This window comes from Ambystoma mexicanum, chromosome 8, assembly GCF_040938575.1.
Source record: "Ambystoma mexicanum isolate Mex_15411 chromosome 8, UKY_AmexF1_1, whole genome shotgun sequence".
In the NCBI taxonomy this organism is placed as follows: domain Eukaryota; kingdom Metazoa; phylum Chordata; class Amphibia; order Caudata; family Ambystomatidae; genus Ambystoma; species Ambystoma mexicanum.
The window spans coordinates 512,570,723-512,642,811 of NC_090929.1; positions in this window are offsets into that span (position 1 = coordinate 512,570,723).

Below are 72,089 nucleotides of genomic sequence, written 5' to 3' on the forward strand. Positions count from 1 at the left end.
GATTATTGGCTATTGGCTTCACCCATGCTGCCCACAGTGGAGCAATGCGAGATCCAGCCCATGACCATTTCGGACCACAGCCCAGGGGTGATTCAAATTGCGTTCCTGGTTGAGAGACTCCAGTCCCCTCTATGTAGGCTGAACCTCGCCACCCTGCAATACCCCAATTTCATTGAGCATTTACAGCCGCACAAAGACTGCTTTTGGGATGAGAACCTGGTGGAGGGTTACACTGCGGTCAGATGCTGGGACACTTTCAAAGCCTCCCTTCAGGGGCTATGTATTGCCAAGTGGGACTTCAAACTGAAAGGGTGCAGCAATGCGAGAAACAGCTTCAGGCTGACCTTCAACGACTGGAACGGGCCCATAAGGTCACACATGATCGCTCTCTGCAGAGTAAAATCTAAGCCTCCCAAAGGGAACTCATGGATTGCACTACGCAGCACGCACAGAAGTTCTTTGCCAGATGTGCCCAGTCCTTCTTCGAAAATAATATTCACCCTTTACGACCTATGGCAGTCCTTTTGAAGGGTTGCCAGAGAGCACAATTCATTCATGTGAATAAATCCAAGTCTGGTTCACCTCAGTAGGAACGTTGGTTTGAGACAACTACCCTGGGCTGATTGCAAAAATTCAGACCAACCTGGTTAGGTGGAATTACCCGTCACTGCAGGGCAGGGTTAACATGATTAAGATGAACACCCTTCCTAAATTGGTCTACTTGGGCCAAATTATACCCTTCCCCTTGCCCCCATGCATTAGACCGGATCTTGACAAACACATAGGGAAATTCCTATGGTGACATATGAAGGCCAGGTTGCAAATGGAGTGGCTATATGCCGCCAAACAAGATGGGGGCCTGACCTCCCATTGTGGCATCCTGCTTCCTGGAGGCACAGGAATGTTGGGTCAAGCGTTGGCTTGGCCTACCCAAAACCACCAGCTAGTATAGAATGGAGATGGCGCTCCTGCTGCCTCTCTCATTGCAGGAGGTGGTGGCCCTTCCCTAGATTCGCTTCTGAAACATATTGAACGTCATCCCATTGTGGGAGTATCCTTGCGATGTTGAGAGCAACTGCTGAGAAGGGTAGGGGTAGACCATCATTCAATTCCATCCTGGCTTAGCCTTGGGGCACTGATTATGACTAACCCGAAGGACATAGAGAGATGGAAGAGGTGTGAACTCTGGCGACAAGTACACCTAATGGATCTATTTGAGGAGGCAACCTCATTGTCCTTCACTGAGGTCAGGACGAGGCTTGGCCTGGGCTGTGATCCGATGGTCCAGTCTCAGATAACAGCAGCTGGGGTCTCACGCATCCCCTCATCCTGCGAAATGGAGCTCAAGGCTGATAAATTGGAATTCCCTAGACTGAAGGCCTTCTACCAGCTTAGTATGGCAACAATGTGGGGAGGAACACAATTTTGTCTCACCAGTGAGCTACTGACCTGGAATCCCAGCTAGACTGTGGGGACATTTACACTTTTTTCTCCCGGGTCTTGGAGGTCTCATTTAGCCTGGGGAACAGAGAAATACAGTATAAGATTGTCCAGGGATTCTATTATATGCCATTGAAACTAGCGGCGATGAAACTGCTGACTTCAGCCGATTGTTGGATGGACTGTGGGCAGCGAGGTTCACTGGATCACCTGTTTTGGGCTTGACCAGTGATTCAGAGGTGCTGGGGCTTAGTACGGGATGCAGTGGCTGGAATTCCAGGGGTGGTGATGGGACTGGAGCCTGGGGCCATGCTGTTCGGGGTTGGGATGGAGGATTGACTTGAGGACAATAATGTTATCTGGCTTCTGCACACAATGCTTACTAAATGGAAATCCCCAGAGGGGCTGTCTCTCATTGTTTGGGAAGGGGTTGTTTTGGGCCTGCATTGACATGAGAGGCAGTTTCTGGTTAACCGGTGTGGAATGGAGAGGTCACGGAAGCTCGGGGAGCTGTACGATCAATATATCTGACTGCTGTGTGGACATCCTAGAACCGGTGTCCTTGGGAAGGGCTGGGCGGGGGGGGAGGGGCGTTTGGGTTGGCAGGGCCAGAGGGGTGGGCGCGGTGGGTCAGAATACGGGGACCCTTGATGGGAGTGCTGGTATTGTTAATGTGTTTTTTTCCCCTCACCAGGATGTTTTGGTTATATTCCCTTTGGAAGCACATCTGTGCAGCGTAGTACGTATGTGTGAAGCCCCTTCTGCTTCCTCTCTCCCTCTCTTTTTGTATGCCCATGTGTGATTCTCCTGACCTGTATTATGCTCCCTCCATATGCCATTGGTTCGGTTTAGGGTGAAAGGATCAAATACAAAGGGTCGAAATGCAATTGTTTCGAATCAAAAGGACTGGGGAAAAAAAACCAAATGCACTTTTCTTTTTTTGGGTGAGGGGTCCCCCCCATACCTCTGTTTTTTGGCCAAAAACCACAAATTTAACGTAGACCAAGGCCCAAAAAAAATACATTTAAAAAAAGGTATTCGATCATTTTTTTTTTAGATCCTTTTGAGTCAAATGTATTGTATTCGACCCTTTGACTGGGCACCAATTGGTTGTTATTCTGGTTTTTCTTTTTCTGTGTTTGTATTCTTATTTTTCTCTAAATAAAAAGGTTTAAATAAAAAGAAAACGAAATCTGACCCCATGTGGCAGAAAAAACCTCCCCATAAACTAGAGACTCTCCTGATAGATGCACCACACATGAACATCACTAGCATGGATGACAATTAATGTGATGCCGAATTCTCATTGTCTGGCCTAGAAGATAAGATAGAAGGATCATATTAACATCCCTAATGACATAATGTTTAGGTTTAGATAAAATAAAAATCCAAAAACCGTTGAGCAGTCAGCATGAGAATCCACCAGCCTCCCACCCAGCAATGAGTGTAAATATGAAATCAATGACCTGTAGAGGTGTATTGTGGGATATGTAGATTAAGCAAGGTCAGCTAAAAAGTTCACCACATCTATAATGCATGTTCTTTTGACTTCACCAACCAATCAATGTTTTCCATACAGATTCTTATGACTTAATAGTTCTCAGCACGTAAATGCTCCTCATAAACCCTGCAGTTGCCTCTGAAAGACTGTCTGTGGTACATCAACTCCTTAGAAGAGCAATGCCACTAATGAAAGGGAATCTGAGAGAACCATAGAATGGGTGTCTCTGCAGTGGTTCAGAAGTACTATCAGGATAGGGAAATCTATCAACAATGCCAAAGTGAGATGGAACATTCCTGCCATGACCAAAATACAGTTATGATGCACAATCCATGTTTCTGTGCATGTAGTGTAGTATGAGATATTATTTAAAAAGTTGGCAATGTATACTGAGCTTTTATCCCCACTCCTGGAAGATCTATACATCACCTCTACAAACTGGACGGTGAAAAAACGAGAATGCTGTCAACTGTCTCAAAAAGGTCTCTCTGGAAGGGCCGCAAAAGAGTTGCTATACTTCCGAAAAATGTCCCAGTGTAGGCACCAATCACTGGCAACTGTCCAATTCCTGGAACTCCAATTTGCCATCAGATTCTGAGTCTACGTGAGCTATTCTGCCCTTACCTTAATGTGAAATTTCAGACAGAAATTCCAGAATGTCAATGCAAAATCTGAGAGACATTTCACCCTGGTCCCTCCTAATTTGTTGATGTACCAAACTGCACTCGTTGTTCATAAACACACTGATCACACACGAGATCTGTTCTTTCAAAAACTGTAGATGAATAAGGTCCCTGCAAGAATTTTAAAAAAAGTATATCCCACAGAGATTACCACTGAAACCACTACCTTCCAGTCTATGTTCTGCCACACCTGGTGCCCCATCCACACCGACTTGCATTTGACTCTAACCTAAGATGTGGGGTGGAAAGGAATATTGACGTTCCACTAGAAACCTCTAGATTTGATATCTACAATATAACTATGCCTTTGCATCTATGGTAAGTGGGACCCAATTCGAACAGTTCAGCCCTTTTCCTAAAGCCTGATTCATACTCAGGGAAGTGTGCTCAGCCAATGAGATGGATGTAAATGTGGACGGAAACTGCCAGAGTCCAGCCATTTGCCACCAGCCACTAATGCCCCATTCCCAGGTGCCGCCATGTTTTTTTTAGGGCTTCGGCACCTTGGGCCCCCACTCCCAGTTCCTCTTCCTATGCCTCCATGTATGGCCGCTGACAGCGTGGAAGTGGGAGGCAGGGCAAAATGGGGGAGGCCGTGTGGGAGACCCCAGTCAGAGCCACAAGTTTGGACCAGGGAGCTAACAGAACTGGCGGGGGTGTGTTGTGTACGCAGACGGACTGGGTCCCCCCTCTGGTAATAACAGGCAAGTTACATGGAAAAGTGTGAACACAATGAAGGTACCAAAATCTTTGTAGAAACCAGGAACAGATTTATTACAGGAAAATGAGTAAACTCATTGCCAGCAGGATAAATTAGACACATTGGATGAGCTAGGCACACCCACTGACATGGAACCCGGGCCTGGGGAATACCCTTTGATGCAAGGGGTGGACACCAAGGGAGAAAGGGAAGGGGGCTGGTAGAGATGGTGAGGGGGAAAAGAGAGAGAGGCAGGCACAGAGACATAGGGAGACAGACACAGAGACACAAGGGGGGCAGACACAGAGGCACAAGGGGGACAGAGAAGGAGAGAGGGACAGGATGGCACACAGGCAGGTGGGGGGCAGAGGCTGAGAGGCCAGGAGAGAGAAGTAGGGGAAGAAGGGACAGAGGCCAGGAGACCCACTGGTGGAAAATAGAGCAGGGTTGGGGAGGAAGGAAACCAGGGGAGAAGGATAAGGCCAGACAGGGCAAGGGTACCTTCCAGAAGGGCTTCTGCAGCCTCTACCCCAACCCACATCAACACAACCACACCGCCACAAGCATTTGAAGCAAGCATAATCTACAGCCTAGGGCTGGCCCATTACATCTCCTCCTGAGCTAACAATCTGACCTGTCATTTTCATCTATTGTCCCTGCCTGTGTGTGCCCGTTTGTCCTACCCTGTCATTTCTAGCTCCATTCTTGTCACTGAGCCCTGGCAGGGAACCACCAAAAACCAGTTCTGCAGCCTAGTGCTGACCATTTATATAACCTCTTCCACTCCTCAGTAACAGCAATCTAATAATCTGGCCTGCCCCTTTCATCTATTGTCCCTGACTATGTTTGCCTACAACCGGATATTAACCTCCCCTTTGTGTCCACCTGCCATGCACCTTATAATTTCCATCTCTCCTTCCCTGGAAACTGCTCAAAGCCAGTTCTCCCCTGTTTGGGAATGGGTTGGGGCCTGGCGTGGGCTCTGGAAAGACACTTGTCCTACACACTGTAATTACCTCACCTTTGTCATGTCACCAAGCATCATGGGGGTGTGTGTGAGACAGTTTGTCCACTTGTCCTACACCCGGTGATCGTCCCTCCCCTTCCGGCCATTAAGTCCCGGCAACAGCCAGATTCAATTCCACATGTTGTTTTCCTGGGTGTTGGCGGGATCTGGAGGGGTGGAGCAACAGCATTACAAGTGGACAGAGGACCTGGGCTCAGTCCCTTTTTGGCAGCTGGTGGTGTGGTGTGCTGAGCATGGGGTTAGGGGCAGAGAAGCTAAGGAGGCCCCTTTTAGCAGGTACCCTTGTTCGCTGTATGCCTTCTCCACTCTCCCCTTCTCTCCTCCTCCCCAACATGCCCTATTTCTCTACCAGTGGCCCTACTTCCCCCTGCTTCTTTCTACTGGCCTCTCTGCCTCTGCTTCCCCCTTCTTCTTTCTCTTGATCTCTTTGACATTGCTCTACCCTGCTCCATCCTGGCCTCTCTGCCCCTTCTCTGTCCTGGCCTTTCTGACCCTGCTCCTGCTCTCTTCTAGCCTCTCAGCCCCTGCTCTCTCCTGCTCTCTGTCCTGCTTTCTCCTGCTCTCCCTTTCATCCTCTCTCCCTTTCTCTTCCCCCTCTCTCTCTCACTATTTCTCCCTCTCTCTCTCTTCGTGTTTTTCTGTGTGTCTCTCTTTCTGTCTCTCTCTCTGTCTCTCTTTCGTTCCTCATTCCCTTAGCCCACACCCTCTCTATCAGGCGCCTTCTCTTCACTCTTCCACTATCTCACCGCTGGCTATTTTCCTCCTGGCTCTCCACTCTCTCACCATTCCCCAGCTGCCCATTCTTTCTTCTCTCTCCCCTCCCCCAGTGTCTATATCCCTCTCTCCTCCTTCCCAGCAGCCTCCCCCCTCGAACTTCTCCCTCTCCAACCCTTCTGCACTTGGGTTCCCTTCCCCCCTGCATCCACCAAGGGTAACCTCAGGCCCCGCGTCCCATGTCAGTGGGTGTGTCTAGCTAGTATGCCTGCAATAAATGCCCCCCCTTGTGCCCGCAGACCAGTGTAGACAATCATCTGTGTCCAGTGTGCCCAAGTTGCTCTGCTGGTAATGAGTCACTTCTCTGTCTGTAATAAATCTGTTCCTAATTTCTGCAAAGTCTTTGGTGCCTTCATTTGTGTTCGCACTTTTCGGTGTAGCCTGGCTGTTATTGCCAGAGGGAAGACGCAGTCCGTCTGCATAACACCATGCACCCTCACCAGGGTCTGTTCATTCCCTGGACCAGAACTGTAGCTATGCCTGGGATCTCCCATACAGCCTTCTCCATTTTGGCCTGCCTCCTACTACCACACACTCCCTCCTTTCCCTCCTTGCCCTACGATTTACCTGCTGCCGTTGGGCTTTCCGGCTCTGGCTGCCGCAAATCTTCCCCTTTCTGTCTGTGCCATGCTGCTGCCATAAAATTAGAAAATGGGTTGGTCCCTTTTCTTTTTACTAGGGTAGTGGCCATCTTTGTTTATCTTTCTTTACGGTAGATCAGGTTGGCACAATAAGTGCAAAGCCCTTCTACGGACATAAAAAAAACATTTAACAGTCTTGGCATTCAAAGGTGTACAGGGCAAGTAATGGCCTTGAGCCCTCGCTGAGGCCCTCACTTTGCTGAAACCTATGCAGGCTCAGGCTGGTGGGCTGTTACCAACCCTGTACACCCCTGGGCATGAGGGTGATAGCTATATTCTTCAACCTCTGAAGACCTTTGTAATAAAGAAGCCCCTGGAACACAGCCTGAATGGAGGCGCATAGAAGGCCTACGATTCACACCAGCAACTTGAGGCTAATGACCAGCATGTGGCTTGCCCTCGCCAGTTCCTTTATTTTCGGCCTGAACTTGTATAGGGGAAGGTGCAGTGTTGATTGTTCACACACTTCTATGAATCACAGAAATTGAACTGTCTGAGATTGGGACTCTGTCTTCTCCCAATCTATGCTGAAGCCTAGATTCAGTAACAGATGGGCCATCAACTGCAGACTGTGAGACCTTAGCATGATCAAAATATTGTCTGCATAAATCAACAAACATACTATTTTCTACCTCGGATAAGCTGATACTGGATTCAGGAAGTTATTTATTTATTTATTTATTTATTTTTTTATTTCAATTTATTTTGTTCAGGTGAACCTGAAAAAAAATGTTATCGAAAGTTTCCAGCCTTCTTCACTTTCTTACAGACGTTCCTTCTGCGTCCTGCTGAAACTTCTTGCCTCCCATATGGAGGGAGCTGTCAAGATTTGAAGACCCGTGAGGGCTAAGTCCGTCCCGGCTCCCCAGCTGTCGCCGTCACCTGTGCATCGTTAGGTTCCACAATGGGATAGGGGGAGCTGTTTCCCAACTGTTTAAAGGTTGCCTCAATTATATTTACCATAGCTATTGACCATCTGCTATCAGTCTATTCCATAGCTCATTTTCTTCAAACATCCATGGATTTTCGGCCAGTGGTAGTAGGTAGGTTGTTCTGTTTTGTTTGTTGTTTTCACAGTTAAGTATTAAGTGCTTTAGTGTTTCTTTCGTTGCTGGCTTTTTGCATAGACGGCAGTTTTTCACGTTTGAAGCGGATCTGATCGTAAGTATTTCTTGGGTTGGTAATAGGTTTAGTCTCGCTTTCAGGAGCAGATTTCTTTTTCTTTTGTCCGGGAAACTTTTACAGTACTTGATTGGAGATTTTACTTTGTTAAAGGTCGGCGGGAGATGACTAAGGAGTTTGTTACTTGTTGCGAGTTCTAGGGTTCGTATCCAGTCCATCCTGATAAGTTTTTCCTTTATTCTGTCAGGGTTTTCTTTAAGCTCTTTTTCTGAGCATGCTATTTCTTGCAATTTCCCTCTTTTTTTAGCCTTCCATTTTTCGAGGGCTACGCAGTTGGCTTTATCCATCTCCTCTTTGATAATAGAGAATGCTGGCAGGGGCTCCTCCTCGATAGATTTTCTGAAAAAGTTCATGGCTGCTTGGTCTACCATAGATTCAAGTGATACCAAACCCAGCTCCCTTCTGATTGCTGCCATTGCGGTTGATTTCGGGACTCCCAGAACTGACTTCCAAATTTGACCTTCTAGTTTTGTCCAGATGTTAGTTGGCATTGAGAGTGAAACTTCCATTCCGTAAATTAGTGTGGGGATGACTTTCCCCTTGTAAAAGTTTATTGCGGGAGTCAGGGAGAATTTGCGAAACTTTTTGTCGACCAGGCGCGTTCGCGATGTTAGCATTTTGGCTTTGTCCCATAGTGTACGCTGCATAGCTACGGATGTATTTGAGCTGTGCAGGTTGACTCCCACGTATCTGATTGATATCACTGTTTCCAATTTTTCGTTCTCCAGGAACCAGACTGGGTGCTTCGATTTTGTGTTTTGGGTTTTCTCAATAATCAAAACTTTTGTTTTGTTTTTGTTGATGACAAGGCGATTTTTGGTGATGTATTGCGCCAGGTTGTTAAGTTTCCGCTGGAGACCAATTTTGGTCTGGTCAATCAAGATAATATCATCAGCGTATAGCAGTCTAGGTGTGGTTGTGTTGCCTAGTTTTGGCGAAAGCACCTGATTTCAGATTCGGAGTGTTGAAAGTCACTTATGAACGAGATGAAGAGAGTTGGTGCTAGGGGGCAGTCCTGCTTTTCCCCACGTGTGATCTTGATTTCTTCCGACAACGTTCCTTCTTGACTGAGTTTGACTCTTAATTTGTTGTCCACGTGGAGTGCTTTTATCGGCTCTAGAACTGGTGGGGGGCAATTCCAGCTTTGAAGTTTGGCCCACAGTAGGTTTCGGTCTATTTTATCGAAGGCCTTAGATAAATCGATGATGGCTAGATAGATCTTTGGAGATCCTTCCTTTACCTTGGCTGTTAGGATGTTGATAATCATTATGTTAACCGCCGTGGATCCATTTTTTTGGAAACCTCTTTGCAGTTTGTCTCTGAATACGGCCTTTTTTTCCCATGCTCTGAAGTTGTCCAACAGGAGAGATGCGTATAGTTTTCCGATGACATCTAGTAAGGCGATAGGCCTGTATTTCGCTGGATCTTCGCGACATCCCTTTTTATAGACTGGAACTATTACGGCTTTTAGCCACGATTCCGAAATTTCCTTTGTGTATTCACATTCTTCAAAGATTTTGCTTAACACCTTTGACCACTCAGTAGGAAATTGTTTGAGTATTGCGTTAGTTAGACCGTCAGGGCCGGGGGCTCTTGAAGACTTCAACTTCATGATTTTCGATTCTATGTCTTCCCGGTTTGTTACATTTACCCACTTTGTATTTGAGGTTCCTGGCCTGAGCGATGTAGGTTTTTCGGCTTCTTCAAATTCCGCGGTTATGTAGGTTATCCATTGCTCTTCCGTAACCGCGTTGCACAAAGGCTTGGTTTGGGGGAGGGTCGACTTGTTCAGCAACGACCAAAATGCACTCGACTTTTTTGACGCCAGACTTTTCATCATCTCCTCGGCGTCGAGCTGGTATTGGAGTGCTTTGTGTTGTTTAGCCAGTTCGAGTATCTTTTTTTCTCCGAATGCCAAAGCTCCCAATCTGTGATAGAGTTTGATTTTTTTGCTCTCCTTTGCAGGCAGCAACTCAGTTTTCTTTGTTTAATCACTTCTCTGTTGAAAGCGTGGCGTGGTTGGGCGGATTGATGGCCTTTTCCCCGTGGTTTTTTGTAAAGCTCCAGGAAGGGGGTGTAATCCGGTCTTTCTTTTCGTTTTTTTCGTTTTTGTTAGACCTCAATTTGTTGTCCCATGTGAGCCTGAATTTCCTGATATCGTTTTCCGTGACCCGTAGTCGAGAGCTCTTGTTGCTGGCTTCTGTTTCAAGGGGGTACATCGGTTTTGATTTTTTCCATCCCTTCCACGAGCATGTGATCAAGTTATGGTCACTGTTGTTGGTTTTTTTTACTCTGAACCCCGTTATTGAATCAATCAGACCAGACGAGATGCATATATGGTCGATTGTAGCGGTTGACTCTCCACGTTCCCATGTCGGAATGTTGGTTTGGTTTGGTTTGGGAACAGGGTTGCGATGTTTTGGATGCCTCTTTCATCTATTAAATCTTGCCACGCTTTCCCTCGTTTCCTAGTATGATCTGAAATTAGGAAAGTTGCGTTATTATGCTCGCTAAAACTGGCGTTAAGATCGCCACAGATGATGATGTCAATGTCGTTGAACGCCTCGTAAAGGTGGTCGATCGTGCTTCCCATGTTTGAGCAAAACGTTTCCGTTGACGTGCGTTGGGGGTTCCAGTAGCAGTTAATGATAGCTAACTTTTTAGCGCTCTCTCCATCTTTTTTGTTGTTTTGACTGGACCAGGTGGTCAACGACACCAGCTTTTCGTATGCTTCCTTCCATTTCTTCGGTTCTTCGAGGCCTCGGCCTGTTTTAACTGCAGTCAATAGGCCTGCTGATGGTCTCCCCAGGAGACCTTTCACCGCTGGAGAAGTTTGTACGGAGAAGCCTTCTAGGGTAGGTTTGGTCATCAGCCATGTCTCCTGGAGGCACAGTATATCAAAGCTGCCCAGGTTTACGTCGCTCCGTTGGGTGAGATGTGCGTACCCTCGGGTGTTCCATGAGCCCAGGCTATAGACCTCATTTGTGGGCCGTTCCTCTTCATCCGTTGCGCCGTGGGTGTTTGAGAGGGGTGGCCCTAGCCGTTGCTATTTGTTGTTTTTTTGCGTTTAACGTTGAGCGCAGCCAATTCCACAGACCTTGTGTTTTGCGTGCTGCTGCGTTTAGTTCTGTGCCTTTGTTGTCATCACGGTTCGCCGGTGAGTCCTCTGTAGAGCAGGAGTAAAGGTCATTCCGTCTATGACTGTGTTCTTTTGTTTGGTCATTGGGGTTCACGTCAGATTTCTTTCTTATGGATGGGGCTGGGTGAGTTACATCGGTTTTCCTTTCTTGGTTCTTTAGTTCTGTTAGCAGGAGGCCCATCTGTTTCAGTTCTTGGTAGGCATTCTGGTTTACTTTTTTTCCTACAGTCTGCTTCGATGTGACTGTACGCTTTCGGTCTTTCGTTACTGTGATATGGTTCAACTAATTTAAGGTCGGACAGTGTTAAATGATTTAAACATTTAGATCTTTTCATTATCTTTAGTATCTTTGGGCAGTTTAGCGGCACTCGATCCTTTTGTGTGTCCAATTGTTCAAGTTTGAATAGCCCAGACCATGTGTATCTTGAGTGGTCCTCCTCCTCTGGATAAGCCGCTTACTTATTTCTTGATCCCTTTTCTGCCTTTCCGGGAGCGGCTCTTTGTTTGTGTACCAGGTGCTCCTCTTTAACTGTTTTATTGGGCTCTCCCCAGGGTGAGTCTTCCCTACTCCTGATCACAGAGAAGTTTTGTCTTTCCTTTGGCACATTTATAGGTTTTATTTCTTCCTCATGGCTTGTTGTCTGTCTGTTTCTCTCCTCCTCTTTGTCTGGTACTGTGAGTTCCGTTAATTTGAAGCCCACCTGCTCGATTTCTTTGAAAGCAAGGATGTCTATTTTGTCCACTGCTTTGGGTTTCACGTGTAGGTATGCTTCAGCTAACTTTCCTTTATGGTAGGGTTCAACTCGATGTATGTCTTCTGTTCTGATGTTCCTTAGAGATTTTGTTTTCTTCATGAGGTGAATTATCGTTGAGTGGTTTAGGATCAGGTAATTTCTTCCCTCTTCTTGTTGCTCCAATTTAAACAAGCGTGTCTCTCTTTTTGTGTGATGGATTTGGCAATCGGTCCTGCTTCTCCATTTCGTTTTTGGTTTTTCTGGTGCTCTCCTTGGGTCCAGCCTTTTTTCTCTAGGCTTTTTCGTTATTGACTGTTCTTTGCGTTTTTCACTATTGCTTTCAACTGTAGATGAATAAGGTCCCTGCAAGAATTTTAAAAAAAGTATATCACACAGAGATTACCACTGAAACCACTACCTTCCAGTCTATGTTCTGCCACACCTGGTGCCCCATCCACACCGACTTGCATTTGACTCTAACCTAAGATGTGGGGTGGAAAGGAATATTGACGTTCCACTAGAAACCTCTAGATTTGATATCTACAATATAACTATGCCTTTGCATCTATGGTAAGTGGGACCCAATTTGAACAGTTCAGCCCTTTTCCTAAAGCCTGATTCATACTCAGGGAAGTGTGCTCAGCCAATGAGATGGGTGTAAATGTGGACGGAAACTGCCAGAGTCCAGCCATTTGCCACCAGCCACTAATGCCCCATTCCCAGGTGCCGCCATGTTTTTTTTAGGGCTTCGGCACCTTGGGCCCCCACTCCCAGCTCCTCTTCCTATGCCTCCATGTATGGCCGCTGACAGCGTGGAAGTGGGAGGCAGGGCAAAATGGGGGAGGCCGTGTGGGAGACCCCAGTCAGAGCCACAAGTTTGGACCAGGGAGCTAACAGAACTGGCGGGGGTGTGTTGTGTACGCAGACGGACTGGGTCCCCCCTCTGGTAATAACAGGCAAGTTACATGGAAAAGTGTGAACACAATGAAGGTACCAAAATCTTTGTAGAAACCAGGAACAGATTTATTACAGGAAAATGAGTAAACTCATTGCCAGCAGGATAAATTAGACACATTGGATGAGCTAGGCACACCCACTGACATGGAACCCGGGCCTGGGGAATACCCTTTGATGCAAGGGGTGGACACCAAGGGAGAAAGGGAAGGGGGCTGGTAGAGATGGTGAGGGGGAAAAGAGAGAGAGGCAGGCACAGAGACATAGGGAGACAGACACAGAGACACAAGGGGGGCAGACACAGAGGCACAAGGGGGACAGAGAAGGAGAGAGGGACAGGAAGGCACACAGGCAGGTGGGGGGCAGAGGCTGAGAGGCCAGGAGAGAGAAGTAGGGGAAGAAGGGACAGAGGCCAGGAGACCCACTGGTGGAAAATAGAGCAGGGTTGGGGAGGAAGGAAACCAGGGGAGAAGGATAAGGCCAGACAGGGCAAGGGTACCTTCCAGAAGGGCTTCTGCAGCCTCTACCCCCAACCCACATCAACACAACCACACCGCCACCAGCATTTGAAGCAAGCATAATCTACAGCCTAGGGCTGGCCCATTACATCTTCTCCTGAGCTAACAATCTGACCTGTCATTTTCATCTATTGTCCCTGCCTGTGTGTGCCCGTTTGTCCTACCCTGTCATTTCTAGCTCCATTCTTGTCACTGAGCCCTGGCAGGGAACCACCAAAAACCAGTTCTGCAGCCTAGTGCTGACCATTTATATAACCTCTTCCACTCCTCAGTAACAGCAATCTAATAATCTGGCCTGCCCCTTTCATCTATTGTCCCTGACTATGTTTGCCTACAACCGGATATTAACCTCCCCTTTGTGTCCACCTGCCATGCACCTTATAATTTCCATCTCTCCTTCCCTGGAAACTGCTCAAAGCCAGTTCTCCCCTGTTTGGGAATGGGTTGGGGCCTGGCGTGGGCTCTGGAAAGACACTTGTCCTACACACTGTAATTACCTCACCTTTGTCATGTCACCAAGCATCATGGGGGTGTGTGTGAGACAGTTTGTCCACTTGTCCTACACCCGGTGATCGTCCCTCCCCTTCCGGCCATTAAGTCCCGGCAACAGCCAGATTCAATTCCACATGTTGTTTTCCTGGGTGTTGGCGGGATCTGGAGGGGTGGAGCAACAGCATTACAAGTGGACAGAGGACCTGGGCTCAGTCCCTTTTTGGCAGCTGGTGGTGTGGTGTGCTGAGCATGGGGTTAGGGGCAGAGAAGCTAAGGAGGCCCCTTTTAGCAGGTACCCTTGTTCGCTGTATGCCTTCTCCACTCTCCCCTTCTCTCCTCCTCCCCAACATGCCCTATTTCTCTACCAGTGGCCCTACTTCCCCCTGCTTCTTTCTACTGGCCTCTCTGCCTCTGCTTCCCCCTTCTTCTTTCTCTTGATCTCTTTGACATTGCTCTACCCTGCTCCATCCTGGCCTCTCTGCCCCTTCTCTGTCCTGGCCTTTCTGACCCTGCTCCTGCTCTCTTCTAGCCTCTCAGCCCCTGCTCTCTCCTGCTCTCTGTCCTGCTTTTTCCTGCTCTCCCTTTCATCCTCTCTCCCTTTCTCTTCCCCCTCTCTCTCTCACTATTTCTCCCTCTCTCTCTCTTCGTCTTTTTCTGTGTGTCTCTCTTTCTGTCTCTCTCTCTGTCTCTCTTTCGTTCCTCATTCCCTTAGCCCACACCCTCTCTATCAGGCGCCTTCTCTTCACTCTTCCACTATCTCACCGCTGGCTATTTTCCTCCTGGCTCTCCACTCTCTCACCATTCCCCAGCTGCCCATTCTTTCTTCTCTCTCCCCTCCCCCAGTGTCTATATCCCTCTCTCCTCCTTCCCAGCAGCCTCCCCCCTCGAACTTCTCCCTCTCCAACCCTTCTGCACTTGGGTTCCCTTCCCCCCTGCATCCACCAAGGGTAACCTCAGGCCCCGCGTCCCATGTCAGTGGGTGTGTCTAGCTAGTATGCCTGCAATAAATGCCCCCCCTTGTGCCCGCAGACCAGTGTAGACAATCATCTGTGTCCAGTGTGCCCAAGTTGCTCTGCTGGTAATGAGTCACTTCTCTGTCTGTAATAAATCTGTTCCTAATTTCTGCAAAGTCTTTGGTGCCTTCATTTGTGTTCGCACTTTTCGGTGTAGCCTGGCTGTTATTGCCAGAGGGAAGACGCAGTCCGTCTGCATAACACCATGCACCCTCACCAGGGTCTGTTCATTCCCTGGACCAGAACTGTAGCTATGCCTGGGATCTCCCATACAGCCTTCCCCATTTTGGCCTGCCTCCTACTACCACACACTCCCTCCTTTCCCTCCTTGCCCTACGATTTACCTGCTGCCGTTGGGCTTTCCGGCTCTGGCTGCCGCAAATCTTCCCCTTTCTGTCTGTGCCATGCTGCTGCCATAAAATTAGAAAATGGGTTGGTCCCTTTTCTTTTTACTAGGGTAGTGGCCATCTTTGTTTATCTTTCTTTACGGTAGATCAGGTTGGCACAATAAGTGCAAAGCCCTTCTACGGACATAAAAAAAACATTTAACAGTCTTGGCATTCAAAGGTGTACAGGGCAAGTAATAGCCTTGAGCCCTCGCTGAGGCCCTCGCTTTGCTGAAACCTATGCAGGCTCAGGCTGGTGGGCTGTTACCAACCCTGTACACCCCTGGGCATGAGGGTGATAGCTATATTCTTCAACCTCTGAAGACCTTTGTAATAAAGAAGCCCCTGGAACACAGCCTGAATGGAGGCGCATAGAAGGCCTACGATTCACACCAGCAACTTGAGGCTAATGACCAGCATGTGGCTTGCCCTCGCCAGTTCCTTTATTTTTCGGCCTGAACTTGTATAGGGGAAGGTGCAGTGTTGATTGTTCACACACTTCTATGAATCACAGAAATTGAACTGTCTGAGATTGGGACTCTGTCTTCTCCCAATCTATGCTGAAGCCTAGATTCAGTAACAGATGGGCCATCAACTGCAGACTGTGAGACCTTAGCATAATCAAAATATTGTCTGCATAAATCAACAAACATACTATTTTCTACCTCGGATAAGCTGATACTGGATTCAGGAAGCTATTTATTTATTTATTTTTTATTTCAATTTATTTTGTTCAGGTGAACCTGAAAAAAGATGTTATCGAAAGTTTCCAGCCTTCTTCACTTTCTTACAGACGTTCCTTCTGCGTCCTGCTGAAACTTCTTGCCTCCCATATGGAGGGAGCTGTCAAGATTTGAAGACCCGTGAGGGCTAAGTCCGTCCCGGCTCCCCAGCTGTCGCCGTCACCTGTGCATCGTTAGATTCCACAATGGGATAGGGGGAGCTGTTTCCCAACTCTTTAAAGGTTGCCTCAATTATATTTACCATAGCTATTGACCATCTGCTATCAGTCTATTCCATAGCTCATTTTCTTCAAACATCCATGGATTTTCGGCCAGTGGTAGTAGGTAGGTTGTTCTGTTTTGTTTGTTGTTTTCACAGTTAAGTATTAAGTGCTTTAGTGTTTCTTTCGTTGCTGGCTTTTTGCATAGACGGCAGTTTTTCACGTTTGAAGCGGATCTGATCGTAAGTATTTCTTGGGTTGGTAATAGGTTTAGTCTCGCTTTCAGGAGCAGATTTCTTTTTCTTTTGTCCGGGAAACTTTTACAGTACTTGATTGGAGATTTTACTTTGTTAAAGGTTGGCGGGAGATGACTAAGGAGTTTGTTACTTGTTGCGAGTTCTAGGGTTCGTATCCAGTCCATCCTGATAAGTTTTTCCTTTATTCTGTCAGGGTTTTCTTTAAGCTCTTTTTCTGAGCATGCTATTTCTTGCAATTTCCCTCTTTTTTTAGCCTTCCATTTTTCGAGGGCTCCGCAGTTGGCTTTATCCATCTCCTCTTTGATAATAGAGAATGCTGGCAGGGGCTCCTCCTCGATAGATTTTCTGAAAAAGTTCATGGCTGCTTGGTCTACCATAGATTCAAGTGATACCAAACCCAGCTCCCTTCTGATTGCTGCCATTGCGGTTGATTTCGGGACTCCCAGAACTGACTTCCAAATTTGACCTTCTAGTTTTGTCCAGATGTTAGTTGGCATTGAGAGTGAAACTTCCATTCCGTAAATTAGTGTGGGGATGACTTTCCCCTTGTAAAAGTTTATTGCGGGAGTCAGGGAGAATTTGCGAAACTTTTTGTCGACCAGGCGCGTTTGCGATGTTAGCATTTTGGCTTTGTCCCATAGTGTACGCTGCATAGCTACGGATGTATTTGAGCTGTCCAGGTTGACTCCCACGTATCTGATTGATATCACTGTTTCCAATTTTTCGTTCTCCAGGAACCAGACTGGGTGCTTCGATTTTGTGTTTTGGGTTTTCTCAATAATCAAAACTTTTGTTTTGTTTTTGTTGATGACAAGGCGATTTTTGGTGATGTATTGCGCCAGGTTGTTAAGTTTCCGCTGGAGACCAATTTTGGTCTGGTCAATCAAGATAATATCATCAGCGTATAGCAGTCTAGGTGTGGTTGTGTTGCCTAGTTTTGGCGAAAGCACCTGATTTCAGATTCGGAGTGTTGAAAGTCACTTATGAACGAGATGAAGAGAGTTGGTGCTAGGGGGCAGTCCTGCTTTTCCCCACGTGTGATCTTGATTTCTTCCGACAACGTTCCTTCTTGACTGAGTTTGACTCTTAATTTGTTGTCCACGTGGAGTGCTTTTATCGGCTCTAGAACTGGTGGGGGGCAATTCCAGCTTTGAAGTTTGGCCCACAGTAGGTTTCGGTTTATTTTATCGAAGGCCTTAGATAAATCGATGATGGCTAGATAGATCTTTGGAGATCCTTCCTTTACCTTGGCTGTTAGGATGTTGATAATCATTATGTTAACCGCCGTGGATCCATTTTTTTGGAAACCTGTTTGCAGTTTGTCTCTGAATACGGCCTTTTTTTCCCATGCTCTGAAGTTGTCCAACAGGAGAGATGCGTATAGTTTTCCGATGACATCTAGTAAGGCGATAGGCCTGTATTTCGCCGGATCTTCGCGACATCCCTTTTTATAGACTGGAACTATTACGGCTTTTAGCCACGATTCCGAAATTTCCTTTGTGTATTCACATTCTTCAAAGATTTTGCTTAACACCTTTGACCACTCAGTAGGAAATTGTTTGAGTATTGCGTTAGTTAGACCGTCAGGGCCGGGGGCTCTTGAAGACTTCAACTTCATGATTTTCGATTCTATGTCTTCCCGGTTTGTTACATTTACCCACTTTGTATTTGAGGTTCCTGGCCTGAGCGATGTAGGTTTTTCGGCTTCTTCAAATTCCGCGGTTATGTAGGTTATCCATTGCTCTTCCGTAACCGCGTTGCACAAAGGCTTGGTTTGGGGGAGGGTCGACTTGTTCAGCAACGACCAAAATGCACTCGACTTTTTTGACGCCAGACTTTTCATCATCTCCTCGGCGTCGAGCTGGTATTGGAGTGCTTTGTGTTGTTTAGCCAGTTCGAGTATCTTTTTTTCTCCGAATGCCAAAGCTCCCAATCTGTGATAGAGTTTGATTTTTTTGCTCTCCTTTGCAGGCAGCAACTCAGTTTTCTTTGTTTAATCACTTCTCTGTTGAAAGCGTGGCGTGGTTGGGCGGATTGATGGCCTTTTCCCCGTGGTTTTTTGTAAAGCTCCAGGAAGGGGGTGTAATCCGGTCTTTCTTTTCGTTTTTTTCGTTTTTGTTAGACCTCAATTTGTTGTCCCATGCGAGCCTGAAATTCCTGATATCGTTTTCCGTGACCCGTAGTCGAGAGCTCTTGTTGCTGGCTTCTGTTTCAAGGGGGTACATCGGTTTTGATTTTTTCCAACCCTTCCACGAGCATGTGATCAAGTTATGGTCACTGTTGTTGGTTTTTTTGACTCTGAACCCCGTTATGGAATCAATCAGACCAGACGAGATGCATATATGGTCGATTGTAGCGGTTGACTCTCCACGTTCCCATGTCGGAATGTTGGTTTGGTTTGGTTTGGTTTGGGAACAGGGTTGCGATGTTTTGGATGCCTCTTTCATCTATTAAATTTTGCCACGCTTTCCCTCGTTTCCTAGTATGATCTGAAATTAGGAAAGTTGCGTTATTATGCTCGCTAAAACTGGCGTTAAGATCGCCACAGATGATGATGTCAATGTCGTTGAACGCCTCGTAAAGGTGGTCGATCGTGCTTCCCATGTTTGAGCAAAACGTTTCCGTTGACGTGAGTTGGGGGTTCCAGTAGCAGTTAATGATAGCTAACTTTTTAGCGCTCTCTCCATCTTTTTTGTTGTTTTGACTGGACCAGGTGGTCAACGACACCAGCATTTCGTATGCTTCCTTCCATTTCTTCGGTTCTTCGAGGCCTCGGCCTGTTTTAACTGCAGTCAATAGGCCTGCTGATGGTCTCCCCAGGAGACCTTTCACCGCTGGAGAAGTTTGTACGGAGAAGCCTTCTAGGGTAGGTTTGGTCATCAGCCATGTCTCCTGGAGGCACAGTATATCAAAGCTGCCCAGGTTTACGTCGCTCTGTTGGGTGAGATGTGCGTACCCCCGGGTGTTCCATGAGCCCAGGCTATAGACCTCATTTGTGGGCCGTTCCTCTTCATCCGTTGCGCCGTGGGTGTTTGAGAGGGGTGGCCCTAGCCGTTGCTATTTGTTGTTTTTTTGCGTTTAACGTTGAGCGCAGCCAATTCCACAGACCTTGTGGTTTGCGTGCTGCTGCGTTTAGTTCTGTGCCTTTGTTCTCATCACGGTTCGCCGGTGAGTCCTCTGTAGAGCAGGAGTAAAGGTCATTCCGTCTATGACTGTGTTCTTTTGTTTGGTCATTGGGGTTCACGTCAGATTTCTTTCTTATGGATGGGGCTGGGTGAGTTACATCGGTTTTCCTTTCTTGGTTCTTTAGTTCTGTTAGCAGGAGGCCCATCTGTTTCAGTTCTTGGTAGGCATTCTGGTTTACTTTTTTTCCTACAGTCTGCTTCGATGTGACTGTACGCTTTCGGTCTTTCGTTACTGTGATATGGTTCAACTAATTTAAGGTCGGACAGTGTTAAATGATTTAAACATTTAGATCTTTTCATTATCTTTAGTATCTTTGGGCAGTTTAGCGGCACTCGATCCTTTTGTGCGTCCAATTGTTCAAGTTTGAATAGCCCAGACCATGTGTATCTTGAGTGGTCCTCCTCCTCTGGATAAGCCGCTTTCTTATTTCTTGATCCCTTTTCTGCCTTTCCGGGAGCGGCTCTTTGTTTGTGTACCAGGTGCTCCTCTTTAACTGTTTTATTGGGCTCTCCCCAGGGTGAGTCTTCCCTACTCCTGATCACAGAGAAGTTTTGTCTTTCCTTTGGCACATTTATAGGTTTTATTTCTTCCTCATGGCTTGTTGTCTGTCTGTTTCTCTCCTCCTCTTTGTCTGGTACTGTGAGTTCCGTTAATTTGAAGCCCACCTGCTCGATTTCTTTGAAAGCAAGGATGTCTATTTTGTCCACTGCTTTGGGTTTCACGTGTAGGTATGCTTCAGCTAACTTTCCTTTATGGTAGGGTTCAACTCGATGTATGTCTTCTGTTCTGATGTTCCTTAGAGATTTTGTTTTCTTCATGAGGTGAATTATCGTTGAGTGGTTTAGGATCAGGTAGTTTCTTCCCTCTTCTTGTTGCTCCAATTTAAACAAGCGTGTCTCTCTTTTTGTGTGATGGATTTGGCAATCGGTCCTGCTTCTCCATTTCGTTTTTGGTTTTTCTGGTGCTCTCCTTGGGTCCAGCCTTTTTTCTCTAGGCTTTTTCGTTATTGACTGTTCTTTGCGTTTTTCACTATTGCTTTCGCCTTGATGGATTACCTGTGGTTTTTTTGAGGGCTCTCCCCTCTTTAATGGCGTTTCCGTTTGGCTCTGTGAGGGACTGTCCACCTCTATGCAGCTTGAGGTGTTCGAGTGTTGGGACAGGTTCATTAATGCTTTGTCTAGCATGAAGTCTTCTATAGTTCGTGGAGAAGTCATTATGGTTTGGTCTTCTGCCTGAGTTTCCTTATACAGTGCTGGCTGTTCTGTGGTATTATCGCTGGACCGGGTTTGTTCCACTCCTAATCTTTCCGCTTCCGCGATTGTATTGAGGCGTGCATTTAGTTGAAGTTTATCTGTCCTTGGGTTTGGGCATGATGTGGAGTTTTTTGTCGCCGGTCGCTCACAGACCGGCTGTGTCCTTGTTGTCCCGTCCTGAATCATTGGTTTGGCGACGGAGCGACCTTTCCATATTGGCCAACTTTGTTTCCAAGTCTTCAATTCTTTTGTTCCTTAGTTGGTTTGAATGGTTTTCCTGGTCTTCGATTGCCGTTATATAGCTCTCTACATGAGAGATCTTTGAGATCATGTTAGTCAGGATTGCTGTGTTATCTTTTATGTCTTCTTTTATCGCCTCATATAATTTGCAGAAGGGGGCTAGGACGGTGTCCAGACATTTGGTCGACCGAAAACTGGTCGAAAGACATTTGGTCGACGCAATTTTGTCGAAAACCAAATGGTCGATTTTTTTTTTTAAATTATATATTTATTTTTGGGGTTTTCGTTTTTTCAAAAAAAGGGTTTGTTAGAAAAAAAGGGATTTGGGGGGTCCCCCCTCCCAAAAAAAAAAAAAGGTGAAAATAAAAAAAATAAAAAATTCGATCATTTGCTTTTCGACCAAATTGGTTCGACCATTTGTCTGGTCGACCAATTTTTTTCGACCAAATGTCTGGTAACCGGCTAGGACCACTGACATTGCTGACATGATTGTGATCATGTCAGGTTTATCATTCGTGGACTCCTTCTGTAGTCCTGCTGTGATGTCGCTCAAGCAACGGTTCTTAGGCGTGAGAGGAATGTTGTCAGACCTTTTTTGTGTGATCAGAGAGTCCTGGTTTACAAGTTCTATGGAGATATTGTGATCTCGATCGACAAGTTTAGTACTCTTGGAAGGTCTTTGCTTGGTTACATCCGGGCAAAGTGGAAAGTCCTTGGCTACTATAGCCGATACCGGCGGCGTCTTTGGTAAGACTGTAGAAACATGCGGTTTGGTCCATGCGTATCTGTTTTCTTTGTGACCTGTAGCAGAGTTTGTGGCTTTGTCGTTTGTGGGACTTTTCGGTGGAGAACTGTTGTTGTTGGCTTGTGCTACCACCGGTGATTTGTCCTGCGTCGGATGAGATAACGTATGTGCGCTTGATGGTTTAGGGTTGTTGTTTGCTTTATCCTCACTTACGTTACAGCCATCGGGATTTCTGGCCAAAGGGTGTTTTTGCGTCCAAATTGACTCCGTGATTTTCTGGTTGCTACCTTTGGATTGCTCGAGCACTATTTCCAACATTTCGGCGTCAGAGACTTCCAGTTCTGAGGTTAGTTTTCTTTTATATTGCTTTGTGAAGAAAGCCTTTAAAGGACATGATAGCAGAGGGATTGGTAGGTCGTCTTTTTGCTTTCTCCTTCTTTTGATGACTTTGACCACCTCGTATTCATTCGAGCTGGATTTAGATTCGTCCACCACAAGAGTCGGCCCTTTTTTTGCTATTTTTTTTTATTTTTGGTATCCTTTCTTTGATGTTTTTTTTTGTATATGTTTTCTTAGATGTTATCTTTGTACCTATTCGGACTGGTTTGGGCTGATTTTTCTCAGTATTTCTTGCAGGGTTTCCTCCGTTACTGGCTGGTTCTACGATGGAGATTTCTTCTGTCTCCGCGAGTAAAATTGCACAGTTGGTAGGTGTTTTGGGTTTCAAATCTTTATTTGTCATCATGGCAAGAGGCCGTGTTTTGGGTGCGCGCGTCTCATGATGTGCGGGTGTCCCGGAGGCCTCTAAGTTTGTGGCCGGGACATGACATTGTGCAGATGTTGTTAGTCCCCTTCGGGGCTGGTCTATGCTCTGTACTTTCAAGACTGGATTTGGTAATTCCATCGTTTCTCCCTCCGGCAGTACCTCTCCGGGTCTCTGTGGGCTAGACCGATTTCTTTTTGTCCCTTCGTTTTCACCTGCTGAGTTTGCACAGTGGGGAGATACCGGTGACTGTAACTTTGTTTCACTGATCTTTTCAGGATGTGTCCCCTGTTCCTCGGCGGCTATTGGGGCGTCGTTGTGGAGAGACGGTCTTCCCTCTTCAGTTGTTGGTCTGTTTGTCCCCACCCCGCCTGTTGTGTTCTGATTTACCACGGGACGGTCCCATCTTCCGGCCGCTCCTACGCCGGGTCGCTCGCCTTAATGGCGGGGAGAACTCCGCTCCTGGCTACCGGTCGGGAACCCGGTGACTCTTTTCTTGCGGGATCTAGCCCCTTGTGGCTCGGGTCTAGTCCGCCTCCATCGGAAGTTTCGACAGGATAATCGGGCGCTCGTACCCCCTTTCCAGGTAACTCTGGTTGAGCTGTTGCTGTGGGTTCCTCTGCCCGTCCCATGCTGGTTTCGATACGGTTTTGAGCAGTAGGATTCTGTGCCGTGTGCTGGCCTGTTGCTTCTGCTCCTATCTCCGCAGCTGCAATAGGTTCTATAGCGAAATTCACTGAGTGCACCATTGGCGTGCTTAGAGTCCTTCCAGATTTCTTCATGGGGCGCACCTCGGGTTCCATGTGGGTCCTGCTCCGAGTCTGCAGCGGACTGCTGTAGACTGCACCCGAGGTCTGCTCCCCGCTCTGCCGTCAATTAGGGTAGGTGTAGGTCTGGGTTCCTAGGGAAGGACTGCTACTTGTTGATTTTTCTTGCGCTTACCAGCCAGTCCTGCCTAGTCCAGCCGCAAACAGCCAAAAACAGCAGCGCCTTTTACACCAGTGGGCTTCACGCCGCAAAGGTCGCGCTGTGCAGGTTTTATGGGTGACTTCCTGCAGGCGTGGCCAAGTATGGTCACGTGACTCCGGTCACGTGACAAGTCTGCAAATCGGAATGCAAGATGCTCCACTCTCCTCAACCGCTGACGGGTGGGTCTGCCAGTCTTACGCGAATTGGAGCGGAAGCGGTAACAAGTCTCAAGCAGGTAAGTGGGGTGCTCACCAGCCGCACAGCCACACAGCCAAAAACAGCAGCGCCCTTTACACCAGCGGGCTTCACCAAGATTCAGGAAGTTATTGAAACACTATGTGACAAGTGCAAGTCCAAACAGGACCAAAGAGAAACTGTAAGACACTCCTTCCCACATGAAAATGAGATATGTATTAGTTGCAGGTAAAAGAAGGCTATCAAATAGGCATACATGAGGCTAACCAATCCATCAAATCTCCTATTCTTAATATGTCTCTCAACAATACAATCATCTCATCTTGAAGTGGTGGCAGACAATGTATTTGTTGAGACCTCTGTGCTTGATCACTTGTCTAAAACCTGAAGATATTCCGCAAGAAAGGTTTTGTACAACTCCCGCACCCCAGGTGGCCCATACACCATCCCTTGATGATATAGCTGTCTGTACGCTGAGCCTCCTCATGGAGCAAAGACCAATACTTGGACTTGGGAGATGCAAGATTGACTCAGGGTCGAGCATCACTTTTCCCAAATAATCTAATATACCTGACTAACCATCCCCCAGGTCTGCATTCCCAATCTCATTACCTGTATCCACCATAACCTCAGGAGACATAGCTGCATGCACAGGGTCACCATCCAGTAATACAAGTCCCTTATGATGCCTCAGGAGCTACGCTAGCACAATTAGCCAGCTCCTAGTCCTCCTAGTCTCCAGAAGGTCTCATAAATGCACTTTCCTGGATATCTCAGTAAATGCCACACTCCTCTCCTCTCTCTCTCTTGACCTCTTCACACTCTGAGACATAATATCATTGTTCTCACTTCCTCTTTGGAGACAACATATACATTTTCTTTTGTTGACTATGATTAACACAGCTTTCTACTCAGGTATGGAGAATCCATTTCTGTAATGCTCACAGCCAGATTCGAAGGCGGTCAAGTGCATCATGCTTGAACAGGAAATAATATACTTGCCCTCAGTCATTCTCTTTAGCCTCCAACCTATGTCCTTTCCCACTGACCTAATCTTCCTTTCTCCATCCACATATAACCTGATAGTCCACTATGATAAAAAAGTGCAAACATATAATTCAATCACTTCCACCATCCCATCAGCTCATTATTGCCTAATCAACTCCAGAACTTAGAATCCACTCTCACTGTCTGATAAACTCTGAAAAAATGCTCATTGATCCATTTGTACCCATAAGGTAGTCTAACGCTGCACCCTCCACCTTGGAACCCCACAATATTTATTTTTGCTCTTATAAAACATTGTAAACATGGTCACTGGCCAGGATATCAGCGAAATCCCTTTTAGAGGCCAATTAGTCAAGAACATGCTAATATACTCAAAACAAAAAGAGCCAGGAACACCACCTAAACCCCCACCCACCCCATCCTCTTCCTCTCACCAAGCTTGTTGGCTACTACTATAAAGAGAGTGTTTCACAAATGTCTCACTATGGTGTACAAATCTGTTCATGACCTTTCCCCATTGCAATTTTCAAATGGTCAGTTACCATCCCCAAGGGTCCTCTTTACTCCCTATAAACATCAACATACCATGTTCAAATCTCCCTATGCTGAACACTCAATCAAATCACTCTCTTACCTCTGCTCCATTGAAAAGGCCACCTTCTCTCAGTGGCCTGGTCTTTTAATGAGTTCACAGACTCACTAAATAATAATCTCCTCCAACTGGAGGGCTCTTGGTGGCCCTTGCCCTAAATTACATCCAGTGTCGTCAACCTCTATTCCTGTTCTGAATAAATATATTGCCCTATTCTGCTTTAATTGAGGTATCAGGTGTGAGGGTTCTGATACCAAGAAAGGACCACTAAGTGATGGAGACAAATGCTTGACAGCCGTGTTCGCAGAACCTTTCTATTTCAAGAGGTTTTTTCAAATAGTTTGCAAAATAAAATGTCCTAAAGCATATTTTTCTGTGTACATTAAGTATTTGTATTTTATTTAGATTTTTATAGCGCCTAAGGCCTAAATACTGTACATCATTAAATGGTTCAAAAACAAGAAAACATGGTACAATTCAAGAGTAATTATGCAGAAAAAAGAAAATGATATTTAAGCCGACTATGAAAAAGAGAGAAAGAAGTAGTAGAAGGAATAGAGAGAGGGAGGGAGATCAAAAGGTTGGGCACCAGGAGAGAAAAAGAATGAAAGCAAGACTGGGCACTAGGGGCGCAAGACCAAGACAGCAGGAATTGGGATTCAGATCTCCAAGATCCGGTAGGATGGCACCAGGAGATCAATGATGATAAGTAGGCAGGAGCCAAAGTATAAAAAGATTTAAAAACAAGGCAGAAAAAGTGTAGTTTAAGGCACAAGTCAAAGGAAAGCCAGTGCAAAGCATGAAGGGCAGCAGTGATGAATTCACGAAGGGAGAGAATAAAAATAACATGAATAGAGGAATTAAAATAGATTTCAGAGGGGCAAGCTGAGAGGCAAGTACTCCAAGTAAGAGGGAGGAACAATAATCCAGATGGAAAAGAATAAATCTAGACGCAAACATTTTAGAGGCATTAAAAGTAAGAAAGTGCCTATCCTTGCGAATGTTGAACAAATGGAAATAGCAGGACAGTGCTATGGCAGAAATGTGAAGAGATAACGAAAAAGCAAGATCGAAGAGGGCACCGAGTTTACAGGCAGAGGGAGAATAAGGGAGATGGGATAGGGAAAAGAAAACAGGAAGGAAGAAAGAAAATTTAATAGGTTTAGAGACAGATCGGAATGGGGTTTATTTTAAATCACATGGCGGATTGCACGCTACAAGCAAATCCTTTAAGGGATTTTTCTCTTAAAGAGTAATTTAACTAAGGATGAAGGTTATAGGCCTGACACATGAGCATGGGAGTCTTGTGTACTTCTTCATACAATCTTAAATTTGGCCTTCTTGCCTCATTCTAATGAGTGTAATTTAAACTAGCAAGCACTTGCATAACTGGCGATGTTAGGGAGTCTCTTTCCTACTGTTCTAGCTCCCTCAATTATCTTACCTTGCCCTAAAATGACTCACATGTTGCCCCGATATGTATTTTATCTTACTTCAATGTTTTATAATACTTCCTAATGCATGGTTATTAACAACATTTACCCCAATATTTCTCCCTTTTCCCTTTAAGGATTCTCAACCGCCTTCCAATTGTGCTCCCATCATCCACCATGAGTTCTATTATCCTTGCCCAATGTGCCTTTCTTATTTCCCTCATGGAAGTGTTTTCCACCCTAAAATATTGCACCAAAATTGAGTAAAAAATGTAATTGATTTTTATATTGGGCTTCATGCGGAATCCAGCCTCTAAGCACAGGACCGAGTATCGACCCCATGCTGCTCAGCATTGTCTTCATTCCTAGACAAGTGCATGCATTACCATTTAAAAGAAATGTGACACTTTAATTACATCATTACAAATATTATAAAATCATATTGACACCACAGATAGACCCTAATATTCAAACTTCAAGGTATATGTAAATTTAGACGGAAAATACGTTAAATAAGAAAGTAAGTTAATTCATATTTAAAACATTCTTTTTTATTTCCTTTAACCAAACATTTTAAATAGGAATTTAATGTTGACTTACAAGCTATCCAAGGTTTGAAACCCAAAATTAGACTGTGAACAACAATTTACTATGTCTGCGAAATAAGGATTGTGAATTGAATTAACTTCGAGCAATAGACACCAAATTCCAAGAAAACATTGCACAATGGATAAGATATAATATTTTTCTCATTTGGAAAGGAGGTGAAACATATTTAGATAACTTTGTAGAATCACTGAATTGGAATGATTATAGCATTCCACTGATTAGTCAATTCAGTAAAATGCAAATAGCGCTTTTAGAGCTAGTCATTTCAATTGTGAACTATAAAAAACTACTAGAATTCAATTTTACATGCAGCCAGTTGCCATGATCCTAGTGTTAATTTGAGCATCCCAGTAGGGAAATGAATACAGACTAAAAGAATTTGCAAAAAACCCATCATTACTTCTTAAAACTGGAGAATTTTGTGAAGAAATTCACTGACAGGCAATACCCGGCCAAAACCATTAGAGATGGGTTTCTAAAGTTTAAAAAATGACCAGAAGGAATCTGGTCCATTCAGAACTCAACGTTATACAACAGACTCAGGAGACAGATTCATAACACAATAGTCTACACACAGCAATGCACCGCAGCAGAATCAGCAAGAGTCTTAAGAAGCACTCGACTATTAAAGCAGACTCAATTAGTAGTGAACATGTTGCTGAAGGACCATCAATGGTATGCTCAAGGAAACCCATAATTAGGAACAAAATGTGACTGAGCCATTAGCAGAAATCTGTTGAAAGTAACAGAACAAGGCTACATCAAAATTGTTATGAATGTTTTAAATGTGGAGAATGCACATTGTGTATATTCACCCATGATAAAATCAAAGCAATCAAGATCAATGATTTAAATAGTGAGATTAAATCATTGATTTGTTATTAAAGCACATTTGTTATATATACCATCCAATATAATCTGGCAACTGCTATTCTGTATTTTTTGTATTGTAATTGGTTAAAACACTTTAACCTTTACAAATATTTGTCTTTTCGGCACCCGTAAGGGTTAAGTGCCAGTGTTTTTTCAGTAGATACAAAAATTGAGGCGCCTGCAAGGGTCTACTACTGCCTACAATTTAGAATACATATGTTCTTGAGTAATATATGCACATAGCACTTTTCTGATAAACCACCCACTTGTGTGGATTACAGATATTTAATGAATGAAAAGAACTTCAATTCATTAAATGGTAACATACCAAGTGCTGAATGCAAATGTTTGCACCCATATACATGGAGACTTAGGCGCCCGTGAGGGTACATGTACTGCCTACCTTCCCCGCATTATTTGGGCAATGAGCATGCTTTAAGTCATTTATACATGTTTTGACAACATCCGCACACAGCGTTTTATTTATTTACAGCTCACCCACAGGGGATAATGTTTATGAGCTAATGGGTAATGCCAATCGAACGCACAAAGTGGCATTTGTCATGAAGGAACATCTGATTTCAAATTAAAAGACTTGCCCATTGCACTTTATGTACAGTCCACCCACTGGGGAGAATGTCTATGAATCAACGGGATATGCCTTTTTAATGCACAATAGTGCTAAATGTTACATAATATATAAAATAAATCTCACCTAAATCAGAGAGTAAATTGATATTATGTATTTTATGTATTGAATTAGCGATTGAATAACCAACTGGTCATGAAATGCTTTTGCTCTCATATGTGAAATATTCCTCCTAGGCTGTATCAGTATTATGTTACAATTTACTATTATTGCAACATTTAACTATCAAACTGTATGCACTATCTGTATCTTGATAATACTGCAATATCCACATTGATATATGTCTTGCGCTTACTAACATGGCGGCCTATGGACACATAGAACTCTCCATTGAGGGTGTTAGTGGCCTTTTGCTATGAACAACAATGATGGACTAAAGAGCAAAATGCCTTCTATAAATGTATAGTCCTCTTTTCTTCACTTATACCAGACAAAACCTGTGTAGGGTGAAACGCGTCGTTCCTGTGTGTTTTCTTTGCTGTTGCCCTCCATGTCCAATCTCTGTATTAATAAAGGACTACTCATTTGGACAGCAATAATGTCTTGGATATGGATTGATTTTCTATTATAACAACGTATTTGCTGGAGTGTGGCTACGCTTTAGACTGTGAAACAGAATCAGTCTACCTTCGTTTTCCATATATATAATTGGTTATTCATATCGTGCTTAATACCTAGAGCTTTCTTAGCGCTGACCTGGGGATCGAACCTGTATTGCTCTGCGTTGTCTTGCTTCCAAGGTGAGTGCGTTGCCCTTGAACTATCCACACATAAGAAGCATAAATAGCTATACAAGTTCACAATTAATAAATCAAGGAAATCAGTCCATTAATATTTCATCATTCTAAAATACCAGAACGATTAAAAATTGTTAAATCTAATGCAATTCAAACAAACAATTAAAATGCATACATTTTTAAATTCATGCTAAAACCCTGGACTGCAATGGCCACTGATGCTGGCGACAAACTCAATAGGTTATTCTGCAAAGATTAATTATCAACATGCTCCACACTATGTACAAACTTCTTGAAGTAAAGCATTTTGTAGAAAACCAAAGCTGGACAAAATAAAAATATATGTGTCCAAGTCTCCAAGACATTAGGGTTCCTACAGTGTCGACAATAAGCATTTTCCCTAGAAATAAGCCCCCTCTTTGCCATGATTTCTCGAGTTGGTAGCAAATTTGCACAGAATCTCAACAACACACTCCGCGCCATAGCATTGGACAGGCATACTAAGTAGGGCACCACCAACCCAACTCTTTTATGAGAGGTGGCAAGATGAGTCAAAGTGCTATACTCATGCATTGATGCTGTCATTGCAATCCCAAGGATCGAAATTAAGATTGGGTAAACAGGAGCTAAAAGAAGCTCTTGGGTATCAAGCATTAACCAGTGAACAGGAACTATCACTGGGGAATGAGGAGCTAGTTAATAGCGCGTTCCACAAATCGGACTTCCACATAAGATACAAACATTTAATTTTCTCCATTATTTATGACCCCTTATGTTTTAAATGTCGTATAGATGTATCCTAATGTTTATTTGTAGATTGTTCCAAACGCACAGAATTACATTCACCTAGGCGTGCTTGTTCAGCATTAGTTTGGCCTGGGGAGCCAAAAGTAACTCTTGGTAGCTGTTGATGTCAAGCTGACCAGGCTCTTCTAAGCTACACGCAGTGGCTGAATAGCTCCTAGTTCCCCTCAATTTCAAACCCTGAATCCAATCTACTTGATATAATGCTGTTTTAACACATCCAGGTATAGTATAAAGAAAGCCAATGGTGTAACCTAGTCCTCCCAATAACCAATGACAGTAAGCTGCCAAATGATTAATGGTAGCATTATTCTTAATAATCATAGTGCTTTTAAAATCACTTTACAATGTGTTTGCCATAGGTAACGCAACCTTGCCCAACAATTGGAGGCGTTTCCAGTTTGCTCCAGGTGGCAAAGATTTTAAGCCCAGCTCAAACCATATAAACTCAACTATATTGGCAGTACCAAGAGGGAGCTACGTACAAGAATTTGTGAACACTAGAGTGCCATTAGGATATTGGACAAAAAATACCCTCACCCTTTACATTGGCACTCAGAAACACATAATGCCAGAATGTACACTATTAAATTTGCAGGAAGATACAAGACATCAATATTAGAAGGAGGAGGGAACAGAGAATGCGCCTTAAGCCACAGAAAAGTGATACTGATTTTTTAAATAAAAATAACAAGAAGAAAGGACTCAATATTCCCCATGTACATGTGTTTTATAGTAGATTAGTAATTCAGCAAGCACAATAATTCTGACAAATATGTATACATTATAGGGACACCGATCTCCACGGAGATTTTTTATTTATTTGTATTATTTTTAATTTTCTCTATTTTAGTTTTCATTCTCATATAATATTTCAATTGTGAATGGAGACAACCGACTTATGTTTAAACCACATCCAAAATCCTTTTGGAGAGTGTCACATTGGAATAATCAAATGGATTGCATTAAATCCAATGGGCACTGTCAATTTATTTACTAATATCACCAAATGTTTACGAATTGTTATCTTTTATTTGGATACAAACGATTAACCACTGAGAATATTTAAGTATGTGCTTCATGCATTTGTTTAATTATAACTTAAGGAGATTGTTTACGGCGGTCACAAACACGTTGGTGCCTTGATTATGTAACTAACGGGACGATGAGACCGCAATAATGTGGAACGCAAGGGAATTATGTCACACAGTATAAACACACGCACCCATGTTGGCCACGCTATAGAAAAATGCTAGCGTTGATAATGGTAGTAGGAACGTGCAGGTTCTGAGAAGTAAGTAACCTTTTCAAGTCTTTGCGTATGTGACTCACTATAGTGATATTATTCTAAAGCTACCTGCTAGCAATTAAGTTGGGAGAATATCAATATTTGTAGTATTTTTATAGACCATATGTCTGCAAGCATTTATTTAATTTTGAGATCTGTTATCCTCTCAGCCCTGTTTCAAAGTAGTCATTATTTACACGTGTAGAGGCCCGAATATCTCAATTTTCAGTAAGGCCTTTGGTATTTTGATAGTTAGAAATTTAATGATACCACTTTCCACACCTTGACGAAGATAACTTACAGAACCCATGTAAGCAAATTCTGTTCATGCCAACACACTGCCAGGCTTGTAAGGGCATCAAATGGAATATATAGTATAATGCCCAATTAGTGAGATCATCACTGCTGATGTAACATGTTTTGGTAAAGAAAAGAAAATGTTCTTGAACATAAATTGAATATAAAAAAGAAGTGAACAAGAACAATAAAAATAATATACAGAGTATGCTAGCACTGGTGTGGTGGCCCAATGAACACAGGACATATTTGGCACCTTGTAACATGCATAGAATTTGCTCTATTCACAGTTAAGTCCTTCATGGGTCAGTGCAGTTGGCTTCACTGTGAATTACAGTCTCTGCCTTAGTGTCTTAATTGAATTACAAGAGCTCCCACTGGAATAACGCTCTGCACTGAGATAAGCAGCACCAGGGTGTCTGACTGCACAGTGGAGGCTTCGGGCCTCACCTCTGGAGGAGCGCTGGGGCGCGACCATTGCCCTGACTGTCTGCATCTTTCACTTTTCGCACGCATATTGTCGTGAGATCTAACAGCCCTGAGATCCCGCGGGACAAGTCTTCACAACTGGGCTTGTTAGACTGGGGGCAGTTGCAACGCCCTGGACAGAGTCGAGCTAGTTCTGTGGCAGACGTTGGAACGTGCCCTTAGAATGACAGTTCCCCAACTGATGACTGTGAAATGGGCGGGTCTAAGGAAATGCCTGTCATAGGCTTCACTTGTGCCCCAGAAGCAGATTGTTCAGGGTGTGGATAACACGTAAAAAGCCAAGAATATAAAGGGGGTAGATAACATGTGGAAACTGGCCAGATTAGATGGCAACAGGTTGAAATCTTAGGAATCAGGAGGAAAATGCAGAGATCTGGTGGGAATTCATGAAGCTTTACGCCTGCAGACCCGGACATACGTGTCCACATGTCGTATTTTCATAACACAGGCTGTTGCTCTCCAACTGTGCAGTCTTGTGTTTATGTCCGGTGTGCATTTTGAACTGTCCCCCATGTGCCATGGTGTCTCCCTTGTTTCGTCTCGTGCATGCCAGATACGTGCCTTGAACGTCTCCTATTGTGTTTTCTGACAGACATGTTGTATTGAGCCAATCTCACACACTGCTGTCCATGAAGACCAAAGCATTAAATATCTGTTCATTGTTTTAATATGAGTTTCTGCATTCGTGTTGGTGTTGTGTTTTGGCATCTATGATTGTTGTATTGCATACATGCGAATACAATATTGAGGGAAAAAGAAGTGTACATGAATAATAAACAATAAAATAGGGACAAAATGACAGCATTTTGACTAACAATGCGAAAATGAGTAAGGTCAGTCCCAAAGGTTTGCAAATAAAGATTGGCAATGTGGCACAAAAACATCCATGCCGGAAATGTGACTCTTACACCCTCAGACAGGATGACAGAAGAAGTCTAAATCAGGACTAAACGAGGATGACATGAACTACCGGCAAATGTTTCCTAGGGAGTAAGAATGATTGCTTAAAGGACCACACTACAAGTATAATTGTGTGTTCTCTAGCTTATTAGATGAAACAAAACAAATGATAACGATACATCAGGAAATAGTGGCTATTCTAAGGCGCGGCTTAAACAAAGAGACCCAAACATTGGTGAAAGGATTGGTAGATTGCAATAGGAGAACCACAGGTGCATTTGATGCACACATTTTATAGATCTCACTAAGTGGCTTGATACACAAGAGGAAAACAAAGTAATCAGTAGCTTAATGATACAAATGCAGTAGGAGCACAGGGGGCTTCGGGGGGGGGGTGCAGTCGTTTTGAAATGAATGTTTATATGACAGCTGGTAGACATAACAATCAGTGGCCAAATTACAGAAGCGTTGCACCTGTGCAAGTGCAAAGTTGCACCATATTGGGACTAGGTCAAAGTTTGCCATCCTGCAACAAAAACATTGGTGCCCGTGGAGTAACTTTTCTGAAAAGGTTGAGGGGGGCATGACAATGAAAGGGGCCCCTGCCATATGAGTGGGACAAAATGGTGTGCCACAAAGGTTGAGGAGGACAAACACCCTTGCCCCCCTAAAATTACTCCCATCATTTGGGCCATATTAGAAAACATTTGCACTGTCGCAAGTGCATTTTTTCATGTCAAAAATGTCCCCAGTGCAAAAAACATGAGGTCTGATTTACAAAAACATTTCACAATTGTGCCATCCCATTTGAAAACACTTTCAAAATCAGGCCGATGTAATTTCAGTATATTTTTGCACCAGGGCAAAGTTTGCCATATTGCCAATACCATCCGTATTAGCATTAGGGCAAACTTGGCCCTGGTGCAAACATGCATTGAATGTGCATGTTTTTTGCACTTGTGACAGGTTTGTCCTGGTGTTTATACCATGCAAAATGGTAGTTGTTACAGTGCACATTTTTTGCACTACGTTGCCCTAGTGCTTATACTGTGCATTTTTGCACTTGCACGGTGCAACGTTTCTGTCATCTGCGCCTAGATGGCCTGTCTGGGAAGCCTGGGCAAGCAACATGTTGTTCCCTGTGCAGACTAGAATGCTAGATGCTATTCTAGAATTATGGAAAGCCTTCCTATGACGTTGTATTAAAACGTTCAGCAGTGTGAAAAATCACAGATGAAAAGTAATATCTTGTCAAACCATCCTTGAAAGTCACTGTCACTATTTGCCCTCATATCCGCTTTATTGCAGTTCTCATTCTCTATGTGCCATTTCCCCTTTTAAGTAGAGCCCAATGAAAGGCAACGCCGTTTCTGTGCTTGACTCTCTCAGCCTTTCTTCCTGCCCAGGCACACCATCCGGCTTTTCCCAAGGACCTGAAAGCTTGTCTTCATTCTAATTGATCTCCCAGTTCATTGGCAGTACTTTCACCTTAGCAAGCACCAAGAAGATTTGGGCATGTGCACATCCATCAAAAATACGCATGGATCTATTGCTTTGACAGCAGGAAGCAGAGCTGATTATCTCTGAACAACGATAGAGACCTGTTGGAACTGGCCATAAGTGATGAGGGACAGGCCCCTCCCACTTAATGCCACACCCGTTGCCTCCTTCTGCCCGTTCATGCTAACAGCTGTTGCTCTTGCTCAAGCACCCTGGCTGCACTTTGTTCAGCGCAGCTTGGGAAAGTGCTTTCTGCATATAAAAATATATGGGCTGATCGAGCCCAGAGACAATTTATAAAATGTGGGAAAATGGCACCAAACATGTGAACTGCAATCATAGCATGGAAGAACATGCTTAAAATGTAGTTGCTGAAACACATATTGTTTCAAATTGATACTATATCCATCCCAGCTTCTATATTTTGTACTTCACCATTCAATAAATCTGATTTTGCATCTGCACCTGATTTTGTCTTTCCTATTCTAGAAGCTCCCCATTGGCGAACGTGTAGAGAGACCCAAGGGAGTATGCAATCTTCATCCTGGGGGGCCCTCCCTTTGCATTCCTTTCCTTGGTGGGAAAATCGAATCCTCCCTGATCCCTCATCATTGGTTATGATTGCGGGGTTAATGAGAGCTGTCCAACATATGTGTCGATCCAAAGGTAGCAGACCCCTGCCCTGCGGATTTCTTATTTTGTAGTAAAGTTGACAATCTTGGAGTTTTATAGGAAGAATCGTATCCTCAATTCTCTTTCACTCCGGTTTACTCTCATCAGAGGCCACAGGTACATCACACGATATGCAAATAATATGTAGCATTCAGCCATGATAGAGACCTAAGCTACTGTCTTAGACTAATGCCCTTCAGCTTACCGTTGCATCTTACTTGAGGAAAGTAGGACATGTTTCCTTCCTTTTATAGTATATTGTCTATGGCTTACGTAACTCTGCCTATAACTGAGCTCTCAGGTTTCACAAGCTGTTTTGCCTTTAAGAGGTTCAAAGATTCCCAGACCTCTACGTATTTCTTGTTACTCCAATCAATCCAGACTGCCTCCTTGACTCCAGTATGGTGGCTGCATCTTGAGAGTGATTCAAGCACAATTGCCCTTTGGTATAGGAAGGCTGTTGTGTCGGACAGTCTGGAGGCACATAGAACTATCCCCATACCCTTAGCCAACAGGTGTACCAGAGCCTGAACACTGCACATGGCCTTCATTTGCACTGAGAGCTGCTTTTTCAGTATTTCCAGGGTAAACATTTGAGTAGTCACATGACCATGCATGTATCTGTGCGTGTAGATGCAGGACCAATGGTAGTATGCATGAAGTAGGGAGCTTATCTGCAAACACACATAATTTCCAACGCCTTTGCATCACAAGCACATATGAGAGGCCGAGAGGAGGCTAGTGAGATTCTCTGCAGCGTCTTAACAACGTCTGTCCTATCGCCATCAGATTTGCCAAGATCTCTCACGCTCAGATACGTTTTAAAAATAAAATTCCAGGAGACTTCTATAATGTAAGGATCTTGATCCCTATCTCAACCCAGAATGCATTTCTCATTTCATTTCAAGAAGATAGTGATAGATGCATGCCTCTGGTGTCACCTCTGGGGGCGGGGGGGAACATTATCACTGAGAGCAACAAGTGTGGACCCATTGCAGGAGACTGGACCAGCACAATGAAGCCTCACATAAAAGCATGCACCAGCCCAGGGTTCATTGGAGTCGTTTGGGGGAGATGTAGATCAACTGCGAGCGTAATCAGGTTACACTGAAATCAATGTATCAATTTGAAGGGGGCAATGTCATCACCTTTGAGATGTAATCAATAGACAGATTCCCTCGCCATAAGGAAAGTTAAGTCTTCAGAACAGTCCAGGCCGATCTATCCCACCACGCTGATGTGGAGAGAACCACATGTCTGACCTAGAAGTGGCGTCACAGAGGGCTATACAACTTTCTGGGGCACCAGCTCATTGAGAAAACGCCCAAAGTAGGTCAGTTCACGTCTGAGAATATCATTAAGGATGGGTAGGTACAAGCTTTTCCAAAAGGAGGGGGCAGATTAAAAAACAGGACAAAGAATTTCATTTGGGGGATGTGTTGAGGGGACCAGAGATGGAAATAAAATAGTTTTTTGGTGACCTAGCAATTGCAGCGCAGAGGGCCTGATGGCGGTATACCGTTACAGTCATTTGAATGGCTTTGGTGGGGTTATGAGAAGCAGGCTATTGGGTGAGATTGATAAAGCTTAATTAGAACATTGGAATTTTGGAAGCTCAGTTGCAGAGAATGACTTGATAGATGGCAATAATTGCTGATATAAATCCTTTGTCTCAATATTCAAATGTTGGTCCTTCCTACATATCATTTTATCCTCATTTCGATGGAATGACCTAATAGCAATAATGCCCATCTACACTGGCCATTACGATATAGCAACATCTATTGGGCCTCGTTCAATGCCCACCCTCGCTCAGGCTTTTTAACTAGGCATTATTGTTGAAATTAGCAACTGCAGCACAGAGAAGAGATGTTGTGGTAAAGGCATATGATTCCCAGATCTGGAGTTCAGGATTGGAGCTTTGTAATCAGATTGTTTTAATTGTGTTGTTTTAAAATTGTATATTAGACTGTGTTATTGCAGAATATAGATCCTAAATCGAATGCTTGAATATCTTTAGAAATTGTATATTAGGAAGATTAGAAACTACGTTTCTGAGGACAAGCTTACTTTGAAGCTGCTTTCTTGTTTAGCCAGCGTGTGCTATTTGCACTAGAATTCGTTTTGGCTGCTCTTCCAGCGACCGTGAACTACATCTCCCAAGAAGAATTGTAGTTTCACGTTGCATACTTTTTCCCGAACCCGGCGCGAACGCGCCTGCGCGCACGGGCCCAGCATAGTCTGCGCTAGTCCGTGTCTGGACGCGTTGCGCAGTGTCGTACTACTTGCTGCTGACCTTTGTATTCTCTTGTACATTATGGGACTTCAAGAGGCCCTTGATGCAATTGAGGCAGCTAAAGGTATGTTAGACAAACAAAAAGCTATTACTGATCACATGCATAGTAGAGTTCAGCGGATAGAGGCAGTACTGGCTGACATAAGAAAAATGCCTGCACCAACAGACGCACCTTTGCTTGTTGGGATTGCACCCACATTAGAACCTGATATAAACACTCCATATATTCCCACTCCAGATGTATTGACTAGCATCATCACGCCTCCTCATTTACCGCCTGCATTAACTATAGATACTACTCCACCACTTATAGAAGCCTCAGCTCCTAAAACTAAACATGTTAAAACTGTTGCCTATGATCATTTTATTAAAACACTTCTTATTAATACCAGATCTTTGGTAAAACATGCTATTGAGATTGCTACCCATATTGAGGAGCAGGATATAGACATATGTGCAATCACTGAGACATGGGCATACCCAGCCGCTGGTCCATCGCTCAATCTAGCCATTCCTGTGGGATATGGCATGATTAGATGCGATAGAAAAGATGATAGGGGAGGGGGGGTTGCTATTATACATAAGCTAACCCGTAATATTTGGGAATGTAGCGCATTTTTAATGGATGATGTGGACTCTTTATGCATAAAAACTAACGTGAGTGCAGAAAGCACCTTGAACATTCTTCTGTTATATAAACCACCGCTTATAACGCATGATTTTGTTAAAAACCTCTCGAGGTTCTTACTTACCACGGTAAAAGCTAACACTAAGTACTTGATTTTAGTAGACTTCAATCTATTTTATAACCATATGGGAGATAAAATTGCTTTTGAAATGCAAAAAACTCTGCATGAACTAGGCTTCATACAACATACCCAAGAGCCTACACATCAACTGGGCCACATCTTAGATTGGGTAGTTAGTCACAAAACCAGCATTGATAACATACTGGTTTCACCATGTCCCTGGTCTGATCACTTCTTTGTGAAGTTCAATGTGCCTATTGATTTCCCTATTAAACCTAAAATCCAGATTCCTGCTAAAACACCATATCGAAACTTAAAAAACATCAAAAAGATTAAAGTTGAATCAATTCTTAATACCATAGTCAATCCTGTAATGGACACAATTCGGAAAACCTAGAAAAAAGGATTACGTACAACTTAGAATGTTTTGCTAATACCTTGGCACCCATAAAAATGAAAACGCCTAAAGTTGATAATAGACATAATTTATGGTTTACACCAGAGCTTCAGTCTTTGAAATCAATATCCACGAAATCGTATTACCTGTGGAAAAAGCATAATACCCCATTTCTTCTCAATCAATATAAAGCCAATATTAGTATCTATAAAAAGGCTATTCTTAAGGCCAAATCTAGCTTTTTTAATGACCGCATTCAAAATGCTCAGCATGACACGAAGGAGCTCTTCCGTATCCTGAAAGAACAGGAAAGAACCAACCACTCTACGCCAGTTAGAACTATTGCGGACGTTGCTACCTGGTGTAATGTTATGCAACAAGCCATGCATAAAAAACTACGCATGATTAAGGAAGACATATTGGAGAAAAGTATTAATTTAAATTGCTCCGTGGCCACATCTACTGATTGGCCTTACCAAAGATCACCAGATATTCCGGTTTTTAATTTAGCACCCATAACGGACAGAGACTTAGAAGTTATTATCACCCAATTAAAAGCCACAAAAAATAAGAACGACATTCATATTACCATGATAATTAAGTCATGTGCCCCTTCCTTAATTTCATCCATTCGTCAATTCGTAAATATCTCTATTTCTACCGGTATTGTTCCCCAGAAACTTAAGCAATCATGGGTGATGCCAATCTTGAAGAAACCTGGGCTTTCAGTTGATATGCCAAGTAATTATCGACCAATAACAAACACAGCATTCCTACTCAAGATTCTTGATCGGGTGGCCTACATTCAAATTACAGAACATCAAGAGGCACATCCCATCTTAAATGACCATCAGTCTGGATTTCGGGTTGGGTACGGCACTGAGACTGCTTTACTTGAACTCAAATCTAAACTGATGGTTCGTATGGCCAATAAGGAGGCATCCCTGCTTATGCTGCTTGATCTTTCTGCGGCTTTCGACCTGGTGGACCATGATATAATGGCCACCAGGTTGTGCGAAGAGGCTAATTTTTCACCTTTGGCCTGCAAATGGGTATCATCTTTCCTTAATAACCGAGACAGTAGAGTCTTCTGCGGTAATGCAGAATCGGAACCTATCGTAACAACTTGTGGCGTACCACAGGGTGCTTGTACACCTCCCTGCTTCTACAATATATTCACAGCCCCTTTGTTTGCAATGCTCGACTTTGAGAATATAATTTTTACTAATTACGCGGATGACACGCAATGTGTCATCCCGCTTACTGGCTGTCACAAGGAAGATGAATTAGCCATTAACAGAGTTTTTACTCTCATTGAGGCCTGGATGGTCCATAATAAACTAGCACTGAACAAGTCAAAAACTGAGCTACTCGTTATAGGCTCACCACACACCATTAGTAGAATGGGATCAGTGTATGAGAATTTCCAACTGGGTGGAGAATCTATTAAACCCCTAAAAAAGGTGAAAACCCTTGGAGTAACTTTTGATCAATATATGACCATGAAACCACATGTCAGCAGTCTGGTATCCTTATGTGCATATTACATCAAATTGTTAGCACATCTAAGGCCACTGATCTCACAGGAGAACGCTGAAACTATTGCAAGAGCAATAGTAGGCTCTAAAATAGACTGTTGCTCTAACCTACTCATGGGTATCAGTAAATCTGATTGTAATAGGTTGCAGGTATGCCAAAACGGGGCTATCAGAGCTGTTATGAATCTTAAATTCAGAGATCATGTCACACTGGCAAGACGTGAGTTACACGGGTTGCTAGTGACTTCCGGATTTCTATTCCGAACTCTGACTATTATATATAAGTGCAGATCAGGAAATATGCCTGGTTACCTACAACAGCTTGCTATCCACAAAAAACAATGTGCGAATACTAAGGTCAAATAATCAGCACTTTTTGGCTGAACCAACATGCCACACTGTTAGAGCAGCTAGCTCAGCCTTTATTTTTAACGGACCTAGGGTCTGGAATGCTCTTCCTCTAAACATAACGTCTATTGATTCTCTCGAATTGTTTAAGAAGAGCTTAAAGACATACTTATTCAACTAATTGATCCTTAGACAGCTATAATCTTTCTTCTCCATAGTGGCTCTGCATCTTCGGACTCTTCTCTTTGTTACTCGTTGTTGTTGTCTTGTAGTGCCCTTACACCCTCGGGTTCATGGCCGCGCTATATAAATGTATTAAAGTAAAGTAAAAAGTAAAGAAGCTGCAAACTGAAGTGACCATAACCTGTGGGGATCCTCCAGGTAATACAGGTGTTCAACCTATTGAACAAGATACTCCGTTTTTCAGGGATTCAAAGGCCCAGGACCTGGCAACCCAATGCAGACCATTTGATGCATTGATGATCACTTTACTACATATGTCTGGCTTATTTTGGCATTTTGCCATGCGTCTAGTGTCACAGAGCATTTAGGAGCAGATGGAAGGTGTGGGGTGTAATCACAGCCCAAACAAATATAACTGAAAGGCCCACTGGAGAAATGACCTGTCGGCCTTCAAAAACGTTCACACTGGAAATGTGCCTATTAATGCAGACTGTGTGTGTTCTGCAAGTAACACAAGGAAGAGCTGTGATAACATGGAAAGGATATGTGAATGGCTAAGCATTGGAAATCAAAACGCCTATCTTTCATTACAAAGAGAAAGGTCGAACTGAAAAAGCACCCTTTAATTCACATTTGTAAGAGAAAATCAAAGGCCCCTTCTACTTGAAAAGAAGGGTTATCAAATACTGAAACTAAAATGGCCTTGCATGTGTGTTTTGCAGTTTTAAATCTAGACATGAAAAAGAATCCCCTGCTAAAATAAGGATATCGGGGAAAAGACGGGATGTGCAAGGACAAGATGCAATGTATTAAAATATATAATATGCTTCACATGTAAAATACCGGCAACAATTGAAAAGGCTACTTTGCTTTCATGGGTCACCTGTAAATCTCATTTAGGCCCGAGACAGACCCTGCTGCTTGTTGTTGTGCAGATTTTCAAGGCCTGCCTGGCACCTTATCTGGAAGGGAAATCTCTGTCAAGCTAATGTACACTTCACATGTTTACAACTGGGCCAGATCAACACAGACCCAGCCCTGGATGGGGAAATATACAAGTAATATAAGGTTTTTAAATCAAAATTGTTGTTGACTTCAGATAACTGAACAAAGTGCCAGATGTCAACATGGCCTCATGTAATCACAGGGCAGAGGTGAACTGCCTGCTACATGGTAAGGGTCTTCTCAGCACATGAACTTGAAATGAACAAAGAGGCTAATGGCTTCTATCCTGGCCTTAGCCAAACATTCAGCCCAAGAGGCTCTTGTCACATGATTGCAAAGAAATGAATCTTACACGGAGAAATGAGAGTTAAGATTTGCAAGCATACTGAGGAGTGCCCATTTGTTTAAATTGACTATCATAACTAGTGATTTTCTCAGCAATGATAAGTCACACTGTGTCCAGTCATATGTCATTTGAAAGCTAGTAATGAGCTGGTTATTCTGATGTAAATTTGATCCACATGCGATTTTTGGAAATCATGTTATCATCTAAATTCTGTTTCTGGCTTCCCAGAAAATTTCCTGAATTTAAGAATTGGAGAGCTGGTGGGTCATAAATTAGATATCGGGAGAGTATATGTCATGGTCATAACTATTATACTTTTTGTGAAAAGGGCAACTAATCATAGCACGCCCAATCAATAAGGTGTAGAAACGCTTCACTGATCCGTCATGAGGAAAGGAATATTTATATATATACAGATATAGATATATATATAAGTAAAGAAAAACGAACTGCAAGAACCAGTGCGGACCGCACTCTGGGTCATGAGATACCAGGAAAAGATGGAAACGTCGGTTGACACAGAAGTAATTTATTCATAAAAGTTCATGCAGCAAAAGCATGACACAAGAGGAACTGAGTCCTGTACGAAGTGTTTCGCGCTAAGGTAGCGCTTGTTCACATACAAAGAGCATTGTGAAAGGGCCTAAGAAATACACAAACCGTCCTTTCTCCATGTTTACAATGAACATCAAGCTCCTGGGAACAGAATGCAAAGCGGGCAGACATCTTGGAAGGGAAATACAGATGCATCATACATATAAAATGTCAGTCATAATGCTAAATGCAAAGTACATGAAAGCAAAGCACACAATTGTGACAAATTAAAAGACATTTTGCCCTTGATGTTAGATGATAAGCAGTAGTAACACTGGGAAAAAAAAGAAAAGTATTTTCTGGTCGGGGGCTGAGGGGGCGGGCTTCAGTGGTTGAACAAAATAGATGGAGGGGGAGATATGTTAATTGATAATCTCCCAAATAAAGACCTTGAATTTGTGGGAAGAACTAGACAAAACACTAACAGGCAGGCTCATGAAGGGCAAGTGCTTATGGAACCTGTGCGTGACGTCTAAATAAGAACTGCCATTTCGGAAAGCAAACACAACCTAAAATGACACGTGACCCTCATGAGATGGTCTGTGGCCGTACTAATTCATGAAAAATACATAAACCAGATGGTACAGTCAGATGGTGGCAAGAAGCTAAAGTGCAAGTGTTAGCTGGAGTTAATGAAAAGTCAACAACTAAAATAAATCTAAAAAAAACCCATAAGGAAACAGCTGAAATGCCAGTGCATTAGATGAACATATCAGATGCAACAAATTCCATAAAGTGCTAATGCATATACAGAAAATTGAAGAGCCTTAAATTAATCATGGAAATAGTATGTTAAAATAGGCTACACCCTCTCAAGTCAAATACTAAAAACAATTGTATATACAAATATTCATAAAACAATGTTTACATGTAAAAACTACAGGTGATAGTCACCCATAAGGAACATGATAGCAACCATATCAACAGAATGACGTAACAAGATAAAGTGCAAATGCTTGCAGCAGTGGGTAAGAATTTACAGCAAGGACAAGGCTAAAAGACTAAATGCACATACTACCTGTGGTAAAAGTACCTGTCTACATAACGACAAAATACTACTGTGAACCACAGCAGTGCCAATAAATAGACAAATGATGTTTGATAAACATATTAAATATAAGTCACATGATAAAAGTGTGGAGAACTGCAGTATTGACAAAACAAAACAAAAATGCACTCAACGGTGGCAATATAACAGAAGACAGAATAGATGATAATTAAAGATGAGCAATAGCAAAGTGCATAACTAAAGAAGACCGCAAAGCAAACTGGGTTGACTTATCAGGAAAGAAAACACATCCTATGATTCAGGTAGAGTGCGGGCCAGAATATCTGTGCTAGAAAAGCAAAACTGACTTCCTATAGAACAACTAGCCGACATGGCCCAAAGTTGTTATTAACTGTTGTACACTATGAGAATATATGCAAAACCTAATCAACCCAAACATGTAACAATTACAAAGGTGATATAGAGGTCTAAAAGTATGTAAAAGCGCTCACGGTATACATGAAATATACACTGTAGTGAAGGAGAAAAAAGGAAAAAAAGGAAATATTGCCCAATGCTACGTAAACGCAGAAGCCAGTGAGCAAGAAACATGTTGCCTATGGTAATTAGCAGCTTAAAGGAGCAGCAGTGTTCAGAAAAATGTCCAGGACAACACGCTGGATCACCAGTTGATAAAAAGATTAAAGAAATGTAAAGAAATCAAACAGCCAGATAGATACAGATATGAAAAATATTAAGGCAGATAGAGAGAAAGTGGCAGATGGCAAAAATGGAGAGAAAATAGACACCAGTGAAGGTGTACAGTTCCTGGTCAACATTATGTCCCAATCGGTACTTTAGTGTCGAAGTCCAAAATAACTTTGGTCTCAAGCTGGCATAATTGGAGCACCCAGTGCCCCCCCCCCCCCCGCTTCACCCCAAACCCCTCCCTGGATGCTTGGCTACATGTGTCACTCCAAACAAAGTGAGTAACTGAGAGTCTGTGCCATGATGTTCCTTAAAGTGTTTTGCCATAGGGTATGAAGGATCAGATGTTTTTATGGCCCTCAAGTGCTGGAGTATCCTTAGCTTTATACATATTTATATATCATGGCAATTATTGGTCAATTTTACAAACTTTGCCGTGTAGGTAGTTTGTTGGCTAAAATTAGACATTGAAAAAATTTGACTCTGAAAGGGGAGTTGGAATATTTCTGTTCTAGACTCCTGAACCAATCCTTAGAGAGGTGCTGTACTTGGGGGGTGGAGAGAAATGTAAATGTCCAATCCTGGTTGTGAGGTCATACGTTAGCACTGCTTAATGTTCCCTTTACTTGGGAGGGGTTTAGAGAGTAAAAAGGTCTTGCACTATGGAAGAAGAGACAGCTAGCAAAACTCACCAAAGGGTATCTGTGGAAATTTAATCTAGGTGACAATTTTGGAAAAGGCTGGAGAGTTCTACTGCTGGGGAGACTAGAAAACAGAGGCTGTGATTCTTCACTGCAGCCATAGAGGGAGGATTGCTGTGGAATCCCATTGACTGAAGTGCTGGCCAGCATCCTGTTGCACCCTAAGAGCAAAGCCCTGCTCAGTCCCCATGAGTGTCAAGCCCAGAGATTTCCCAAAGTAAGTAGATTGTCCAACAAAATGTCTGCATGGGGATCTATTTAATTAACGCATTCCCTTTCAGCAGTGGGTTCACTTGCATTAGTGGGTGTGGGGAAAATGTATAGACCCTTAGCATATTTGACTGTATATTAATTTAATTAACTCCCAAATGGATTGACACGGGGGGAGGGCTTGAAAGAATTCAAAACGTTCACCCTCGCTCCTAGCAAGAAGATACAAGATAGTCATTTAAAGTAATAGGGGTGCCTTGATTTTCCTGTTCACCCTGACTTTCCTAATGAAAAGGGGTGTACTCTTCTAAAACAAAATGCCCAACTGATAGCCCTTACCAAAACTTGTTTTAAACTAAAGATATACTTTAGTTTAGATAGCCCGTCAGATAGCACAGTGAGTAGAGCACTTGCTTTGACATCTGTGCAGAGTCTGTCGATGCAGGTTCGAATCCCGCCAGGGCCAAACGCAGCCTTTCATCCTTCAGAAGATAAATGAGGTCGATAAATGAGAACCACACACCGCGGGTAATAATAAGCAGCGCTCAGATGCCTGAGGATTCGTAGCGCTATATAAATGCTAAATTATTATACTTGCCAAAAAACTAAACAGATCATTGTCATCATCCCCAAACCTTGCCTTTCAACCCAAAAGATACTTGTCCCACAAACATGCTTTCAAATAAAATGTATCCATATCTTAAAATGAAATTCCCTATTGTCACCACTCTTTCAACATTGTATTTAACAAAATGGTGCCCTTGGCCCCACAAACACAAATTCACAACTTCCAGCTTCCCTAACACAGGTCGTTAAGAGGGGTGGGGATGGGGTCTGAAAAACAAATATCCTAAACTGTCCTCACTCCCTAGACCTACTTTTGGAACTGAGGTGTGCTGCACATCATTAATGTTTGGGTTTTTTGGGGCTACGGGGAGAAGTGCTTTGCTAAAGGGTGAACTGAAGTATCTAACACTAAAAGTGTGATGTATGCCTTGTTTTGAAATTAACCGTGTTTATTTGCAAGCTAAATTTTGGTGAAGTAATACTTGTCTCAGGCATTTTTACAAACCTGTAATTTCGATTGCTAGCATTTTGAGTATAGGGCTCCGTGATTGCGGTGGAAGGAACTCCCCAGGTAAAGGATGGTCTCAAAATACAACGCTACAAAGGGTAAGTGTTCGCTCCTTATAAAACATGCAAGTCACATACGTGATAAAGTACCTATGTTGTACCTGTGTTGTACATTATAAGGATACTGCAAGTCACTGAGGAGTTCTGTGACCACAGAGAGGAACCAAGCCGAAGGTCAAGTTCCTTTATAAGGTATTGGAATTCCAAGGTGACTAGCAAAAGCCTTTTTACATACGGTAGGGCACATTTAATTCCTTATAATACATGACTACACACTGTCACTCCCCCAAGCCCCTTAATACTTAGCCTCTTGCTTAATCTAATGTAAGAGATGTTCCAGTTGCTGATACATATACTCAATGTAGAATCTGTTGGGATTGGAAAAAAACAAATATGGAACTTCTAATGCATTGCAGAAAAATAGTTTAGGTCGTTTTATAAAAATTCATCTAAAAGGTTTTCTTTTTATGATTCTAAATAAGTACTAACATGCAGATTCTTCCTGGATGTAAGTGCTGTAATAATGAAGTGTTATATCACGCTTTTACAGGTAATAATGCCTGTTGATTGACAGATCCTGCACTGAATGCAACATCCCCTTCAAGAATCTCATGAACATAAGGAGTAAAATTCATGACCTCATCATCGAACTCGACCTAGACCTGTTAGTAATCACAGAAATCTGGCTACACCAAGCCTCAGGTCCACTGTTAGCACTGGCCATCCCACCAGATTACACCATTCTCAGATCTGATAGAACCACCACTCCAGGAGGCGGTGTTGCAATCATTACTAAAAATACCATCGAACTTAGATCAAGTTCCATTGAAATAATCGCAGGGTATGAACTACTGCTCGCCAAACTCACCTTGAATGGAAACCCCACAATTAACATAGTGGTCATCTATAGATCGCCTAGCACAAACAGCCACCCAGAAACAGACATCCCACTAATACTGGCGCCCTTCCTTAAACCCAAAACGAAATGTATCATCATTGGTGACTTGAATCTCGGTTTTAATGACAACCAAGATACCAAAGCCACCGCCCTTCTCCTGGCACTAAATGACATGAATTTCTGTCAACACATCAATGTCCCCACTCACACCAAGGGCAGAACCCTTGATTGGATCCTCTCCCTCAACACCAACATCACTCTAGGCCCGATTACCCCACTTAGTTGGACAGACCACTACTGCATAGAATTTACTATCACTAGTGACGACCCCTTCACACCCAAGAATATAACTATGGACACCATTGAAAGTAGAAACCCGAAAAAGCTCACAGCTGAGAACTTCGACCCCACCTTGAACAAATTGCTAGATACACACTCAATCCTCAGCAATGACCCAACTACCATCGCTGAGTACTACCACAAATGCCTCTCCACAGCGATTGACACCATAGCACCTGTCACCTCCAAACTAAGACGCCTCAATAAAAAAATCCACATTCTGGTTCAACGAGGAACTAATCGCCCTTAGAAGGAAAAAACGCTCTCTCTAGCACGTCCATAATAAACATCCCTCCCCGGACGCAGCCAAAGCATTCAAAGACGCAAATACCCTCTACAAATCAGCTATCATCACCCACAAAGCAAACGCCTACAATGCTCGCATTAGCAATGCAGCATCAGACTCCAAAGAGCTCTTCTCTATCCTTAGAGAACTTGAAAATCCACTTCCAACCGACACACCCACAAACACAAGTAAAGAATGGTATACCACCATACAAGACGCTCTTGCCTCCAAAATCACTATGCTGCAAAATAAAATCAATTCCAAAAAACTACTCCTAGCAACCAAAAACTCCCCCTCCCCTAATCCCTGCACCCTTTCCAGTGACAACTCCAACCCCCCCTTTGAATTCACACCAGTCACCCACGACCTCGTACTCGACACAATCTCCAAACTAAAAGCATCCAACTGCAAAGGAGACACTGTCCCGTCCAAATTAGTCAAAGCCTGTGCACACACCCTGACCCCTCTCATCACTAAATTTGTCAATGCCTCATTCAACTCCAATACAGTTCCGACCTGCATTAAAGAAGCCTGGGTTACCCCGCTTCTAAAAAAACCAAATCTAGACCCCACCATTCCAACTAATAATCGCCCCATAACCACGGTCCAATTTTTACTCAAAATCATCGACAAACTAGCCTACAACCAAATTCATACCCATTTAGAATCCAATCAGCTCCTCAGCACCAGACAATCAGGTTTCAGGGCTAACCACAGCACTGAAACAGCTCTCTTGGACCTCAAAATCCAGATGGATGCCATCAGACATTCAGGGAAACTTTGCATTCTTCTGCTGTTGGACCTCTCAGCCGCGTTCGACCTGGTGGACCACGACAAACTCTGCAACTCACTTGCCCGCGAGTTTAACTTCTCCAGGGCAGCCACTGCTTGGGTGAAATCCTTCTTAACCGACCGCACCTCCAGAGTGTCCATAGGCAAAGAAGCAGCCAACCCCATCCCAGTCCCCATAGGAGTACCCCAAGGCTCTTGCCTTTCTCCCACGCTGTACAATGCATATACCAAGCTCCTTTTCTCAGCACTTGACGAAATGGGTGTCATATACACAAATTTTGCGGATGACACCCAGATCCTTATACCACTGACAGGCAACTATGACCAGGACACACTAACAATCAATAAAATCTACGTCATCATATAAAACTGGATGGCATTAAACAGCCTATGTCTTAACGATGAGAAGACAGAAGTCCTCATCGTAGGATCTCCAGCCAAAATAGCAACCCTTCAGCCAGAATATTCAATCATCAATATCGACGGTACCAATATTCCAGTGTCCAAGCAAGTAAAAACACTGGGCGTGTACATCGATGCCAGCCTGACCATGACTAAACAGATCAATGTACTTTCCTCCTCCACGGCCTACACCTCTAAATTAATTGCGCTCAGCCGACAATTTCTGACCCCAGCAAATTGCCTCACCCTAGCCAGAGCACTGGTCCTATCGAAATTGGATTACTGTAATGTATTACTACTGGGCACCTCTAACACCAACCTAGCCAAAATGCAACTTTTGCAAAATAAAGTCCTGAGGGCCGCTCTAGGCATAAAAAAATCAGACCACATATCCAAGATTAGGAAAAATGCCCACTGGCTCCCCATCAAAGCCCGAATTATCTTCAAAACATTATGCATCACCCACAAATGCCTTACCAAAAAAGGACCTATCTACCTCAATAACACTCTGCATCCCAAATCCGACATGAGGCTACTTAGATCCAATGACAAACTCCTCCTGGACACCCCCCGATTCAAAAACACAAGAGCAGGGGGCAGCAGCTTCACCACTTTAGCCCCTAAACACTGGAACACCCTACCCATCCACATCAAAAAAGCATCTTCCTTCACGATCTTTAAGAAACAGTTAAAAACCTGGTTATTCAACCAATATTAGCACCCAAAGATAGGACCCCGTCCATCTTATACTGCTGTGAATATTTAGGCTATTGTATAATGTTGTGAATATCCTGTAATTTATATCATGTAATGGAACGAATGTAATGTTTGAATTTTACTAATTGCTAAGCTGTCTTTTAACCACGCCGTGACACCTGAGGGTCTGGGCGTGTAACAAATAAAAAAAAAAAAAAATTTAAAAAAAACCAGCACTATAGCAACTCTCCCTCATCTGGAAAAGCAAGCTCTTCCTTCCTGTAGCAGACTTCAGTGAGGTTGTCCAAAGATCCCTGATTTGAATGGCAGGATTGTAAATCTTGCCAGTGTCCTCGAAACCACTCTGGTGTTCCCAAATTCATCAAGCATCAAGCACAGAGCAGCCCATCTCATCAGAGGACTGAGGTACAATCATATTACCCCACACCAGAAGGAACTACATTGGCTGGTCCACCAGACCAGCATCACCCTCAGGGCACCCTGTATCAATTACAAAGTAAAGGCACTAACCATCATTTTGCCACCTCATTGACAAACTTACCATCTCTGGCAGCCAACACAACACTAGAAGCCTTGACATAATCAGATTACAAACTAAGGGATGTGGAAATGAAAAGAAAACAGACAGCACACCTCCAACTACACATCCAGAAGATGGGACAACATAACACCCGGCATCAGATTGGCCACCTCTCTCATACAATTTAGAAAAGGGCTGAGGAAGCTTATCTTCAAAGAACAGCCCCGGGACCAATAATGTGTAGAACGCTTGCATTCCAGAACGGGGTCCTCCTTTCCTTCCTTACCCCATCAGATGCTCGCTCTCCTCCCTCCTCATAAACTTCAACTTGTACTCTTAATATTCCATCCATTTAACTGTATACATGATATTGTATGCCATCATTGTAACCCCTTATTGTGCTGCACTCCAGTTGCATCCCAGCTAGGTCTGTGCTATATAAAAGAAGCTAATCCTTACATACCCTGGTATCTATAAATACACAGGGCCTCATTACATATTTGGCAGTGCGGGAAAAAAGTGGCAGTAATTCTGTTACCATTTTTTTAAAGTAACGGAATTGCAGCCATTTTCCCCACACAACCAAATTATAATTTTTTGCAGATTTACCATGGGCAGAATTACGGCACATACATGGATTTTTGGAGGGAAGATGACTGATTCACCTCCAGCTGTTGCTGGATGTAAGACCTCCACTTTACCTCCAAAAATCATCAGGGTAAGTGCGCTGTAAATCTGCCAAAAATCCAAATGGAGTATTATGGACTCCAGAAATTGGGAATTGCCATCACTTGCAATCCCTTGATAGCCCCACAAGGCCAAGTGATGGTAACGGTATCTGGTGCATCCAACAACACAACAATAATGGGGCTCCCCCACCTTGGGTGAGTGTGGGCATACAATTTGCTGGATCGTTAGACTAAACACACTAGAAGGTGATCTCAAGAAAGTACAGAGTGGAAGTCTAAGGAGAATACAACCTGACTTCATTGGTAAATGCAATTAATGATAGAATTTAAAAAAAAGACATTCAAATGTTAAAACCAACTGTATAAAACTAACATGTAAAATCTAACATATATAGACTCACAAAGTGACCGGTGCTTCTATGATAAAGTGCTAAGTGCTAGTTGCCAAATAGCTAGTAAAGAGCAAGGTACACAATTGAACTGTATCTTCAGGATGCATATAGAACTCCAAATGTGCATATAGGTTTGTTAACAATTCTACATTTTTGAATAAGTCCAAAATACAGCTTCCAACAAACACTGACCACACAAGGTACATGAACTGAGACCTGTTTTATGGTGGATGTCTCTAATGGTGATGCCCTAGTCAGGGAGTACCAAAAGTGCATCAACGGGATACTATTCCTAAAACTAATACTTCACATTAGTATCTGTGAACAGTCCACCATGTTTCGTTCCTGTAGTCCTTTAGGTTAGTAGTAGGAACTTCTTTAGGGGGAAAATGTGTGGGGGTTGGGGCGAGAGACACTCCCAGCCCAGGCTGAGATAGTAGCTGTCCGAACTTGATCAAATAAAGACTGTTGTAGAGGGTGTGAAGTCTTTATCGATATTTCTTAATGGACAATTCAGGGAGATATATGTCCATACTATCTTGTTGTGAATACAAGTAAGTAGATCCAGGCCACACCTATTCAAGCAAAACACAAGAAGACCACATCTTCATTAGTGTGGTTGCTCGATAAGCTACATCAGTAATCAAATGTACTTAAAAGATGTACTTAGAGCAGGTGCTTACCGTCTCTAAGTGTCGGTAAGCACTCCTAAACTACTGCATGGATTTGCAGTGTTGTCGTTGCCAGTCAAATCCCTATAGGTATACAGAGACATAACACAAAGTCCTGTCAATTCCAGGTGTAAAGGGTACTCTTTGAATATTGCAATAAATTCTGTGTGTAAGTTGTCAGAAGGCTTGCTAGAATCACACAAGTAAAAAGATACTTACTTTAAGTTGTGCTCTCAATCTGGATGTTTCATTATAAATTAAAGTGCCAGTTTAAATTGAAGAGGGCGGTCTGGGCTGTGGGCCCGATTCTGCCCAACAACACGGCTGAACACTTAAAAATCTGCAGGGAACTAGCCAACCCTTCCGCAGTCTCCTCCTTCCCATCTTCCGTCCCAGGCCCTCTGCAACGCACTGGCCACACACTTCACCACTAAAACTCTGGACATCCTGAGCACCCTTGCTACCCTCTTCCCCAACCCCTCCCTCACTCCTTTGTCTCCTATGGCCTCCCACCCTCCGTCTTCCTCTCTCTCTTCCTTCTCTCCTGTCACACCTGATGAGGTCACTAGAGTTGTCCGCTCTATGAAGGTCTCATCCAAACGTGTGTTTCCCCTTGCTCCTCCAGATCCATCAAGGACAACATTGGCTCTCTTGCTCCTGCACTCGCTGATTTCTGCAACCACTCTTTTGCTACTGTTTCTTTCCCTTCCTCCCTCATGCACTCCCTTGTGTGCTCCCTCCTGAAAAAACCTTCAGCAGGCCCTACCTGTCCAGCCAACTACCGTCCTATTTCTATCATCCCCTTCCATGGGAATCTCCAGGAGAAGTTGGTCTTCCCCCAACGTACCTCACACACTGAACTTAGTGGTCTCTACGACCATCAAAATGGTTTCTGAGCATCTAAAGGCATGGAAACTGCTCTTCTGGACACCAGTGAAGAACTGCTCGCAACACTCAAGCTCCCCAGCTGTCCTCATTCTACTCAATCTCTCCTCTGCCTTTGACATGGTCAACCGCTCCATCCTCATAACATGGCTCTATGATACCCTGGGTATCTTGGAGCGGGCACCGGACTGGCTGACCTCGTTCATAACTGATCGTTTGTCCCAGGTTATTCTGGGCACCTTCTCCTCACCTACCTCTTTCTCCACCTGTGGGGTCCCCCGTGGCTCCAACCTCTTCCCCTGGCTCTTTAACACTTAACTTGTTCAGCTGGCACTCCTCTTTTCCTCTTTCTCCCCCAACTGCCAGTGTTACGCAGATGACACACAACTCTTTTTCAAACTTCCTTCAGACCCTCTTGCATCTTCCAACATCCCGGACTACCTATCTGCCATCCAGTCCGGGTGCACTTCCAACGATCTGTGCCTCAATGCCAGCAAGACTGAGATCCTTCCTATTGGGACCCCTGCTCCCTCTTTCTTCCCCTCAATCTGGCCATCCACTATGGGTTCTCCACCTTCTCCATCACCTGAAGCCAGAAACCTTGGAGTCATCTTCGACTCCTCTCTTTCCTTCCACCCTCACATTCAGGACATTGCCAAAAAATCCACCTTTCAACTCTTCCTTCTAAAAGGAATTCTCCCTTTTCTCACCTTCCCCCAGACGATCAATGTGAAGGGAGGATACCTCAGTGGCAATGCGCAGGTCTTGGAAATAAGAACACGCTAAGCAATGCTAGTTTGAATCCTGGATCCGCACTTACATTTTTCTTTTATTAAATGTGCTATAAATACCTGCACTTGTACGATCCGAATGTACAAGGCCTAGTAGGATCATTCCCCCTTCCAAACACCCCCTTACCTTGTTGTGCCTTGAGACACACACGTGTATAGGCACATTACAAATGAACACTTACATTACATTACAATGTTACCAGAGCTCTGGTTCTCTCTAGGCTACACAACTGCAATAGCCTTCTCTTGAATCTACCCTCTTCCTTTATACAACCCCTCCAGTTAATCTAGAATAGGGCAGTGAGACGTATCCTTGGCCTTAAGCCCAGGAACTGCATATCTTCTGCCCTAAAAACTCTTCACTGGCCCCAGGTTGCTACAAAGATCAAGTTCAAATCCCTTTGCATCATCCATAAGGTTGTCTGTGGCCGGGGACCACGCTAACTGCAACTTGCTCTTACTAAATATTCTCCGTCTAGACCTCTATGTTCCTTTGGTACCAACTCTCTGTGTGTCAAGCGTTTCACTAAACAAAGAGCCGGAGGTCGATCTCTTTCCTCAGCTGACACCCTTTTATGGAACAGCCTGCCCCGTCCTCTTTGTCTTGAGCCGGACCTCCTCAAATTCCAGAAGATCCTCAAGACTATCCTTTTCACCTCCTCCTTCCCTTCTTCCCTCCTCTGCTAATCTCGCAGTCGCTGTGATTCGGTGACCAGGAACCTTTTTGTGTCCTTGGTGTCCCTGGCCTCTCACACCCAATTGCCTTCAGCCTCTGCCTACACACAGCACTTACCTTGGCACTTTCTTGCCTTCCCCACTGTAGGCCTGCACTTAGCCATTTATTTCTTACAGATGAATGTTCCCATGCACTTCCTACATTCGGTACTTACACCTGCTTCTCACTCACGAGAACGGACTCTCCAGCACTTACCCCCTCTCCATCTTCCATTCTCCTCTCTCGGCATTTGCACGCACTGAATGCTCACAAGGCCTATTAGGTTCACCTTTATCCTCCAGTGTATTGTTTTCTATCCCATGTTCCCTCCCTGTTGCCCTGTGGGCGCTTTGAAACCAATGTACTTGTTGTATAAGCACCTAACAAATGCACAATAAATAAAATAAATAAAAACGGTAATTAAGTCTGGTGGTAATTCGGTGGAATTACCTCCAAACTATTTAGGAGGGCCACAGTCCTGAGAGAAAAGAGGACTGAAAGTTAACATCAATTTGAAGTCATGGATACGTACAAGTATTAGCAGCCAGCCGCTTGCCCAGTGCATTGCGTGACATGTCTGTGCTGTCCTGTCCACCCTCTCAGCCCAGTAATTTCGTCTAGACTTCTGTGTTTATTTATAGAAGAAAGCACTGGGAACTGCACATACTTTCTGCTGTAGATAAACACAGAACGTTATGCAAGTCCCAAGTACAGGGAGGAGACTTCTGACACCACAGTACAGCTGTGCCGCACAAATTATTGGGGTATGCACACATCCAATCCATTCGCGTGGCACAGCTGCACTATGAAACAATGAAGTCCAATGAAGTGGGAGGAGACGGTGGACAGGATAGAGTAGTCATGACATACACATGCAGTGCGTGAGCAGCCAGGTGCAGAAAGCTGGCCTCACCCTAGGGATTTTGAGCAAGTAACATTCCTTGGCTGCATTTCAAGGATGTGTGTGTGCTTCACTCATGAACATGTTGGATGAAGAATGAACGTTTGAGCAAGCGGCATTTGAACCGGGGACTGCACGTTGCACAGACATCTTTGAAGGAAGTGGTGATGCTTAATGTATTTGCTAGGTCTGTGATGGGGTTATTGTTGCGTGAAATGGGTCCCATGGAATTTTAAATGCCACTACTTTCCATAAATCTGTGAATGCTGCCAAAGGTCAGCCATCATCTCACAGACCAGGGATGTAGACAGGGTAGGACCTGAGCCAGCAACATACATGCCAACACTGTGACCAAAAATCTGTAGGAATCATAAAGTTTCAAAAATAGTGAGGCGAGGAGGTAGTGATAGGAATAGGGCACGTCAGCAGCCCATTGTCATTGAATGAGTCTGCCGCCGCGGGTGCATTCAATGACAATGAGGCACCTGCCACGCCTTCTGCCACCACGCCAGCTTGGGGGAGCCCTTGAAAGACTCCCCCGAGCTGGCGTGGTGGGGGGCTAATCGACCCTTTTGTCAAAGGCACCCGTGGCGGAGGGGCGCTTTTAGCCCGCCGCCGTGGGTGCCTTTTATATCAAAAGCCTGGATGCCGCGCCTTCTCCCGCTACGCCAGCTCGGGGGAGCCCTTGGAGCAAGCCCACCCAAAATCACACGCATTTACCAATACCAATGTTTTGTGGAGGGAGGGAAGAATCACCTCCCCCCACTTGGTTAGTTCGGGCTCCGTCAGTCCGCTCAGTCGCTTCTGTGTATTTGGCCATGGACAGAAACAACTCCCCTTCCCTCTGCGAGCGAGGGGGGGCAACTAGATTGGCTTCTGGCCTCACATGCTAGACAATCCTGGCTATGTCCCTGCCACCAAACATAAATGGGGCAATGTAAGCACGCTCTAGTAATTATGCAGAGAAAGGCATATATTGCAGTGCAAAGCGCTTGGCCATCACTTGCACAGACTGTTTTTGTTACTCTACACTCAAGCTGGCTTGTATTGGAGCCGTGGCTGTTGAGAGCGGAAGGGGGCAGAGGAGTACTGCCCTCGGCCTGTGCTCTGTTACGGTTCAGTTCATTTGTTGGGGTGTTGAATCCCACGCAGGCCTGCCTGTAAGGTGTGTTGCCCCATGGCCTATGTTGGCTCTTAAAGCCCTTGATTGCAGAAGGCTTCCTCTAGCTCTCCCGTTGTTCCCCTAGTCACTCCGAGGCTCACCCGGGCGGGACGTTTTGCAGGCCTCACCGCAGGCTGGAAACATGTGCGCCAAGATTCCCAGGAACGCCGGGAAAGGAAACGAAATGGACGTCGCGCGGAAAGGATCCATTTCAAGCTTGCCAAGTGCTGCTCTCGTTTCGTGACGTATCTGGAATGCGAGCGTACCCAGAGGGGTTAGGAGGCCCGGGCGGTGCAGCAGAGTTCTAGAGCCATGTGACGCACTAAGACGAGGGGCGCGGGGGAGGGGGGCTGCTTCGTAGTTACACATGTTAGCAATAACTTCGGATTTTATATGTGATGTATCCCCTGTCACAGCTGTTTCTCGTTTTTGTCCTGTGGCCCCCGCCCTGGGAGACTTGGAATTTTAAATGGTACAGAGTGTGCATCGCAACATTACGTATATAGAGATGAACATGCCAACACGCAAACAAAGGTTTACACATACCAAAGCACGCATACACAAACAAAGCAGCACACACAGACACATACCAAAACACAAAGACAAGCGCAAACATATGAGCACTGGCAATTACATAAATAAACACATACACTATTATTTATGCAACAGAACATTTACAAGCACAATCAAACATGCAAACCAACACATCTTTTTACAACCATCAAAAACAATTGCACAAAGAATAACTCAGAAACAACCCATACGCAAAAACACAAACATTACTGGATGTATACGAACACAAAGATATACATGTAGTTACACACACACATATCCGCACACACATTTATATAATTACTCATATGCCCACACACACACAATTACACAATCACCCAACTGCACACATTTCAAAACTTAGAGGAATGCACTCATCTCAGCAGCGTGTACAAAATTACCCTCATACACGATTACACACAAATAACAACATGCAAATATAAACCCGATATTCCTCATACAGACTTAATTACATATTTACCAATTCACACAATCATACACAAACACATTTACACATACACTGGCAGAAACACAATTCAAAATATACCCAGGAATACAATCGTACGCAGAATCATATTTCTCCAAACATTAGCAAAATCACACTACTCAGAGCACACAAAAATACCATCAAACACAATGACACGTTGCCACACAAAACACAGAACTAGAATGGCACATATACCAAAATATGAACGGAAATAGACACATAGCGGAAACACACATGTAATTTCACAAATGCTGTGACATACACAACTATGCATTTGCCAATGCACAGATCCACACAATGATATGCAGACAACGTAAACACAAAAACAATTACACAGATAGTGGTTGATACATATTCATTCACATATAAACAAGTAAACACAAACAAGCATACACAAATACATGACAGCACATATAAATTATAGGCATTAACCCAAATACAAACAGGCTTACACCCATTCCAACATATGATATGATTTATTTACAGCGTGCTTAATATCCAGAGGTTTCTAGTCGCGGACCCGCGGATCGAATTTGTAGTGCTCCATATCACCTTGCTTCCAAGGGGAGCACGTCGCCCCTGAGCTATCCCCCCGAGACACAGTTATTTGAACATTCACAATTACACTCCCACTGTGTCAGTATGATTTTATCCTGTCACTGCATCTCACTGTACAGTTCTGTATAGCTTCACAGCTAGGCTTGTGGTACACAGAACAAAGCACACACTTATGGCACATAAAATCAAACACATACCAACTGTGCAAAGAGGCATTTACTTAAGCAATAAGCCCAGAGACGGGGGCATTACCAAGTCAGGTAATGCTTAACAAAGGCCCCGGGGCATTACCTGACATGGCAATGCCCCCCCACCGAGGGGCTTATTGCTATTAGTACCCCGGCGCGTTAGACCGGGGTACTAATAGTGTATTTTTCAGTTGCAAGACCCTCTGGCGTTTCGCAACCAACATCTTTTTTTTTTAAACGGCTGCAATGGAATGGAAAACTAAGTCAGTTTTCCCTTTTTATGGCACCCATTGAAAAAAACAAAAATTAAATGAACAAAATGGCCACCATGGAATGGGAGAAGGGACTACACGTAGTCAGGGCCTAGACATCTTTCAGGCTTCTTAGCATTCCCCCCCCTCAGGTTCCAGGCATGTTCTAAAACTTCAATGTCCCTCTCATGTTCTCGGTGTATCTGGGACTTCTCTTTGTCCCTCTCAGGCCCTAAGTGATTTCTAAAACATCTCAACACCCCTAGGCTCTATGCATCTTGAAGCCTTTTTAACAGACCTGGCATGGTTGAGGCACTCTCTGAAACTACTCACCACCCCTTTTGGGTTCTAAGAATATTTCCAACTTCTCAGTGGCCATCTTAGTTTCTAGGTGATTTCTAACTCTAGTCAATGCCCCTTTCATGTTCTCGTTCTCATGCAGACTTCTCAGCATTCCTCTCAGGCTCTAGATACTTTCAAAAACTTCACAAGAGCCCTCTCAGGTTCTTGTCGCTTTTCAGGGTCGTGGCCCCTTGAGGATTCTCCTCGCGCCTCATGTACAAAGTACTTTTCAGAGTTCTCAGCGCCCCTGAAGTCCTAGGCACTTTTGGGGTGCCACAAAGTTCTTCAAGCATCAGCCTCTCCATGTGGCTGCTAGATACTGGGAGTCAGAGGCTGCCCCATCATCCTTCCAGTACAGCAGCTTGAAGCTTCCTCTTCCAGATCCAGACATATAGCTCTGCCGATCAGTAGTCAGGATTGGACGCAGCATCATCATACCTTCTCCTGTGACATTCGTCTCATATATAGACCCCATAACATAACACACCCTTCGTCCAAACCCTCTATGATCTTTCAACCGCCACCAACCTTTTCTGCCCCCACCTAACAATCCTAGGTGATTTCATTTTCGGGCTTGAGCCTGGTGACCTACCAGAAACCAATTAAAATGAAACTGCCTTCACGACTTTGTCTTAGTTCAAAACCCCGCCCATTCTGCTGGACAGACTGTGGACAGAATATTTCCCTGTGACTCCTCCAACTCTGTTCCACTCCTTCCACTGCCCGTGCCTTGGCCTGGCTGTTTCGCAATATCATTCCACATCTCACTACCAACCTTGCTCGTAAAACACGCTGCATATTTAATCACCGAAATGGCATAGTGCCTCAACGCAACTAACTGTGTAAATCCCCACTACACCCAAATTGAGAAGCTCTCAGGAATACCAGCAGATCGTTCATCAGTACTTAGTGACTTTCAAAACTGTGTTAGACACCTTCCCCATTTTCAAGACAATGAAAATGGGTAGATCCTAACAATCATCGCAAAAATGCTGCATACCTACGTTGATAAGATCAAAAAGAATCTTCATCAACCGGAGAGAAAATGATATATCTAGTACTGTTCTCAAGTCAAAGCTATCTTGAAAAATAAGGTAACCTGCTACAAAAAAACAAACCATCGAAGCTAGAAAATGCTAATTTGCGGCCTGCCTCATGTCAGCACCGAACACCTCAAAAGAACTTTTAATGATCTCTTCGACTTTCTAGTAATCAGATCCTAGACAACCAGACAGCTGTGTAAAAATCTACCATCTTTCTATACCACAAAAACCCTCACTATGCAACAAACGCATTATCATATCTTCCCCAGATCCCAAAGCTATTATCCCCCTATAGAAATGTCCCTTTAGGCATATAGCCTAACATCTTTCACACCACTGAACCAAAAGTCATTTGCCAGTTTACTCCACAACTGCAAGCCAACTAGCTCTCTCTTACATTGTTGCCAGGCAGGCATCTTTAAGAATTCGTAGCCCCTCCTTGAACTCTAGAACTTGAAAGCTCCTCTTAGGTTTTAAGCATTTTTCAGGCTTCTCAATCCCCCAATCAGGTTTAGGTGTTTTCTAAAACCTCTCTATCCCATATCAGGTGCCTGACATCTTTCAGACTTGTTAGCACCCTTCTCACGCTCTAGGCACACTTTAAATGCTCCTCTCATGTTCTAGGAATCATTTAGAATTCCCAGCACCATTCTCAGGTTATAGTTATCTTTCATGGTTTGCAGCACATCTCTGGTTCTAGGCAGTGTTTTGGGGTTGTAAGCACCAATTGCAATTGGGTTAGCAGTGCACAAATGAAACATTCTGCCATACAAAGTTCCTTGTCAATTAATGGCTCTAAAGTGACACAGAAAACTATTCTGCAAGCCAAGAATTCGGAAAGCTTTTCACAACTTTAATTAAGTGCTGCATTGACAGCTACAATTATCTCTGCTGGCTCATTGTGACATCATGACCGAGCAATAATAATGCATATAGAGCAGTTGTGATGTAATTCTCTTATTACAGGTCAGTTGTGATGTCACCACTAGCCTGTAATAACATAATTTCCAGACTTTTATACAGATATTGCAGGCTGCCATGTATTATAGATTTATTAGCAGCTTCTGCATCACTCAACCCACCCCCAGCGAATATATGATCATAAGCTTTGTTTAGATTGACGTGAACACCTAATACAAGTAAGCCCCTTTACAAGGGTTCATGTTATTTAATTTAAAAGCACAATGCAGTGACTATCAGCATTAAGAGCAGCTAGACTGAAAGGCTGATAATTCCTTGACACCACTAATCTTCTCAAATATGTTACCTGTTTTGAAATCAAAGAGTTCTGCAAAGAAGTTTCAAAACACTGTATATAAACTTCAAACATAATTTAAGTGTTTTGTATGCAGATAATTCAATGTAATTGGTAAAAATCGGCCCAATTTCTTTCTCAGAGCTTGCTACAATCAGCTACAACATTCAAAGGCATCAAAGACATCAAGAATAGACAATTCTTCCAAGACATTAGAAACAGGGATGTATTAATGCACAGTTAACGCTAAAGGAGTAGTTTACTCACCTTTTAATTCAAATAATTGTATTCACCTCTACATCGCATCATATATATTGAATCACATTTTTTAATGGAATTTCACTTAAACTTGTAACAATTTTTATATGCATGGCACACCGGTCCATAACTGCCATTTTGTGATCATGTAATCAGTGGCACGATCTGTGATTCGGCCTTCAGCATGGTGGGTGTGCGCTCGCCTGGGCTTTTTTGAAATTTTAAATGAAATTGAATGATGGTAGATCAACCTTCGGAAAATGTGTGGGAATAATCCTGACACATTTTACAATGCTCATCGCACAACATACGCAAACACTTGTGCCCTCTGCGTGGACACAGCCTACAGGCGCATTCCCCCTGTCATATTTAGTTTGGATATGACAGGTGGAGTACACGATGAATCTCCAGAAGGGAGAGAAACAAACCTTCACCCTGCCATGGCCAGCCTAATTAACTGACAAAGGCTCCATGGATCTGCTGTGTCCTTTTGTTGGGCCCTGCGGCTGGTGGCAACAATTCACATACTAATAGAGTGCACTTCAAACAAGCCCACATGGGGCCTGGCTGCAGAGCATAACAAAGGAGACAGAAAACCTCAACAACCTTTCATTTGCACTGTTTCAACCTGCAGCCAGCCCCCGCCTCTCAGCATCGATTGACAATGAACTGTCATGTCTGGGACTGCATGTTAACAGTAGTCAATCCTGCAGGGGGACCCCATTCATAAGGTACAAGTATGTGGCTTGCATCTTCAAGGGAGACCTGCCGCTTTAATCAGGAACCACAGATCGTTCCATTAACCAGAGAGACCCTTTGATCTACAACAGACAGGAAGATGGGTGGGACTTAGTATTACATGTATTCACCCCTTTACCTTTTCTTTTGCAAAGCACTCTGGTCATGACCTCACAAATACAGGAGATTTATGGTGGGGACCCACGATTGGTTCATTAAAGTAGGCTTAGCCTGCACCAATCCCTGTGGTCCATTTGGCTTTAAAGGAGGGCTGAGCCCCTCATTTGGGAGATCATTTGAAGGCTTCACCAGAAGCAGAAAGAAGAACTCAGCATTGGACCCTGGCTGAAGGTACAGTCTGCCTTACATCTTCCGCCAGTGTAGGAAGGCCAGGACCTCCAAGTGGCAAGCAAGAACCCTCCTCTAAACATCTCCCAGTGAACAGAGGGAGATACCAAATTCAGAGGACCCTCCAGCAGCTCCAGAGCCGTTACCCAGTGTTAAGATGGATGTCTGAACTCTGACCTGGTGGGCAGAGGTTCAGAAAGCCAGCCTAGTTTCTTGGAACAGAGCAACCTTCTGGACAAGCTAGACCAATAAAGGTAGCATTGGTGGCGGTGAAGACTAAGTCTCAGGAGGGGTGAGGATGACTGAAAGACCCCAATGAGCATACAGAGTAAAGGACACTACAAGTCACTCCCAGACAGGTGTATATATATTAAAAATACATGTACATTTATACAAGGCCTTTGAACTTCAACACAAAGCAATTATTCAATAGTAACACATTAAATCAATACAGCACGACTATAACACATATATACAATACCAAGTGGCCTAAAGGGTCATAAGTACAGAATGGGTCCACAACCTAAAAGGGAAGCAAAGCAGTGCATATAGTCTTTAGGTAGTTCTTCATTAAATTAAACCTAACTGAGAGGCAGTCCCTACGAAGAGAGGAGCCTAGCGCTCAATGTACTTTCAAATGCTTGTTCACGCAATAGTGCAGAAGGTTGAAAACAGGTCTCTTGTAGGGGCTGTAGCAGCTCAGGAAGTTGGGTGACACAATGAAGAATAAGTACCCACTATTCGTGGAGGGTCTCTCCAAGAGGGCATAACAGTTTCCAGGAGTTGGGAATGGGGCGGTAGTACAGCTACCTGTAGAAAGGTGAGTGGCCTTCAGGGTCCACTCGTGCGTAAAAGTGGATGGATGCGCTGGGGCCACCGGTAAGGGTTGCAGGTACTCACCGCACCCTGGCCACTCCGGACCAAACTTCGGCAGTCAAGTCCACTTCGGTTGCAGGTTCAAATGCGACAGTTGTGCGCTGCTGCGGCTTTCAGCAGCAAAGTTACTGAGATGATTCCCTGATGGGACAGTGGCGATTTCTCCGCTCCTGGTGGATGGATCATTTCACTGTAGCAGGCTTCAGGACACAAAGGGGCACAGCAGCAAGGCACCTGCAAAGTTTGTCACCACGGCTGGACGACATGGTAACCACGTGTACTCCGGTTTGGGCGCTCTCTCTTTATTCTAGTCCCCTTCATTCCCAGTACAACAGACTCTCTTGCACCTGGGATGTGTATTGGAACTAGACAGTCCAGAACACATCCTCGAAGCACACACAGAAGACATGCAGAAGCGGGCGAAAGCTTGGCGCTTCGAGGGAGAATGCTTGCCCAAATAAGGACTGATCTGGGTCGGCTCGAGCTGGGAAAGGCAAAGGGGCAAGATGGCCAAAGGACAGAACAATGAACATCGTGGCATGGCCATTTTGGAGCCAGGCCACCTTGCTGTGCCAACCGCAGTAAACGTGGTTTGCATGGCAAGAAAGGGTTAAAAATATGCAAAAAGATAAGCTGCCACCAGCTTTGTCCAAGGCACACCTGCATCTCTCCTGAAAAATCCTTTCAGGGAGTCTAGGGCCTTTGAAAACAAAAGGAAGACCCAAGTGCACTGTAAGGTACAGCACTTGTAACATGTTGCAGAAAAGTTGCAACATTGGAAAGGACTAAGGGAAACAAAGTCTCCCAGTACTGACTGTCTTTAAGGGAATGTCAATTTCCCCATAACAAAGTGAGCAAAAGCCCAGTGGAGTGCAGCTGAAGTCTGTGCTTCACTGGCAAAGTCAGACTATGGTGTTTAAACAGCAGCAAAAATATGAGGGGTACACAACTGGAGGGAAAACTATTCATAAATGAGAATCTTTCCTGACACCCAGCCAGAACACAGCGTGCCCTGCTAGGCTCTGCAGAAAGCATCCTAGGTGGGAAGTGTCAGAGAGTCTCTGAAACCTAAACCAAGGACAAGGCAGCTGCCTGCAACACACTCCTCAGGTTTGGGCCGTTCTCCTTAAAGGACGACACAAGCCCAGTGAAGAAGTTAGGAGATATGCATTGACGAGCATCTACCAATGTCCACCTTAAAGTACATTTTCAAGCCAACCGAGTCCCTCCAGCTGCAACCAACTGCAACCCCGACTGTTGTTATGTCACAGTCGCTTAAAGACTTCTGAGACACCTCAACCAGTGCTTCAGAACTGTCAACCAGCACTGAGACAACGATTCCTGACCCCGAGCCGCCACACACCCAAACCAGAAGAGAAATTCTGGGACAAGAAAGTTAACAAGGATGGGAAGGACAAAGGTTCAACCCACTCCTCTTCTAAGCCTGATCTCCAAAAGGATGTAGGGAAATCCCACAGGTCTAGTTTAGCCGTACACTCGGAAAAGCAGAGCACAGGCACCCCTAAAACTGGGACAAGTGCTTTCTCACAACCCAAAGGTTGTTTTGTGTTTAAGGAGCTACACCATAGGAAAGAGGATCCTCTTTGCAAGGGCTTACCCAAGCAAGTAATAGTGAATGATGGGCTCATGGAGGAAGCCATCGTTAGTGTGAGGCCTCCTAGAGGAGGACTTCCCACTAGGCCCAGGATTATCTAAATGTGGATTGGTTACGCTGAGTGGGAACGGTACCCGGTCTCCAGAAGAGATCCCAGTTCCCAATAATACTCAACTATTCTTGGAACATGTGCATATCAATGGACACAAAACTCCTGCAATTAGAGAAACGTGGCTAGCATCACTGCTGTCAACCAGCAGTGGGTACAGCCAGGCCAGTATATTGAGAGGCCTGATTGTGGTGCCAGTGGGTTTGACGGAAAGAGTAAGTGGCCCTTGGCATTTGTAGAGTTCAGCTGGTGAGGTGAATGTAGCGGTGAAAGACTCAAGCCTTATCCCATGTGTGTTGGGTAATGATCTTCCTGACCCTGAGATAATTGCGGCGGCTGCCAGATCAAGGGCCTAAGAGGATGCCAGATTTAAGGCTCTCAGCATCTTAGGGCATGTAGTGCTTCCAGAGGGTTTGTTGGAGGGACTGGTGTGGCGGGTAGCCCCTGGTCCAGTTCCACATAATGCTGATTCACCTACTCCTACAGGAGAGGGGCCAGTAGCCACTGAGGACCCCACTTTGGTAGTAGGGGACTCATTCGCTTCAGAGCCTGGAGCAGTGCAGGAACCTGAGGTGAAGGGCCAGGTGAGTTCAGATCTGAAGGGCCTGCCAGAGCTAGATGAGTTTGCATCAGTTGGGGCCCAGATCAGACTGACATCCTCAAAGCCCAGAAAGAGTGTCTCACTCTGGTGGGCCTGTGGATGCAGGTGGAGGATCAGGCTAAGGCGAGGCCCCTGGACTGTTCAAAGAGTACCGGGAGGATGGGATCCTGTACAGTGAGCCAAAAGACTATGAGTGTGAGGGCACTAGAAGTTTTGTGATTCACCAATGCCATAGAAAGTTCCTTTTGGATTTGGCTCACCAAATTCCTTTAGCAGGTCACTTTTGAGTGACTAAGACATCAGACCGGTTGTACGTGTACTTTTACTTGTCCCAATTTGGCGTAAAAGTTAAGGAATGTGTCCAGTTGTTAGGAAAGATTTCGTAATTGTGGGTAATTTTCCTTCCATGTGGCAACCCCTAAACTTTTTGCTGTTGTTTTCACCATGATCTAGACTTTGCCAGAGAAGTGCAGCCTTCTGCCGCACTCCTCTGGGCTTTCGCTCCATTCTTACGGGGAAACTGACATGCCCTTAAGACAGTCAGTACCGGAAACGCTGTTTTCCGTAGTTTCTTTTATCATGTTGCGGCTTTCGTGCAACATGACACAAGAGGGCACTGTAAGCTAAGTTACTGCTCTCTTGGGTCTCTAGCCTTCTACAGGCCCTAGATGCTCTTTTTGGATTGTAACTGATCGGTGCAAGTGAATCACGACTGGAATGGTGGCAGCGATCGTTTCTTGCGTTTTGAGCTCCTTTTGGCGTTTTAAGTGCGTTTCTCGCACTTAGCCCAAAATGGTGGCCTGGCTCCCAAAATGGCCAGACCACGAGGCTCCTTTGTCCCGTCCGCTGACCGTCTTGCTCCCTTCACCTTCCCCAGGTCGAGCCGACCCGGGGCCTTCCTTATTTGGGCATCTACTTTCCCGCAAAACACGGATGCTTTCGCGGGCTTCTACAGGCCTTGTGTGTGCCTCCAGGATGTGGGCTGGGATGTTTGGTCCCAATACACATCCTGGGTGCCAGAGAGTCTAGGGTTGTGTGAATGCCTTGGACCACCGTGGTCCGTGATAGGTCCACGTATGGTGTGAGTGTTGATGAGCGGATCTCCCATTGGGTCCCCTCCGTTTTGGCGCGAAGGGAACCGTGGATAAGAGGGGGCTGGAAACACCACTACCATGTCGATCTCCTGAGTTCTCACGAACGAAGGAATACAGGAGCCAAGTATCCTGCAACCACGAGGCTGAAACGAGGAATCGCTGGTGACCCGCTGAAGGACTGCTCCTCTGCACTGCTGTCGCCTTGTGAAACCCTTTTTACCTCTGATCGAACCAGAAGGCCTTTACTGGTACTTCGACCCTTGGAATAGTGGGAACAGCTATTCTCGGCATCTTCACCATCTCCTGCTCGTAAGCCTTCGGAAGTGTCTCTGGGCCATCCAGCAGACTGACCAGCCTACACAGGAGTCTTGCTCTGTAACCGCCGCCAGGTTGTGTTGTATTTCTAGTCCTTGTCACTCTCACACGATTCGTACACTTGGCGTTCCCAGGTCTGAAGTGAGTAGTGTACATTTGACTGAGATACACACGGCCGCTCCGTTGCCCTGCTGTGGTAACAAACTGTGCGGGTTCACTTCGTTTGGGACATCTTTAACTCAACTCTGCTGCTGCAGACTCTACACGACGACGAGACGTCCCCTGCTCTCCTGAACCTGCCAGCGACTGAAACTGACGCGGAGAAGCCTGGGTCTGCTTGCATCGGGGACCGGTGAGTAGCATAGCTAGGAACTGGTCGCCCTCCTGCAGGAGCCCATAGCTTTTCCCCGATGTGTCAAAACAGCACGCCTTTCCGTACTCGCGCTCTGCTTCTGCCCACAGTGGAGGCTGCGCTTGAGTCGCGGAACTCTGTTCTTCTTCATTTGTGCACTAAACTGAACTGCCTGATTCCCTCGAAGAGACTCCCCCTTTTTTTGCCCGTTGGCACCAGCGTGTGCAGGTACTTTTGAGCACAAGGCTCCACTCTTCGTAGGGCTCGGACTTCCTTTTAGTTAGGTGCCTCTGAAGGCGGACTGGGTCTCAGCATTATTTCGCACTGCCTGTTTTCCTTCCCTTTTAGGTGGACTACACATTTCGTGCATTTAACGCTTGAGACTTGTTTGTATTTGTATATATATTGTATTGGTATGGTATGTATTGGTTTACTAGAGTTGTATTGTGATTTCTCGCTACGGTCATTGTTTTAAAGGTCTTGGAATAAATGTGTATATATTTTTAATATAGCACCTGTTTGGAGTAGTTTGTAAGTGTCCTTGCTTTGTGTGCTCATTGCAGGCTTTCAGTCACCCTCACCACTCTTGAGACCTAGTCCTGACCGCCGCGATCACAACCCTGATTGGTCTGGCTTGTCCAGAGGTTATCCTGTTCCAAGTAATTAGTTTGGCCTTCTGAACTTCTGCGCCACCAGGACAGAGTTCAGAAATCCATCTTAACACCAGTCCTGCATGCAGTCAGGCAGTGCCACAAAGGCCCCCTTAATTCCACTACCTGTGGTTGGCGGCCTTTTGAGAGAATAGGTATGGACATTGTTGGTCCTTTGAATCGCCAAACCGCTCAAGGAACAGATACATCCTAGTGGTGACCCTGCCACTAGGTACCCTGAGGCTGTCCCTCTGAGGAGCGTCAAAGCCCCTGGGGCTTCAAAGGCTCTGATTGGGATATTCTCACATGTTGGTTTAGCCAAGTAATTTGTTTCTGACAGGGGAACAAACTTCATAGGTGCGTATATGAAGGCTATGTGGGAAGAGTGTGGAGTCACCTACCTGTTCTCTACATCTTTCCATCCACAAACAAACAGGCTTGTCAAGCAGTTTAACAAGACCTTAAAATGCATGATAGGTGACTTGGAAGAGCACCTGAGGAGAAAATTGGATATTCTCCTGCCATACCTATTGTTCGCATACAGGAAGGTTCCACAGAACAGAGTAGGGTTTAGCCCCCTTGAGCTTCTGTTTGGACACCCTGTATGAGGTCCCTTCAGTCTAGTGAAAGAAGGATGGGAGGGCAACCTCTAATCCCCTAATCGAGATGTGTTGGGCTATGTACTTGGCCTTCAGTCTAGAATGGCAAAGTACATGGAACAGTCGATGGAAAACCTAATGGCCCGTCAGGAGCTATTGAAGCACTGGCACGACCAGAAGACCACAGTGACAGTCTATTCTCCAAGCCAGTGGGTGTGGATTATGGAGCCTGTCAAGCCCAGTGCTCTTCCGGACAAGTGGACGGGGCTTTACAGTGTGCTGGAAAATGTCAGTGAGGTCAATTATTTCATTGACATGAAAGGACCTAAGCGGATGTGCAAGGTCTTTCATGTGAACCGGCTAAAACCCCATTATAGCTGGGGTGACTTGGTCATGGCTTTAGCGACAAATGGAGAGACTGATGAGTAGACCACTCCTTTCCCAGACCTCCTGCACACTGAAGCCACAGATGGGTCAGTTGAAGGTGTCAACCTTGCAATGGACCTGTCAGAACAGCAACTGACAGATTGTCGCTGTTTACTGGGACAGTTTGCCGGGCTGTTTTCACTGACTCTATGTCGCGCAGATTGGTGCACCCATGATGTGGACACTGGAGACAGTAAGCCAGTGAATAGCAGAATTCACTGGATATCTGATAAGGTCAGAGACACATCAAGGAGGAATCTTCAAAGATGTTGTCCCTAGGAGTGATAGAGCCATCCCACAGCTCCTGGACTGACCCAGTGGTATTGGTCCCTAAAAAGACCAGTGGTGGGAAGGCTGAAGTTTATTCCTGTGTGGACTAAAGGAAGCTCAATTCTGTCACGAAGACAGATACTCACCCCTTTCCTCAAGCAGTTGAGCTCATTGACTAGATCGGTGCTGCCAAGTGCATGAGAACCTTTGACCACAAGGCAGGGTACTGACAGGTAGGATTGACAGATGGAGCGAGGGAGAGGTCAGCATTTTCAACCCCAGAAGGACATTGCCAGTTCATTGTGATGCCCTTTGGATTGAAGAGTGTCCCTGCCACTTTTCAGAGGATGGTTAACCAGGCTTTGTCTGGACTGGAAAACTTCATTGTCGCCTATTTAGACGACAGTGCTGTGTTCGGTCACACCTGGAAAGATTACTTATCCCTCTTGAAACAAGTGCATCAGGTGCAGCAGAATGCAGGTCTGACTATCTTCAATCCGACTTATCCTTTTCCTCAAGCCCAGAGACCATATCTCTCCAGCCCTGAAATCTCTCTACTGGCTCCTGGTGGCTGCAAGGACCCTCTGCATCGTCCGCAAGACTTTCTGGAGCCAGGGCCTGCACTACATGCAACACTCTCTTCCAAAATACCTTGCTTTTTGAGCCCTTTGCTCAGCTACCTCCAACTCTATGAGGGTGAGAGAGTTCTCCGAGCAGAGAGTGGAGGGTAGATCCCTCTGGAATGGCCTCCCTGCCTTTCTCAAACTTGAGCCAGACCACCTGAAGTTCCAGAAGCAGCTCATGACCTTCCTTTTCTCCTCTGCTTTCTCTCTCTCCCTCCCCTGCTGACCTACCTGTCTGCTGCACTGACTGCCTGATGTGAGAAACCAGAGGGTGTCTTACCTGCTAGTCCCCGGGTATCTCTCTCCCAGGTGGCCATGGCATGGGCATCACCTCTGGATCCAGACCCTGGGGGTGGACCAGTGCAGGAGGATCACCTGGGTGAGGGGTCTTTGGGGAGTAGGGGTGAGGCAGCCGATGGTGAGACATGGTATTCGCCCTATTTTGTTTATCCATCCCATCCTATTATTTAGGATTTACTGAGGTCCCAACTCTCCCCCACCCCTTTTTTTCTCATTATTACGAGATTATAATCACCGAAGTGATTTTTACAAGATAGACGTACAAACTTTAAACTTGTTAGAAGTGTTACAGAAATGTTACAAAAATGTAGTGTGAAAAGTAGACAAAAGAAAGAAAAGTCAATGTTTTCAGCACACTGCTCTTAAGCTAAGAAGAGAAGAAAACAAAAACAGAGCCAAAGCGAAACAAGGCAGGGAAACCAAACAAGATCGCCTCCCCATAACTTTTGCCGACTATATCAGCTCTGCAAAGTCTCCGGAGCTTTGTTTTCAAAGATTAGATCCAGGATTTTAGTGGCTGGTATTGTCCACGAGGGTCTGAGACCCCCTATTAAGCGATCCCACCAGAGGGCTTCATCAGTCAAATATGATTCCTCTAAGTGGTGAAGCAAATAAGGAGATCTACATCCAGATGTTCCAGGACATAATTGGAGAAGGTGCCGTAATGATTCTATAGATCGAGTGTCTTTACAGAAGCGGCAGATGTTAGTTGCAGAAAGACCTCTTATGTACAGGATCTCATTTGTAGGCAATAAGTTCAGCCTACCGCGAAGAAGAGTAGTACGAGTTTTTCTGCTCGGATGCCTTATCAAGAACGGTTGGACTTCGTTTAGTTTTCTGTGTGCTGGGGGCGCAGATGGCTGGTCAATTTGTACGCAGATGCCTTCTCCAACGTAATTATCCAGTCCATTTCGTCCATGCGTGTTTTGGTTTTTGTTGGATTGCCTAGTAGCTCTTCCATTGAGCTGCCGCAGGTTTCCACCTGTAATTTGCACATTGTCTCCCATTTGGTCAATAGTTTGCTTTTACCTGAGTTCATCTCGGCTTGTACCATAGAAAAGATTGTTGGAGAGGAAGGGTCTTTGATCTTCCGGTGAAGCATAATCAAAGCTCTCATTACTGTTGACTCCAAAGATGAGAGTGAAAGTTCCCGTCTAATCAAGACTAGCGGGGTGGAAGTAGGTAGGTTCAGGACTGAACGCCAAAAAAGGCTCTCCAGACTGGACCACAAGGAGTTGGGAAGAGATGGCATAGCATCTGCTCCGTAAGTAATTGTTGGTATGACTTTACCCCGAAAGAATGTAAGTAGGGGCATCAGAGAGAAGCGGCCATATTTTCTGTCCAAAATGTTTGCCT